Here is a 72,089-nt window from a genome sequence, read left to right as displayed (position 1 = left end):
TCAATATAAAATATTTATAAGATATGCAATAATTAAAAATGAAATACTTACGGTCGATTATCAATATACACTATTCGAATGAGTCTTCTTATGCCAGACTCAGAAGACCCTGCTTCCTGTGTTGGCTCATGACTTGTGTGATCAACTGGTGTACGTGGGTCGTGTACAGGCGAAACATCATCTGTAAAAAAATACGTTAGACTTTCTCAGAATACACATTTGAACTAATCGAGCATCCAATTAGTTAAATGATATACCTATCACAGGAGCTCGTGAAGATGAAGGCTGAGCCTGGCTACTACTGGATGAGTGACCATTGTAACCTCCATGAACCATATTCTAACAAATAACATATGTCATACAATACATTCAAATAATTTACATCAAGTATTACAATACATTCAAATAATTTACATCAAGTATTACAATACATTCAAGTCATTCGCATCAAGTATTACAATAATTCAAATCATTCGTATCAAGTATTGCAATGCATTCAAATGATTCGCAACAAGTATTACAATACATTCAAATCATTCATATCAGGTACTGCAATGCATTCAAGTCATTCACATCAAGCATTGCAATGCATTCAAATCATTCGCATCAAGTATTACAATGCATTCAAATAATTCAAATCATTTATATCAAGTATTGCAATAATTCAAATCATTCGTTGCATAAATTACAATACATTCAAATAATTCAAATCATTCACATCAAGTATTGCAATGCATTTGAATAATTCGTATCAAGTATTACAATACATTCAAATAATTCAAATCTTTCACATCAAGTATTATAATGCATTCAAATAATTCATATCAAGTATTACAATACATTCAAATAAAATTTTTAATCATTCACATCAAGTATTGCAATACAACTCATTCATTCGCATCAAGTATTACAATAAATTCAAATAACGCAAATCATTCACATCAAGTATTACAATGCATTTAAATAGAGGTTTGTATTACAAGATTTTGCTCACTAGCTTGAGAATTCTTCCTCGTCACTTGTTTGACTTTCTTCTTCTTCTTCATTGTTTACCCATCCAATAAATTAAATAACAAGAATTTTGATATCATACAATAACAAGAATTTTGATGCATGCATTGATAACTTAATATTTTCATGTGCAAACTATTAATGACTCGATACAATCATTTGAAACATGCATTCATTATATAATTTTAAATGGAAGTCATAATCAAATTGAAAGTAACTACATGCAAGCATGAATACAATTACATCAAACATTGCAATACATTGTAATTATTCATATCAAATAAATGGCAAACATGTACCTGCAGCAAACACACTTCAATATCTCACTAACTGCTACCATGCCTAGCATGGACTCCGTACTCAAAAAATAAGAACACTTCAATATTCATACATTAAAATTATGCTCAACATGATCTCTGAACTCCAACAAAGTAACCCTAAATATCAACAACTAAGTGAGTGTGTGAACAATAAAGTGTTACATCTAATAAATTAAATAACATGTGATATGCTTGCATCACTTACTTACCACGGGTATTTACCCGATTTGCATTGTTTTTGTCACTTACTTACCATAGGTGGTTGAGCACGAGTTGGTTTCGTTGAAAAATCTGCAAAAAAAAAACACTGTTTTAAAATGAAGTCACAAAAAAAAAACAGGTTGTTCCGGCAAGGGTTCGACTACCCTGCTGTTCCGGCAGGGGGTCGACCCCCTTACGAAACATAGAGGGTTAACCCCCTTACAGAACATAGAGGGTTAACTGACCCCCCGTTCGGGCAGGGGGTCGACCCCCAGCCTTTCTGCCAGTGAGTCAACCCCCCTGCCGAAACATGAGGGGGTTTAACCCCCTGCATTTTCCGACAGGGGGTTAACCCCCTGCCGAAACGGCAGCGAGTTAAACCCCTTGCCGAAACAGCAGGGGGTTAACCCCCCGCATTTTCCGGCAAGGGGTTAAACTCCCTGTCGGAAAATGGGGGGGGGGGGGGGGGGGCGTCCTTTACCTGTCTCCGGGTGATGGGACCGGCGGACGGCGGGAGCAACGAAAAAAGAAAAGGAAAAGTTGTCTGGGATTAGGGTTAATTCGAAAATTAGTGACAAATTAATTCCGTCGCTAAGCCAACATAAATCAAATTTACGGAACGTGTGACAGACTATATTCCGTCGCCATGTCTGTCGCTAATTAGCGACGTACTAGATTCGGTCGCAAACTGCGTCGACAAATGGTGTGGTCGTAACGACAAAACAGTATGTCACAAAATCCGTCGCTAAGTAGCGACAGACTATTTTCCGTCGCTATTTTCGTAAGCTTCATTAATTATAGCGACATATGTTCGTCGCTTGTTAATTCGTCGCTAACTAGCGACGGATTAATTTTGTCGCTAAAGTCTGTCGCTAACAACGTATTTTCTTGCAGTGACGAGGCCGGCGACACCCACACTCTCTGTTTTGTTTTTTCTTTCTTTGTTTTCGGTGCCACCCCACTCCCCCTCTTTCAATTTGTTCACAGGACAACCCATCCGACCACCGCCCGTCACCACCACCATTCTGATGACCTCCTCAACCGATGCATCTCTCTCTGCAAAACCCTAGTAGCAGTCACGCCTATTTCACCCTCTGAAATCGAGCACCTCACAACCTCCACCACGTTGTCCTTCGCCAGGAGAGCGTACCACCTCGACCGCACCCCCAACCCCACCAGCTTGTCGCTGAGATCCAAGGTAACCCAAAGAGCCCTGGTGAATTCTCTGTTCCCGTCCGAGAGGAACAGTATCTCGTCTCCCGCCTTCAGATCAGCCTTCCATGCCTTTATCACTAAGGCATCATTGACGGAGACACATGTGATGGTGTCAACCCCTTTCACCTTTAGCTCCCCCGATTTTTGGACCTTGATGACTTACCTTCATTCCCTAGCAGGTTAACTCTCTCTCTCTCTCTCTCTCTCTCTCTCTCTCTCGATGATGATGATGATGATGATGATGATGAGAGGCAAGCCGCGGGGGTCTGATCGATTTTGGAGCCTCTCGTGTGGTCGGTCAGTTTCTCACAACAAAGAGGCTCTTCTGGAGTTGGCGGAGGGGATTAATGCTTGGGTCTTCACGATGTCACTCTGGAAGTGGGGGGCTCTGATTAGGGTACCCTTCAGGTTGTCTGAGGGATTCTTCGCATCCTTATCTGGGTTCCTGGTCTGCAACTTGCGTCAACGAGTGCTTGATTTAGGGGACGTCCGGTGGTTTGTCAAGTCTCTTTGCACGGAAGCTCTGGAAGACAACGAGATTCAAGGGTCACTCAGTGCTCCTTTTTTCGGTCGTGCTCTAACAAGGATGTATTAGAGGGGTGGAATCTGGTTAGGCTGGCGTGACAACCTTCTTTGTGCAACCTTAGGCGACGGGCGAAGCCAGGGGACTGGTGGTGTACTGTCTGTTTCAATCGCAACTTTTGATCAAGAGTTTTCTGTCACAGGTGTGGCTCAGATCGTTTGAGAATTCAGCATATTGTTTGCCTCTCTGACGAGTCTCGTATGCCGAAACCTTCACCATAGGCTAGGCACCGGGTCTCTGCTCCTTGTCGACCTGTTGTATCTTTCTGTGATGTGGCGCAAGTGTGTACCTTAGAGGCAGGTACCTCTTCATTTTCAACGGTAAAGATAGGATCGCTCTGGGTACCGTTGAAGATATTCAGTACCGTCTGTTTGTCTCATGAGGCCGACCATTCATTGGAGTTCTATCGCTCGTATCCTGGAGTGGCCATCGGGAAGCATCCTTCTAAGCCAGCAAGTTGTCACATTCGCTCTGACGAGTTAATGAGTACAACTGTTCTCGAGATGGAGTGTGGGTCCACTTGCGTTGAGAATTCTTCGGGCTCTATACGTTCATCCAGTTTGCCTCTTCAACTATTGGGCCGCCAGCACGATCTTGCTTTCGGGAGTTGTGTTGCATTTATCGCCTATGATGGATCCTGGTCCCGTTCATTTTTTTATGATCGTGAGATCTTTTGTTCTGCCAATTCTACACTTCGTATTCTGATGATATTTCTATCGTGTGAAGGCGTCCTGGTGTGCATGAGGTCTCTCCCGACGTGTTTTTTGGGTTTTACCTACATGGTCTCGTTTTCACCTTGCATGCCACAACAAACCCACTTTCTGTGTTTGGCAGACTGCCTACCCGATCAAGATGAGGGATGTCCCGTGGAGGTTCTCGGAGCATCTGTTCAGGGGGCCTCGGGGGTCTCCTGCTTGCAACCCATGCATCCACAACCTTGCCCAGATTCGTTAGGTTCGTGGGGTGGGTTGCAAGGGGTCGATGACATGTTCGACATATGGAGTATGTCCTTCGTCGAGGTTGTGCGGGTACTAGGAGTGCAGATTTCACTCGGGCAACTTTCTTCGATCTAGCAACAGATTGTTCTTCGGGTATGATCGGCGGTCAGGGTCGCAAATAGTCTTCGTAGAGCTAAATCATTGACACATTCACAAGCCCAGCTTCAAGAAGATGGCTCCAGCTTAGTTTGACGCTCAGCCAGGTAAAGGCGTACTACGGTGCTGCCTGATTATTTATCATGGATATGTGTATTTGAAATATTAGGGGCATAAATTGCCCCCATAAGCGCTTGTTTTTAGCTAATTGGATTAGGTATGAAGGTCCGGACGTCGTTGCAATTTGTGAAACAAAAATGGAGGATATTCCGTTATCAGTGATATCTTACTTATGAAGAGGTGTAGCGTATGCTTTTAAACCGGCCGTTGGGTTTGCTGGGGGCATCTTGGTTCTTTGAAAAGCTTCTCTTAAGGTGGCAATAGTGGATATTGGTTATTATTTCATCTTCTTTTCTGCAAACTTGTTGTCGTCGATACAACATGTCGTCTTCACTTTTGTGTATGACTCTATTGTATCTGCCTCGCGACTAACGTTCTGAGCTGATTTGGACTGAGTTTTGGTTATATTTGGAGTTCTTCAGTGTTTAGGAAGAGATTTCAATTGCCTGTTGTCCACGCAGAATCCTAGTCTAATAGTTCTTCTCAGCCTCTCCATTAGGGGGTTTCAGAAGTTTGTTCGGTGGAACCAGCTTTACTCGGTACCTCATATGGGGGTGCAATTCTCGTGGTCAAATATGAGGTCTCGCCCTTGCTTGTGGATACTTGATCATTTTTTTCTCTCCCCAAAACTATTTCACGCGGTCCCGGATGTCACTACATGTCTGCTGCCACGGACCTTGTCTGATCATGAACAACTGATTGTTTCTTGAGGCACAGGCTTCAAAGCGTATTGTAGGTTCTTCTTTGAGAAGTGGTGGCTTCGTGTGCCAGACTTTCAGCAGCTAGTCGAACAATCGTGCGCTCAACCTGATATGGGATCTTGGGCGGTCATTTGCATCCATGCAAAGCTTATTCGTCATCGGCAACGTATCAAGGAATGTCTTAGCTTTAATAACCTGAACAAGTTTAGGTCCATTGACCAGTGGGAAGATGAGCTCTTCTATCTGACCCAACGTCTGGTTGATCTTGTTGGTGTGCCGGAGGGTCAAGTGCTTCAGTTGTAGGAGCGTATCGTCGTTCTCTCTGCCCTTATTGCAGAACAAAGAGCACAAGATGAGATTAGATGGAAGTTGAGGGCAACAGTTACATGGTTGGCTAATGGCGATGATAATACACAAATTTTTCACATGAACGCATCAAATAAATACAGTAAAAATCAGTTACTCTTGGTCGAGATCGATGGATGTCAGTTGGGTCAGCAAAATTGTCTGCCAGCTATTACTTCTTATTTCTCCAAGCTGTATTCAGCCGACTTAGGCGTCAGAGGGGGGGGGGGGGGGGGGGCATCAGTGATATGGGCTATAAGCGGTTGGCGACCAACTAATATATTTCTTTACAGGCTCGATTCACCTAAGTTGAGATTTCTAATGTTATTAGAGGACTCTCAAGATGGAAGGCCCCAGGCCTTGACGGTTTCCACATCGACTTCTTCAAAGCTTTTTGGACAATTGTTAAAACTGACCTGCTCCACTTGTTCGATGAATTCTATCGTAATGCAAGGCTGCCTAAACCATATCATGTGAAAGTCATCTCTTTGATTTCTAAGAGGCAAGGGGCGTCAAACATATCCAACTTCAGGCCGATTTTGGTGATGGGTGCTCTGTATCACATTATATCTAAGGTGTTGGCTAATCGGTTGTGCGCTGTCATTAATCAACTTGTCTCTCCGAACCAGGGGGCTTTTATTTCAAGTTGAAGTTTGCAAGGGTCTTTTATTTGTGCAACTGAGCTTCTTCACTCTTTACAGTCGACTGGAGCACTGTACTTCTTGCTAAAATTAGATTTTCACAAGGCTTATGATAGTTTGGCATGAAATTTTCTTATTGAATCTCTAACAAACATAGGGTTTGACAGCCAGTTTATAGCATGGGTTAAGGAGTTGGTCACGAAATCTATATCGTCAGTTTGCATCAACGGACTGAGAGGGGAAGAATTGAAGTTAGCTAGAGGTGTGCAACAGGGTTGTCCCCTAGTCCCTATCCTTTTTAATATCGCGACAGATGGTTTACCTATTTTCATGAAAAGTGCAGAACAAACAGGCCTCTTGGATTCCTTGGGCATTCCTGGTTTTGTTGGTCACCCAATTCAATATGCAGACAATACTATAATATTTGGTCATGCGAATGTTAATCAAAAGTCTAGGTTGTGCTTCATTATTAAAGTCTTCGCTGCAATTTCAGGTCTTCGCCTGAACGAGAGTAAGTGCACTCTGGTCTTACTCAATGCTGACCCTCTTCTCCAATCGACTATTGCAAGGATCTTCAACTGCCCAATTTCTGACATTCCTGTCAATTTCTTGGGTCTATCATTGCACTCACTGCAGCCGACAAGAACGTCATCTTTGATGTCTACTATAGAGCGGGTGCAAGGGAGATTGCAGTCTTGGAAGGCCCGATATTTATCTTTTGCGGGACGATTGAGGTTAATTCGTCATGTTTTGGCCCGATTATCAGAGTTTCGTATGTGCATGTTCATTATATCAACGACAGTAAAACGAACGATTAACCGTTTGCTTTTGCACTTCCTTTGGTCTGGGAATGTGTCTCACAAAAAGTACCCGCTTGTTTCTTGACAACAGATCATTCTTCCGAGGCAGCGAGGCGGCTTGGAGATTCCAGCTCTGAAAAAGAGGAGCATCGTTTTAGTCTTGAAGTGGGTCTGGGTAGCTTCCATATCTCAATCTCTTTGGGCTACGTTTGTTAGGCAAAAATATGATAGTCTACCTGACTCCCTTCTTTCGACGTCCAGTTCAGTGTCATTCGTCCTTATGGCTGGAGTGGCTGAAGACACTTCAGTCCTTCAGTGGCAGGGATATTAGGCTTGTCCATGGTTGCTCGTGGCTTCACTGGGACATGGCGAGCAGAGATAGCTTCTTCATTAAGCAAGTTTACCATTCTTTGTTGCCATCTGGGATGGACTGATTTCCCACTGATTGTATGTAGGGTAAGGGTCCCGCTCCAAGGGCAAAAGCTTTGGTGTGGCTAGTGGCTCTGGATCGTGTTCAAACCCAGATTAATGTCAGGAAACGGGGGATTCAATTTCTTAGCATGTGTGTTCTTTGCGAGAAGGCAGTAGAGGACATGACTCACCTATTTTGGTTCTGCCCGGTTGTTCTAGACTTATTTTTTCAAACTTGGGGTGCACCATCTGTTCAAACTCGTCTGAGTTCCATTATTCGAGACATTTTACTTGGTCTCATGATTTTATGGCACATAAAAATGAAGATTATTGTGGCGGGTATGGTTGTTTTCAGCATGGTGGGTGATCTGGACTGAAAGAAATGATTTTTTCTTCAGGGGCATCAAATTCGATTTCGGAAGGCTTCGCCAACAGGTCATGTCTGATGTGTATCTGACTCTTCAATTACATAGAAGAGACAGGGGTTTGATCTGCTTATACTCTGAATTGTGCACAGTCACCATCTAGATTGTGGTTGTCTTACTCCTTTGTTTCAGTCTCATCCAATATTTCTGTTGGATGTATTTTGGTAATGTTGAATGTTTTCTCTTTCTCTCTCTCTTTATATATATATATATATATATGTGTGTGTGTGTGTGTGTGTGTGTGTGTGTGTGTTTTATTTTTTTGTTTGTTGGTCGGTTGGCTTGTTTAACTATTTTTCTTGCCCTGCAACATCAATTGGTTATTGTGTCTGATTGGGATAGTTTATAGAAGAAAAACCCAACCCATCTTGCAAGGAAGAGAGAAAAGAAAGCAAAAAAAAAACATGCTTTTGAAATAATTTATTAAAATATGGAGGATATGACACTGGGGATTAAAAAATTAATGAGCATAATTAGGAGAAGATATAAAAAATCAATTTCTTGGATGGACAAATCTGTACTCGGAGGGTAACGGTAGGTCAGAACAAGCAATTTGCAAGTGAATGCGGATTTGAACCATGATCTCCTCTTGTTTTTTATTCATTGGCAGTTTTGTCCCTCTTGTACTTCCCTTTTGGAAATGACCAAAATGTCAGTAGATACGAGGGTATTGTTGTCACTTTAAAAGATGGAGTTGGGTTCAGCCATGTTTTTGTCCTTTCACAATTTTGACTACTACACTCGATCTTCTCATTGCAGTTTCACAAAACGAGCCATGGTCCATAAACTAGTCCACTTGGGTCATGTCTCATTTCGGTTATGTTTGGGATAAAGTTCGTGAACTAGTGAGGTTGGACAAGATGGCTTGATGTAGGCCTGGAAAATGTGGTGAGCTGGTGGTGGTTTTGCTCATGCTCGGCTCGTGAAACGCTCGTTCGAACTCATAAAAATAGTCTCGACAAGGCGAACAAGAACAATAGGTATTCACCAACAGGGGCCTGCGAAGTGCTCGTCACCTTGTATTGGGACGTTGCAAGTTCAAAACCCAATGGTATGAATTGTATAAGGATGTGCGTGAAGAAGCTCAAGATTAAGGATGCTAGACCGAACCCCACTGCTTATAAGTTTGTAACCCGTCACTTTCTCTAATTAGTCTTCATAATTTACTTCTTAGGAAGGTGAGCTCATCAAGTGAGGTGCATCTTTATGAAGGTTTCTCTCGGCCGGCTGAATCCTTTGCAAACGACTTTAATACAGGATGGGGTATTGTAAGTGGCAGAGTGACCTTGCTGCCACGATCTATTGAGATTCAGCCTCTTGTCGTATCGATTTGTAATGCGAAAAAAAGTTATCGGATAATATGGTCAGGCCTACTTGGTGTTAGCCATAACACTTGGTATTTCTGCATACCAGTAGGACATCCAGTGTTACAAGTTGCTTTGTGAAGAAAAAAGGTTGATATAAATAACGTTTAACCATTAAACATTTTTGTGTTGAAGTTATGTCTTTTAAGTTTGTGAATATATAAATGATTTTCTAGAAAAAAAAACTTTGCAATCGTATAATTATGGTGTCATTATGTTAAAAGTCTGAAAAAAAACTTTGCAATCGTATAATTATGGTGTCATTATGTCATTAGGTTGAATAAACGAGCCAAGGTTTTGGACTAACTCCTGAGAATTTGACACACTTGTTCTGGTCAGCAAGGTCTAAGCCAACCATGAAGCTCGTGTCAAAGGGTATTGTAGACATTTGTGCTTAGTCAAAAAGGATATGGAAGGAATGAGGTGCTTCCTCCATCAGGGGCTTCCGCTTATCTGGCAGGAGCAGTTAGTGCAAATTACTGTGTATTGGGAGGTTGCAAGTTCGAACCCCAAATGGTATGGTTGTATAACTAGTGAGGGACTGCCCAGCCCCAGATTTCTCCGTGGGAAAAAAGTAATGAGGTGCTTCCTTGTCCTTGACAAGGGATTCGTGTACATTTTGGTAATTTGATCGGATTGCGATGGCTGGAAACTTGGGGCAGTTGGAAATCCCGGAGCCAAAGGCATGGAGAAATGCCTGTACGGTGGGGCCCACCTTTGGAAGATTTTGAACCGTCGATCTACACCCGACGAGGGCTGTTCGGCCGTCCGATGGTTGTCCATGTAAACCCCCTCACGAGGTGGGCCTCGCCTCCTTAACGCCTTGGCCTTTTCAATGGCGGAGGGAGACCGGCTTCTGAGTGACACGTGTTCTTTTAGAATTCGTCAGCGTCGCGTCATGTCCATGTCATATCATTAGCGTGAGTCACAGATGGAGGAATTATGGAATTACCAAAATCACCTCATTTTAGTACTTAATGACAAAGTGGGTTCATTAAAAAAAACCCGGGTCGTAGATTTGGAGACTCGGGTACAGGACCCGGATTGACGTCTATGACTTCTGCGGGTAGATTGGGCTCCATTTCAACTAAGGATGTCAATGGATTGGATTTTATCTGATGTGCAGATGAATTCGTCGGATTTGGTAAGACGTACTGAATCTCGTCAATAATTGGATTTACATCTGGTTTTGAGTCTTGCTATCAAACATGATGGGTTTCCAGATGTGATGGATATCCCAATTCAATTAGATGAAAAAAAATGAATTCAGTATGACCTCTTCTTCATCTAAATCTGAATCCAAATTTGGAATCTGTTTAGCCAATATCTGATTATTTGGATCTAACATTGGTGATATCTGACCCGAATTGAAACCATTTACATCCTTGCTGCGATGATGCCACACGTGCCAGTGCAGAGCACACCCTCTAAAGGAGTGCAAGTGGGTCAAAACTGCAACCTTGGTCCAATCCATTTCTTTTTTTATTTTGGGTAGTATGTAATTGGAAAAGGTCAAACCCAAAAAGGGTTATGGTGGTTTACTTTAAGAGTATGTCTGATAATTGAACAATAAGATATAAGCCTCTCTCTCTCTCTCTCTCTCTCTCTCTCTCTCTATATATATATATATATATATATATATATATATATATATATATATATATAAAGGTTTATTATGTTAAGAACCCATTCATACATGGTGAGCACTCTACACATACTTACATGACAATTAATTCCTATATTGTTGTAAGACTTATAAAGAATGTTTTTAACTATATTTATATGTTTGAAAAATTGGTTGTAGGGTTATCACGTAATATGATAGGTGTTGCTTGACATGCATATGATTATGTTAGAAATCTAGATTTTAAATGCATGAATATATGTTAATTTTCATGCTTATGCATATGTTCAAATCTAGATTTTAAATGCACAACCACATGTTAATTCCTATGCTTATGCATATGTTTAAATATATAATCAAAATATATGATTACATGTTAATTCACATTATTATAAACATGTTAAAATCTAGGTTCTAAATGCATGAGTAGATTTTTAATACATGAGTAAGTGTTAATTCACATGTTTATACACATGATAAAATTTGGATTCTAAATGCATGAATATGTGTTGATTCACATGTACATGATTATGTAAAAACCTAGATTCTAACTATATGAGTGAATGTGATTCATATGCTTATGACTATGTAGAATGTAGATTCTAAATGCATGGATATTCACATACAAAGAGATTGAATTGTATAACTCTATATGCATGAATTTTATGCTTGGTAGGTGCAAATGCACTATGACAAGTGATGTGATGCCCATAGTAAATGCAATGACATTGCAAAGAATGTCAAAACCATGATTGGCATGCAATGGTAAGTGTGCATGATTAAATAGGTATGCAGATATATAAAAGAAGTTGAAGGTCATGCATAGGATGACGTAGCGTAGTGAATATTTAAAATGTATTTTCTTGTTGAAGGTGGGGTCATGCAGAGTACGACATAGATTAGTGAAAATATGAAATATATTTTCTTGTTGTAGTACGGAGGTCATGCTAGACATGACTTTAGTGTAGTAGAGATAAAGAGTATTTTGTTGCAGGTACACTCAATGCAATGGACCATGCATATGCATAGGGATGGCAGTGGACCGGGGCGGAGGTGGGAGACAATTAGGTCTTCACCCCCGCCCCATTTCAAAATTCGAACTTCCATCCCCGCACGGGGATGGATTTTAACCTCCACCCCACCTCCATCCTCGTTTCATGTCCTCCATACCCGATTCAAACGGGGGCGAGGCGGGGCCCCATTTTCCCTTAGTCTATAGTCATTCCTTGAAGGATTGGGGACGAGATGGGATGGGGCGGGGCAAGGCGGGGATTGGGACGGGGATGGGGCGGGGTGGGGGGAAGCGTAAGTCCATCCCTGCCTCCATCCCCTCACGGGGATTCATTCTGCTTCCATCCCCGTTTCATGCCCTTCATCCCCGGTCCAAACGGGGCGAGGCAGGGCGAAGCCCATTGTCCCCTGGTCCACTGCCATCCCTATGTATGCATGGGTTTGTTTGATGTTTTGTATGACATATTTTGTGAGAATTTATGTGGGTTTGTATGATTGAATTATGCCGCATATGTAATTGTGAAATGTTCAAAGCATGTTATATGCTATGTATGAAATTGTGAAATGTTCGAAACATGTTATGTAAGAATGTGTGGAACATGTCATATAGAAAATTGTAATATGTTTGATGCATGTTATGTTTAAAATCATGATGTGCATGAATAATCAAAGCATGATATGAATGTATGTGTGACTCATGAATTTTTTTTTATGACAATGCATGCTATTAATGCTATGTTTGTGAACATGGTATATGCTCAGTTAGAAGTATGATTGCAGGAGATGCATTACATATACATGCTAATTTTGATATGAGTATTATGTTGAATGATTCATAACATGCTTAGAATCATGAGTGATATAGTGCATCTCTAGGATTAAGGCGTTGATACTCAATGTATGTTGTTATCTATGCATGAATGAATGGCATAAGGTTTTTGACATAGTTTGGTCTCTTGGACACGATCATGAAAATTGGGGCCTTTGTAAAAATCATAAATAGTGACCTATGACCTTAATAATAAAGATAGCATAATTTATATGGTGGTACTTCCCAAAAAGTGAGAGTGGTACCTGAAAGCCACTAAGGTTCGACCGGTATCCCTACGGCCATGTCATCAGGTGTTCCTGTGGTGTCAACCCTTGCTAGAGGATATCATATATAATTTCTGAATATCAAGATGTAAAAATAAGCTACCTCTATACACATGGTAATGTAGACGAATGCCTTCACAAAGTGTTGAGGTTGCTTTCATGTGAAGAACTGAGAATAACAATGAGAAGAGCTGCTAGGGAAGAGATGAAGAAGTATGACTAGAGAGCAATAACATAAAAGATATGTGAATGAACAATACAATACTGTCATTTGGTTTTGAAAGAAAAAATGAGCTCAATTATTGAGGCTTGTGCACTGATATTCAGGGTAATAGAGGCTAGAGAATGCAATATCGAGTTCTATGGTGAACCATAGTGGATTACCTATAGAACCAGCATGAGAGTTGTCCTAAATGTTTGTAATTGACATTCCTCGTACCTAAGAGTTTAAAAAAATATATGATTTTTTTGAAAACCAAGATTTATTTTGGGGATTTACCAAAAAAATGGTTTTAGAAAATTGTGTAGTCTCGTAGATTAGATAAAAATCGCTTGCAAATATGTATGTTTACCGATCTATATAGATGTTTAAATGAATGAATGATGTTGAAAATGATGCAAATGAGGGTTTAATAAATCTAGAAATTTGGTTTTATTAAATCCTATGTTTGTGAATGAAAAACGTGCTTTTCTAAAGATATAGTTTGAGATCTTGGCAAAAATATGTATTGAATTGTAATTTAATATATGTATTGATTTTTTTTCATGTTACAACATCATGCTTGCTTGATTATGTGTGTACCATGCTTAGAAACCCATGATAAATGTATTTGTATATGTGTTTTCAAGTAGAGAATGAAATCTAAAAATTGGCTACATGGTGTTTGTATTTTCTTAACTGAATAATGTCGGTATAAAAATCATATTGCTCAAACAATTTGGTTTCTGATGAAACCATTTTAGGTGGATCGTGTAGACATGTACACGATGTCCCAGTAAATAGGGCTTGGTTAGAAAGTCCTTTTTTTGAGGGTTGTAGCTTTTACAACATGAGCCAAGAAATCTGGCCTGTGTGCAAAATTAAATTTGGTAGTTGTTGCCGCAAAAAAATTAGTAAATCAATTTTATAGATTTTCAACTGATTTTTGGATATGTGTTGGTAAACAACTTGTAGAATATGTGAAAAATAATGAAAAAATCAGAACTCCTACTTGTAAGTACCAAAACTTTGTCCAATTCGATAAACTTCTGGTTTCTGCAGAAAAATGGAACCTGTGCAGTCCCTGATAGGGGTATGTTTCAGAAAATGTTAAAAATTTGGTTGGAAAAATAGTTTTTTGTAAAAGCTAATATGTATGGTTATTCTCCACCTATGTTGATTGATAGAAAAACCAGTTTCGGTCTGAAAATTACTATGGTAAAAATATGATAGGTTTTTCAAATCTGTCACTTAGAGATGTTAATTAGGGGACACATGTAGCTGTCACCTGAAAATTTTGAAACTCTTAGGGATCTTTGTGTGCAGTATGGAAGAGCCTAGGATAGCAAGGTAAAATCTGTTATATACTGTTTTTATGCATATTGTAAATTTAAGCTATGTGATACATGTCATGCATGAAAGATATGAATGTGAAAATTCATGTACAACATGAAAAGTATGTGCAATTGTTGTATGCTAGCATGATGAATGTCATGTTTACTTGACGTGATGTATCATATGTGATGACAAATTTGCATGATATGGTCTATGCTATGGGCATTGGCATCATGAATTTAGGCATGTGTGAGTAGCATGTTAGATGTGTTGTAAGTCATATGAGGTCCTTCAAGCACATAGCTCGGGAGTGAGTTTGGGTTCTATAGAACCATTGTGGTGTTGGTATGCACCATATGGATGAACTAAGGTAGAACATGATTATACACACTTGAGCCTCAAGGGAGGCATGACTCAAGGGTACTGCCGAGGGAAGTATGTTACCGCGAGTCTGGGCATGAGGGTATCCCAGAGCAAGGATATGTTATCGAGAGCTTGGTTTGAATGATTTTATATCAATTTTGTGTAGCATCTTGAGGGAAGCTTGGGCAAGGGTGCCCTAGTGCAAAGGCACTTGAGTTGTCTAGTAAAACTAGTTAATCAACACTAAGTAAACCATTCAAACCATAGTCTACCTTAGAAAAAGTAGGAGGTACACACGACCGAGAAAAGTGCTGCATATTTTGGAGAGCGAGGCATGTTTTTGGTTTTTCATCCTCGATGTAGAGAACTTGGACTACCAAATGAGGCCTAAGTAGGCAGTTCCACAACTCTGCAAAGTAAAAATTGATTCCCTGAAACATTGGTGTGTCTCTCTGTTATAGATCGATCTAGTGAATGTTTACAAATTTTTTAAATTCCTTGGGGATAATAAAATATATGGCATAATGAATATCTCACTGGATTGGTTGAATAAAAGTTGAAGTCATTGCGAGTGTACCCCTTTATGGTGAGAAAAGAAAAAGAATGCATTAGAAATGAGATTCACATGTTTTATATTGAAGTGCATGAAATAAATGAACACAATGGTGCATGATTTTCGTTACTTACGAGTTTGATTCCAGGTACAATGTTAGAGAGTATGTTAATGTTGTGTACTTACTTGTGCGCTCATTAATTTGTGTTTGAATGTAATCAAAATATGTGATATGCTTATATAATGTACCAATTGCATGTTTTATGTTCTTGAAATTTCTTTCAATGTTTATATGGTAGAGTGTTACCTAATGGGGCACAGTTTGACCCCCTACTTTTATCATTGTTTTTCAGACAATGAGTAAGCTAGTGATGTGGTTTACTCCGAATGGTGCCAAGACGGTCGTCATAGCTCTAGTCATGAATCTATGGCACTTGGTTTTTTGCTCTTGGGCAATCTAGATATTTTAAATGTTAATATTTTATTAACTCTCATTTAATTAACTATTAAATATTTTAAATTTAATAAATACTTTTGATTAAACCTCTAATTCAATCACGTATGTGTGTTGTAGTTTGATTATAACTCGCTCAAGTTTAATTAGGTTTGCATATGGCTTATATAGTACTTTCGTTGGTTTAAAAAAAAAATTGATTTTTTTTTATATAAATTTAAGATGTTACAACTTTGGTATAAAAGCCAAGTGAGCCTAAAGAAAGAGTATGACGATTCTGGCACACCCAACAGTCCGACATCATAGTAAGTATGTTTCAGCTTAGTTAGGCTAGTGTAATGTGCATTGTTTGAACTGTTATTTGATAAACATTGTATATAATCTAGAACTTAGTCATATGTTAGGGGCATTACACGACGGGTTGGTATGGGAGAACTTAAAACATTTCTAGAACTCACTTTGATTAGTATTTTTAAATAGATGACATAATAGAACAAGTACAATCACAACATGGACACACTACGATTATTAGACAGCAGGCGGCCATGATGCAGATCGTGGGAGAGAATTTACAGCAAGACGTCGAGGATAGGCATAACACAGGGGGTGATATGTCCTATAAAAAGTTCATGGAGATGGTACCATCGGTCTTCGTAGAGAAGGCAGATCTTGAGGTTACAGAAAATTGAGTTCAAAAAATTGAACACATCTTTCGTGTTTTGGAGGTTTTCGAGGATCAACAGGTTGATTACGAGACGTACAGACTAATGAATCGAGCGAAGAATTGGTGGGAGACCACTTATACTGTGAGGTTTCAGGACAGGACAGTGACTTAGGCCCAGTTTCTGAAAGTGTTTAACACAATGTACTTTCCGAAGCACGCCCGTAATAAGAAGATGCACAAATTTTTGGACCTGCAATAGAGGGTGACCTTGGCAGAGTACATTATCCGCTATCACAACTTGGGGCGATATTTCCCCAACCTTTATACGACAAACTTGGAACAACCTTTATACGATGGACTAGGTTGAAGTCAGCTCTGCGCATGAAGGTTTACATGCATACACCAAGGATCTTGGATGATGCCATCGAGGGGGCTACCCTGTTGAGGATGACTAGATTGAGAGTCAAATGACTCCGTGGAAGAAGTCGGAACATCAACAGTCTAGCAGCCAGAAGAACGATGACAAGAAAAGATCCGGCATGAAGAAATTCATACCACCAGCCAAGAGGCACCAACAGCAGAAGGACACTCGATGGCCCAAGTGTCATCGGGCCCATGAAGAAAAACTGTGTCTGCGAGACACGGGAGTTTGCTTGTAGTGCAGCGAGATGGGTCACCTCATTAGGGAGTACCCTCAGATAAAGAAAAATAGAGAAATGCGTACAACTGGGGGATAACTTCAACAACAAAAACGGCAACCTCAAGGACAAAGAACGACTACGAGTCGTATCTATGCCACTACTGCGACCGAGTTTGAGCAAGATGTGAATGTGATTGAAGATACTATCCCTATCTCAGACTAGAATGCTAGAGTATTGTTTGATATTGTAGCAACCCATTCTTTTATTGCTACACATTTTGCTAATATATTAGACTTGTCTTCTCTCACTTTGGGTTTTTTATTAGAAATTGTTAGACCCTCGAAAGATAAGATGATCACTCGAAGTTATTTATCGGTAGGTGATACTTCGAGAAAAGAAGATGTGACCCCCACACACCACAGGCTACTGCAACTCCACAACCATCTACGACAGTCTCATGTAATTATTAATACAATATTTCTTTTGAGTTCTAAACTCTTTTCTACAATTGCTACAATTAAATTTTGATTTATATGAATATTAGGAGTGTACATGTTTGTTGCATGCTTGGAGAGGATGTATAAAATATAAGAGGTTTGTATTTGAAGTATGTTTGTTGCAGGATTGAAGAAGATGTAGTGGATTTGTATTTGAAGTGTGTTTGTTGCAGGCTTGGAGAGGATATAGGGGAAGGGCTTGTATTTTTGAAGTGTATGTTTGTTTTTCAATTTAAAGTGTACTTTTGAGGATGTATGTTTCAAGTTGAATGTTTGAATTATATACTTTAAGTGTATTTAAATTTTTTGTTGTATGTGTATTTGAATGTAAAAAAAATAAAAACTAATTTTTAATTTTCAATTTACAGCGACGAGCGTAATATTTAGCTTTTAATGTGTTTTTGAATGTTATAACTTATTGGTTGCCTATATTGGCAAGCCAGAAATCTTACCGTTAAAACAACCTTGCCGTTATAAGCTACCTTACCGCTATTAGTGTTTTCGATTTCGATGGCCTATCTCGCTAGTGTTGGGTCACCTTTTAAAGGTGACCTATAATTATCATTGTTATTGATCTACAAAAGTCATTTCTTAACGATGCCTTATCAGCGCTATTATAGGCCAATAACAACGAGAAATCACTACAAGAAAATCGTGGATTAGCGATGTACTATATCCATCTCTTATCCGTCGCTAAACTGTTTAGCGATGGATAAAGGCCATCACGATTTTTTGCTCGCTAATTAGCGAAAAAAACTTATTTGTCGTTAATTCAGTCGCTAATTTGCGACAGCTTAGCGACAGACATTATCCGTCGCTAATCTGTCGCTGAATTTAAAAAAAATAAAAAAAAAATTGATCCCTGTCGGGCGGTATTCCGACAGCAATAAGCCGGGCTTATACCGCGCCCGACAGGCATTGCATAGAACGATCGCTCTGCCTCATCGTCGGACTTGTATCATCCTCCGTGAACTGGTGCTCTCCGGCATCGCCGTCCTCCGTGAACCGGCGTCGTCATCCTCCTTGAATCGGCGTCGCCGTCCTCCGTAAACTGTCCTCCGTGAACCGGTGCTCTCCGGCGTCACCGTCCTCCGTGAACCGGCGTCGTCATCCTCCGTGAACTGGCATCCCCGTCCTCCGTGAACCGACGTCGTCGTTCTCCGTGATCCAGCGTCGCCATCCTTCGTGAACCGGTGTTGTCATCCTCCGTGAACCGGCGTCGTCGTCCTCCGTGAACCGGCGTCGCCGTCCTCCGTGAACCGGCATGCTCTCCGGCGTCGCCGTCCTCCGTGAACCAGCATGCTCTCCGACGTCGCCGTCCTTCGTGAACCAACGTGTTCTCCGGCGTCACCGTCCTCTAGCGATCACTCTGCATCATCGTCGTCCACCATGAACTGACTTGCACAGTGATCACTCTGCATTATCGAAGTCGGTTTAAATCGAGTGCGGTCGATTTAAATTTTGAACGGGGAGGGAGGGAAAATTTTGCGCTCGGTTTAAATCGAAAATTAGCGAGGGATTTAGCGACGGTCCCTCGCTAAAATGTTTTCTTGTATTGAGAATCATCGACGAAAAAATTGTTGTCGTTAATCCATCGCTAATTAGCGACATATTAGTGATTAAACAACTTTCATCGCTAATCTGTCATTATTTAGCGACGGATTCGGGAAGAAAGTTTTCTCTAGCTAATCTGTCGTAAATTTGCGACGAAAATAATCCATCGCAAATTTTCATCGCTAATTAACATTTTTTTTGTAGTGAATAAAGCAATAGCGTCGAGAAAATTTATCATTGTTACCCTCATCTTTGTAGTATATATATATAAGGAAAGAGAACCATCCAACCAAAAAAAGGTTCAAAATCTATAATCAATGATAATCGTACGACTTCACTTCTCGAATGTTTGAGTGTTTCATCGATCAAACATTATATATTTATTTTTTATAATCTATTTAGTAAGAAATATGATTTTTGCAAAAGCTTTTACTACATTTAAACACGGTTTTTGAAACATGAAAAATCAATGGCTCACCACACATTTAATACTTGATAATATAAAGTATTGTGGGTCATTATGCAAAGTCGGATTGATGAAAAACTCAATCATTAGAGAAGGAATACCGTAGACCATTAATCAATTGTACATTTTGGACCTATCTCTATCTATCTCTCTCTCTCTCTCTCTATATATATATATATATATATTTATATATGAGGTAAATATTTGATACCAGTGAAGGCGTGTACAACTATTCTATTGAGTAAAACTACCCTTCTTCCATCTTTTTAAAACATTTTTTTTAGGATTTGACAGTATGGATGTGAACTACGATGTCTTGTCTGTCTAGTAAGATATCGATTGCAAAGGCGTAGCTAGGGGGGGCACGACTGGGCTGTAGCCCAGTCCTGCCTCCCGAAACAGTTACCCTGATTCCATATGAAATAGATTTTTATCCATTTTTGTAGCCCAGCCCAACCCTGACTGCAGCAAATAGTTTGATTCGTCCATATGAAATAGATTTTTATTAATAATTATAGACATTTTTTATTTTATCTCAAAAAAAACAACCCGACTATCACACAAATTTTTTTTTTTTGCTACACCCCTGTTTGATGAATCCTTGTAAACAGATTTTTCAAAGGCTTGAATATGCAACAAACTACGTTGTAGCAAAGTTTCATGTCAAATGACCCAAAAACTACCGGTGGGCAATGGGCCTGCCCGGCCAGATAATGGACCGGGCCAAAAGCCCGGTTCTGGCCAGGTTGTTGGGGAAACCCCGGCTCATGGTCGGCCCGTGAGCCTAAGGGTCAGGGCTATTATATTATATATAAAATATATATTCTATGATGTATATATGACCGCGGGCCCAAAAAAGTATGCATATCCAGATTGAGTTAATAACACACCATTATCAAGGGTGTCAAAGTTGGGTTTGACCAGATGCAACCTGTACCAAAACCTATTGGGGCAGAGTTTGGTGATAAAAAAGAGATTCAATTAGAAACCAGGTCAGATCCAAAGAAATCTAATTAGTATATGGAGTCACTATGGTTTGTGAAATTTCGTACCAAACTTAGGTTTGACCCGAGTCGATTAAGACTCATAATTCTTCAATGTAAAAAAAAGATAAAAAAAAAAATTATTGGGTACGGATCAGATCTGATTCATGTAATCCTTATGAGACCCAGATATGGTTTTCTTATAACAGACCCAGTAGGACTCAGTTTTGAACACGTAGCAGCACCTCAAAGACAGATTCGGGTTCAAACTCACTTGAGACCGAATCTTGTGACCCCTCACTATTATGGTTTCCAAAATATATCCGTACCCTCGTTAGCACGAAATATAAACCCAGAGAGAGAGAGAGAGAGAGAGAGAGAGAAGGGTAAACCGAGTCTACCCTTGACTTGAGTATAATGACTTGTCGTGATGCTTGAATCGGGTGAGGGCAAAATAGTCTTTAACAGCATGCACGCCGGATAAGAGGAGGGTTTCCTATGGCCATAATGGTCAACGGTTAAAAAGGAGAACATCCGAGAGAGAGAGAGAGCGGTTTCCCAGGCATAAGAATTCTCAAGGGTGGAATTGTTCGGGGTTGGAAAGGTTACCCTTAAATTTACACTACCGGCTCCACAGAGGTAGAGAGAGAGAGAGAGAGAGTATAGTTGGCGAGCGAAGCTGTCAGGTTTTCGCTTTGTCGTTTGTTATAAAGCATTGAATTTCCCTTTCATCTTTTCCTTCTTAGCCACACAAAACTTTCAAAAGACAGCAAAAAGAGAGAGAGAGAGAGGGACGATCAAAACCGCCTCTTGATTACATAGAGCATCAACCACCTTCATTTTATCGATCCATGGAGTGAAGAAGAGGTTGTCAATTATATGGAGTTTGGAGGATGATGTAGACCAACAGTTGAGATTGAGAGAGTTGGGTTCTTTTCTTCTTCTTCTTCTTCTTCTCTTTATGGTGAGGTGTTTTGATGGCTAATAAAGGGAACCAACTACAGCTACAACAAGAAGGGATGGTCCAGGCTTCAACGGCGATCCCTTCAAATTTCATGTAAGAAATAAGAAAAAAAAAACCTTCTTCCTTTCCTCCTCTTTCTATCTTGGTTGTCTGTTGATGGCTTCGTTTCCAAACTTTAGCCTTTAAGAAAAGTAAAAGAGAACAATGTAAAACCATGTAGTTCTTTGTTGACATTTCATGATTTTTCTGTTTTTCCTTTTCCTCTTATTTTGAGGTAAAAGAAAGGAGAGCAATACCAATAGTGGGGCATATGACCTTGGGGAGTTAGACCAGGCGCTCTTCCTGTATCTAGAAGGACATGGAAATCAACCAGTTGGTGAACAAAGGCGTAAGTTTATTTTTATATCTGATACCAGTATGCCTTTAACTGTATTGTTGCACCATAAATGATATCCCAAAATGGCTGATAAAAATTCCAATTGTTATTGTATCTTAAACAGACCTCTAAAACTTGACAGGAGACATAAAACTGATGCGTAGGTTCAAAATTATATCTTTTTTGTAAGCCTACTTCCTTCTTTGTACATAACAATTCACCAATTTCAATCTGATCATGCAGTTTTTTTTCATTTAATAATTTTTGTGGGTGAGTACAGTCTGAAAGGAAATGAGAGAAAAAGGAAAAAGGAAACGTGAGTTTGCTTCTTTGAAACAAAAAAAAGGAAAATTAGGTGGGAAAATGCAAGTTGTGTGTGGAGAATTGAGGTAGTTGGTGATGGTACTTGTTTGACCGAGCTATTGGGGTACGAAAAAGTGTGGTAACTGCCAAGAGAAGGCCTTGGAATTTGGGGGTTTCAGAGAGGGCTCTAGGGTGTGGCCATTAGTTGGAACATATTATTGAATGAATATTCTTTTTGATTATCAGAATAGAGTACAGATTTTGCAGTTATTATTTTTTGGTTTCTGGCAGAGCTTCACAAATGCATGAATGAAAGAGGCAATAGTTCTCAATAGTTCTCTTGCTGCTTTGTCTTTCTGTCTCTCTTTCTACAAATTTTTTCCTTCTTTTTCTTTATTTTATTTGTTTGGTTTTTTTCATTATTGTTTTGGGGGTTTGTGTGATGATGTGTTGTGAACAATGGTTGATTGGGATATGGATGCAGAGGGTCCTGGGATTAGACCACCAACGTTGAATATTTTTCCTTCTCAGCCTATGCACGCAGATTCCCCTCAAAAGGTGGAGAACCGTACTCTTGTTTTGAGTTTATCTTTTTTTAAATTTTTGACGAGAGCAGGAGTTATGGGCTTCTGTTTTGTTGGTGATGTGTGTAAAGAATGATGGGGTTCCTGTTTTTTCTGTCACAGGGAGTAGGACTAGTTTCAGCTAACAGCAAGGTAGAATCATCAGAAGTCTTGTCTTCCCAATACAGAAACTTGCCTTCAAGGGGAACCATCCAATTAGGGTTTGATTCTTCTACAGGCAGCGTTACCAAGAGATCCTCAGAGCACGCCATGGAGTTGGCGAATCCAAGAACTGACCTGACAAGTGGGCGCGAGCCTGAGAAAGATGTCAAGGTATGGGGAAAGAAAAAAGGGAATAAAATAATAAAATACCCAAACCAAAACAAAATAAGGTTTCGGTTCTCTCTAAAGATGGTTTTGGTCTCTCTCTCTCTCTCTCATATAGAGTTGTTGTGTACATCTTACCAGAAGGAAGGAAACCGGAAAGGTCCAACATCAAGTTCAGAGCAAGAGGGACCTAAAACACCAGATGCCAAGGTAATTTACTTTCAATTTTTCTATCTACTCAACCAAAACCAAATGAACTAACCTACTTTGATATGCCTCTAAGCAAGCTTGGTTTATTTCCATTTTCAATAATAGACATTAAGAAGGCTAGCTCAGAATAGGGAAGCAGCAAGGAAAAGCAGGCTTAGAAAAAAGGTTACCAACTAACTCTCTCTTCTACAACAAAACGAAGTTTTGGGCTTTAGGTTTCACTTCATATGAGTTTCTTTATAGGCTTCATATTTTTTTTTCTTTGCCTATAAACAGGCCTATGTTCAGCAGCTAGAGTCAAGCAGGGTAAGGCTAAGTCAGCTAGAGCAGGAGTTACAAAGAGCAAGGGCTCAGGTGAGCAAAACCCCAAGAAATAGTTTCTCACAAACAAAGAGAAAAAAAGTAAAAAAAAAAAGAATTCATTTCAATGATCTTTTTAATACTTTTCTGTCTGCTGCATCAACTAGGGAGTATTCTTTGGAGGTGCTCTACTTGGTGACCAAAGCATACCTAATGGCAACACCAATTTGAGTACAGGCAAGCCTCCTCTCCCAACCACTCAACTCAAAAACTCCCCTATTCTTGCAAACAAACCAACTATTTATTTATTTATTGTCCCACAATCAAAACCAATGATTATTCCCTTACAAATATGCCTTACCTAATGTATTTATCCTTAAAATGCTAACATCACTTAAATAGTTCTTTCCCTTTTTCTTGGTGCTACATTATAATGAAAGCTCTACCATATATATTCTCCTCCCTTGTTATTCTTATTATTGTTTTTGTCGGTTGATTGATTGGTTTGGTTGGTGGTGGTGTTGATATGATTAGATGCTGCGCTATTTGATATGGAGTACGCGAGGTGGCTGGAGGATCACCACCGGCTGATGTGCGACCTCCGGGCGGCGGTGCAGGAGCACCTGCCGGAGAACGAGCTGAGGCTGTACGTGGACAACTGTTTGGCTCATTACGACGAGGTGATGAACCTCAAGGCCATGATCGTCAAGTCCGACGTCTTCCACGTCCTTTCCGGCATGTGGCAGACGCCGGCCGAGCGCTGCTTCATGTGGCTGGGTGGATTCCGGCCGTCGGAACTTCTCAAGGTTAGTGCACCGCCATCGTTTTGTATATAAGAGCTGTTGGTGCATGGCATGTGAGGAATGATCGAAGGTGGCCGGAATTTTTTTTTTGATGTTCGTTTTTCCGGCAGCGGGAAAACTAGAATTGGGTGTGAATTTTCTAGCTGCTGAGAATTGGCGGTGCAGTTCCCCATGCATGGTCGTTGATGTGTCGAATATTGACCGGGAAACTGCTTTACCGGCAACTCACCTCTGTTAAAACAATAGAGAGGTATGAGTGGTCAGTGCAATTGGGCACCTTGTCATGGAATTTGATAATATGCACCATTCTTCATATCATATCTATTTTTTATTCGAGATTTTCAAAAGCCATATAATCCCAAAAATATGTAATAATTTCAAAATATTACCTATTTTGAAAACATGTGCTTTTATTGCGGTATTATGAAGAGACTAAGAAAAATGCGGTATTATCATGTTTATAATAAGAGATTTATATCTTTCATATTTGTGAATTTTAATGTTCTTTCCTATATTATTATGTTTAAATATACTAAAGGTTTTTCGAGAAAAACCTTTTAATTTATCGTCAGAGTTTCCTTTGTGGAGAAAATCTGCATATCGTGATTCATGAATACGGTATTTTTTTATTATTCCTGCAATGCGCTCTTAATATGTGAAAGCCTATGTCACCTGGGTCAATTCCAAAAAATATGGGTACAGGGACACGGCTATATATATTAAATATTACATAAATATAAAATAAATTCAAAATAAACTGAATATAATCTACATATCTATGTTATATTTAAAATATATATTATATATTGAAAATATAAAGTTATAAACTGAAAATATAATTATAAATTATAAATTAAATTCAAACTTGTATGTACCAAAGGTTGAGAAATTCCCTTTAAGGCACCTGAAAATTTGAGAGACTGCTTATATATACTACACTCCCTAACCCTAATGTTGTTTCCATTTGATCATAATGTCCATTTTCGAAGTGTCAGTATTACTGTGCTATCTTGCTAGCACGGGGTGATATTGTCTTTTAATCATGCCGAACATTTTGAAAAAAAAACTTTGGAGGAAAAAGAGAAGATGGCCCTTCCAGCTGTTCTAGCTTCCAACCGTTCATAGAAAAATTATTTCTTTTTTTGGATTTATAACCCGAAGAAACCTCACCTGAGACGAACACCCGGCAGCATAAAACTTCAAATACACATTAGTTTGCGCAAAAAAATGACACTCATGAGAATCGAACCTTGACTTCCCCTCTTGCAGCCAAGTCTCCCCCACCCCACTACGCGAACCCCTTCGAGCATGGAAAATTAATTTACTTAAAAATGGTTTCCATAAGAAATATTTTCATACCATTTTTTCCATGCGAGGGCTACGTGCCATCATCCCTGGGGCTTCTTTTTCTGACATTGGTGCTGCATATTTTCATCCACCTAATTTTTCTTTTCTTCATTTTTCTTTTGTTTGGTTGGAATCGTTTGATAGTGACGAGCGGTCTTTTCCGTATTTTGATTTCTGACCTGTTGCCATCAGATATGTCAGATGGTGCTGATCCTATCCAAAATTACCAAAAACCTCCATAAAACATGGTATAGTTTTTAGAGAGCTTCAAGGTCATTTTGGTTATCATGAAAGTTGAAATTTTGTGGGCTCTTTAGTCCTTGTCCCAAGAGTACATTTTCTGAATTTCAACTGTACTAAAGGGGGCCTTGCCGTTTGCATGAAAGAGCACTTGTTTTAGCTTATTGATTTTAAAAAACATTAAAAAAAAAGATATTTTTCAGTTATTCTGTATATAGAATTTCTTTTATTAGCATTTAGCAAAACAGCAAGTGTGTCTTCCATTTTCCTTTTGTTTGGCAAAGACTAATTTTGCAACAAGATGTCAAAACCCAATTACCATTTTCTCTGGATTTTTTTTATGTTAATGGTCATTCTATCAAATCGAACAAATGACATACTGTTCTCTTGAAGAGCACATTTAAATTTTAAAACAAACAAAATATATAATTTGAAAGACTTTCGCAATAATATAAAAAACAGACTTAGGCTATCTGCCAAAGAAAAGAAGAATGATCTCCTTTCTGAAAATGCCATTCTCATTTTCCTGCCATGTGGTTTAGGTCCTTAATGTTATTCACAAAACAAATGGATGGTGTCCCATTGAATCAACTTTCAATTCCACCAACCAAACAAGCCATAGAAAAACATGCTATAATATAAAAAATCAAACTTAGGCTATCTGACAAAGAAAACAAGAATGAGCTCCTTTTTTTAAAATGCCATTCTCATTTTCCTGCAATGTGGTTTAGGTGTTTAATGTTATTCACAAAAAAAAAAAATAGATGGTGTCCCATTGAATCAACTTTCAATTCCACCAACCAAACAAGCTATAGAAAAACATGCTATTGCAGAATACAGCTAGATTAGTAAAAGTTTGCTTGTCATACTAGTTCTTAGCTTTCAACCTCCACAAACATCATGCACGAACTGATTAAGTTAGCTTCCAGTATCCTAAGTTAATATGCCTAACAACTTTTCTTTTCCTTTTGATTCATCATTTGCCTTGGGGAGTGCAGATATTGGTTGCTCACATAGAACCATTGACAGAGCAGCAATTTTTGGGCATGTGTAGTCTTCAACAGTCATCTCAACAGGCAGAAGAGGCACTCAGCCAAGGCATGGAAGCACTTTATAGGTCTCTGTCTGAAAACATTGTCTCTGGTTCCTTGAGTTGTCCCTCTAACATGGCCAACTACATGGGCCAAATGGCTATTGCCATGAACAAGCTCTCCAATGTTGAAGATTTCCTCATACAGGTATGATCACTAAATACCACTATTACTACCATTGTTATTATTTTTGCATATATATATATATATATATATATATATATATATATATATATATATATATATATATATATATATATATATATATATATATATATATATATATATATATATATATATATATATACCAAGGATTTGCTATCAATTCTACTAAGGTCTATGTTGTGGAGCAAAATCCATCAAAAGGCTTTGCATGCCAAGTAGGTGGCATTTTAACATGAAGATGAGCATATGTCTAGAAAAGAAACGGATATTGTTGTATAACATGTTCCTTCAAGTGTTTTAAAAGAAAACTGATAGATTAGGTCACGTTTTTGGTGATTAATTGGGCCCTGTTTGTCGATGATGCAAGTTCATTTGGAATCATGGTTGGTAAACCGTCTCTTAATTAAAATGATAGTGATAATGATGACGAGGATGGCGATGTTGGTTATGAGATGGATGATGTCTCTGAAAATGAAAAGTTTATAATAACAAAAAGAACTCATTAAAATGATTGGAATAGTCTTCTGGTTTCTTATGTTATGGTCTATAATATTACACCACAAGTGCGACTCACACGTGTTTGCATGCACATGCACACACACATAGGGATGACACTGGACGGGGGCGGAGGTGGGGGACAAGGTCTCAACCCCCATCCCGTCTCAAAATTCTGCCCTCTATCCCCGCCTTCATTCCCGCACGGGTTTTGATTTTAACCTCCTTCACCGCCTCCATCCCTGTTTCATGTCCTCCATCCCCGATTCAAACGAGACAAGCGGGACAGGGTCTCCTGCCATCCATAAAGGTGGTGCTTTAGTTATTTTATTAATGGGGATCGGGGACGGGCGGGGTAGGGGAAAGGGTAAGTTCATTCCTGCCTCCATCCTCACATGGGTTTTGATTTTAACCTTCATCCCTACCTTCATCCCAGGTGAGGCGGGGTGGGCTTATTTTTTTCCGATCCACTGCCATCCCTACCCACATTGTGTCGAGACACCCTTTGTCTTAAATTCTTAATTAGCACCATCAAAGTTTTTTTTTTTATCGCCATCAAAGTTATTTTGATAAAATTTACTGTAACGTGAAACAAAAGATATTTTGGCACAAGCCTGGTGTGTTTTCCTAGATATTGTAAAAACCTTTTTTTGTTAATTTCTAATTGATAGTGGGGCTGCACTATGCTGAAATGTACCCTAACATTTCAAAAATACCCTTCAATTTTGTAAAACTGGCACCTTAGAATAATGGAGACTTGATGTTCAGATTATTCTAAAAGGGAGAGGCATAATCAGTTAGTTGGGGCTATTTATGCCAATTTAAATGTTGGAATAGTCAATGCTCTGACAGGTTTCAGACTAGGACCCTAGGTTGTTGAAACATAGCCCGTTTAATTATGGGTATGGGTTTGTGTATTGTTCACTCAAGGGGGTTGAGACTTGATATCACAAGAAATGGACCATTGACAAAAATAGTCATTAGTATTCTTGAAATGCCTTTTCAGAAAGATTATTTTTAAAATATTAGGTAGAAAGTGGGACTGTAGATGAAAATTTTCCCAATTAAAAAAAATCATTTTTATGTGGAAATTAGTCCCTCCACTTGTAAAATAGATAAATGCTGCCACCTTAGGAGGCTCAGACTTTTTGTGCCTCGTGCAAACTAGAGAGACACATTGTGGTGATAGAACCAATCTAAGATGTCAAATATATATATATATAATCACTAGAAAATATGAGAAATGAAACATGAGAACTAAAAATATGGGCATTTCCAATACTTTTTTTGCAATTCCATCCATGTGAATATGTTTTGCATGGTGAATGTGCTAAGAATCAATCATTGGATCATGTATTTTTTATGCAAAATGTGATTTTTGAATGCTTGAATATTTATGAAGATTATGAACCATTGATTTTAAAACCTTAAAAAAATCACGTTTATGCATCAAAATTGGATGATTCAAGAGTGGGTTCTTATAAATCCAAGCTTGTAGATCACATCTGTACCATTAGATTCAGGAGAAAAGAATAAAAAATTCATGAAAATCATGGTTCACAATTAGTTCTCATATTTCCAGTTCTCATATTCTCTCTTTATATATATATATATATATATATATATATATATATGTGTGTGTGTGTGTGTGTGTGTGATTTTTTATTGTGATATTGTACCACTATAACTTATGGTGATACTTAGATTTACATAGATATAGCTTCAAAAGCAAAAGCTGACCTTTAGATCATGTTTAACATGTTCTATTTACTATATATTTTGTGTTAAACTTGACTCAAATATCATGTTTTATAGTATTTGTACCACCTTTATTTTCATGAATTGGGGTTAATAGTTGCTACAATCGTGCATGTGCAAACGACATAGCCACTTTCATTGTTTTTTAAATTTTTTGGTACAAGTGATCCCATGGATGTGATGATCAATTCTTTTTATCGGCTTTTGAATCGTCTTAATCAGACAAGTTTTTAGGTTTTTTCTCCAGTGATGCAAAAAACAATGGTTGTAAGTGCATCATTTTTTTTACAAAAAACAATGTTTTTTCATCGAAAAAACATGATCCAAAGGGTCATTTTCCACTAATTAGAGCATGTTGAATACGTGTTAGATTGAGTCAAAACAACTTGCATCACGAGATTTCAATTAGATGAACTGTATTAAATATAAATCTCATGAATTGTGGCCATTGATTTTTTTGCCTTCTAGAAAATGGAATCTTGTGGCCCGCACTAAACACAATAAAACCTTTTAAACGTAGTCAATAAATCACACACACACATATATATATATATATATATATATATATATATATATATATATATATATATATATATATATATATATATATAGAATAATGGGTATGTGCTAAGTCAATTTGGTGCTAAATGGGTTTTTCGGGTTTATTTTATTTTATTTTTAAATTCTGACCATAGATGTGATCTATGTACTTGATTTTAGAGCGATCAGCTCTTGAAGCATTTGATTCCAACACATTAGTGGGTTTTTATAAAGTTCGAAAAATCAACAGTCCAAAATCTTTGAGGCTCCAAACATCATGTTTTTCATAGAAAACACATAGTCCATGTGTGGATTCTTAGTAAATCGATCATGCCCAACACATTTATGGGTTCGGGACTACATAAAAAGCACCCGAGAAGCCTGAAAAACCTATTTAACATGCAGTTTAGCACTGACCGATTTTCATATATATATATATATATATATATATATATATATATAAAAAGCATTAGTCCCATTAGATTCATTGGACATATATGCCTACTTTGGGACTGTCATGTCGGCTCTGCAATATTTGACGCTATGATATGTTGCAATTTCTTTTCTTTTTGAGAATCTATAAATAGGTTACATCCATGTACAGAATCATTGTAGCATCACTTCTCAGGCAGGGCCGGAAATAAGTAACGCAGAATTTTTCTCCCTATTTTTATTTTCTTTGACAAATGTCAGATCAATCATTCTAATCTGTGAGAAGCAACGAGATATATCTTGTGATATGCGTCTATCTCTTAGCCATGGCATTCTATACATATCTATTCTTTTGAAGGAATTGAAAAGAATTTATCAGCCATGGACATGATAAAGTCTAGCTACTTGCTGTGGGGCTAACTTAAAAGAGTGTTTAACAATGTTTTGGAGCAGGCAGATAACCTGAGGCACCAGTCCCTTCAACATCTTCACAGGCTCCTCACAGTGCGCCAGGCAGCAAGGTGCTTCCTTGCCATTGGTGAGTACTCTCAAAGGCTTCGCGCTCTCAGTTCCTTATGGCTCGCTCGACCTAAACAAGAGTGAAACATCAATGGAGAAGAAAAGGGACCAAAGCGGAAGATAAAATCAGAGAAAGAAGATGGGAACAAGAAAAATAAAACCATGATAAATATATGTCTGCATCTCACCATTTTCATCATCCTCTCTTTCTCTCTCTACATTGTGTGCATGCATATTCATATGCATGCACATCTCTCTCTCTCTCTCTCTACACACGGATGTGTACAGACAGACGTATGTCATGGTTCTAACATGCCAATTTTTAATACAATCCACTTACCACATTCTCTCTCTCTCTCTTTCTAACTACTTGTAGATTGCTATATGAGTTTGTTTTCTTTTGGAGGGAAAAGTATGTTTTTTTTTTTATAAAAAAATATGGTTTAATTGTTAGTGAAAAAGGAATAATGATGAGATTTTTCTTTTGCTGTTAATAATGTGGACGGGAAGAAGTTGACGAGTGTGAGATTTTGGACTTACATGTGTTTTCTAAAAAAGATGAAAATGGAGGGGTTAGTTGTTGGTCTCAATTGGGTTTTGAAAGTTTCTCAGTTTTTTCCTTTCTTGAAAAATCTGTAATGAATTGTTTGGCAAGGGTCTAAGAAAATTAGTTTTTCCATATATTATTGGCACATTGGCAGGAAATGTTGGTGCTGTGAAGGAATAAAGTCCTTGAGCCAAAAGACAGCATCTAGTTCGGTTGGATTTTATTCCCCACTTGAGAACAAAGTCCAACTGTAATCGGAACACGTTTGAGATACTTCTATTCTTGGTCAAAATCATAAAATATATATCTCATTCTCAGGAAAATATCGGTGAGGGAAAATCTCGTGATATTTTGAAAATTTTTCTTCTAGAAAATCTCGGAAAATATAAAATATAAAATTTATATTAGAATATGCACAAAAACATGGATAATATATGAGACTTAACAAGTTAAAATTCAATAATGTCCAGGCGACATTTCGCAAGCATCGAGCTTTTGGGTGCAGTATGGATTTTTGAAAATATCGTATTAAGATCATGATGTTTTCAAAATGTCGGAGATATCTGTTACTATGTTGAAAATCAGACCCCAGATCTGAGCCAGGTTCCATGTCTCTATCTAGCAAATTCAGGAATATTTAAAAAAAAAATTACAATTTTATCCTGATATTTTCAAAAGCCAATTTTTATTCTGGAAAAAATTGCCACACTTTTAAAGTGTTTATTTTTCAAAATCATGAATTTATTGTGATATTAACAAAACAAAATAGCTTGTCTAATTTTTTTTATATATTTTCATAATTTTCCCTTTGGTTATATATCTCAATTTTTATATTTTATTTAGCTGGTCATTTTCCAAGTATTTACAGGAAAACAGTTTTCTCAAATTATCGCAGATTTTCTTTCAATACAAAAAACTTTGAGGCTGGAGAATCTTAATTGACAAAAGTCATATACGTTGGGCATCGCTACAATGATCCAGATTTTCAGTTTTGGGTTGCGCCATAAAAGATCGTTTTCGTGCAGGAGTTTCTGCGTCAGTGTAAATCTTTTCTTTGTCTCAACCTATTTTTGCGCCAGTAAAAGCTGATTTACAATGGCGCTACTTTCAGAGTGCGCCAGTATAAAACAGATTTTTTATAGTGTCACTCAACATTGTTGGACCTTCCTCTCAAAAAAAAGGTGGACCTAGTACCCATCATCTGGATCCGACCCGTTTTTGACCCGAGCAGTCAATATCCGTTAATTAATGACGCTTTAAGTTATTTCATATGTTAATCTTCAAAGTTTCATTACTATCTCCTTACCCGGTCTCTCTCGTGTGGGCTCGCACCCTGCTGCGCCAGTAGGTATACTGTCATTGCTCTTGCTTTGATATCGCCATTGTGCAAATTTTAGTAATTTATCTTAGGCAGTTATTGTTACAATAACAATTCTCGAGTATTTTATTGTTGATATATAGACAAGTTTGAGCGATAATCCCCTGGGAATCGAACCCGAAACCCGTTGATTATGATAGCATGACGTAACCATCCAACCATCTTTTTCAATCCTTAACAGCTCTTGAGCTTCCTTGGGGGTCTGGACAAAGAAGCTATTAGGGATTTTGATTTATTTTTTATTTTTTATTTTTTATTTGCAATGAAATACTTTCGTGGTTAGGTAGGTATGGCCGTGGCATTGTTTTCATTATCGTTGACCACACTGTCATTATACAACAGTTTCGTGCTTACCTACTCACCCTTTGCACCATATGGTCCAAGGTTCTTAATTAATCCAAGTTGGCTTTCGTCCACATGAAACCTTCTCTTCACATTTTTTTTTCATGTTTCCATCAACATTTTATGTTAAATTTCTAATTAATCAATAAAATTTTCTACTCTCTCTCTCTCTCTCTCTCTCTCTAAAAAAAAGCATTTTATATATGTCAAGTTGGATATGGAATGCATGTATGGTCTCCATCTTCTTCGTGTTCAAGCTATAGCTCCGACTAGTGTGGTACATATTCGGATATTTTGGAAATATTGCAACAAGAAAAAGGATAATTATAGTTATCCTTTAAACTGCAAAAACATTGTGATGTTTTTGCAAAATATGGCAACATTATAATTAGACAAAAAATTGGCAAATGTATTGCAATATTTACATTTATATCAACATAATATCATTAACATATCACCTATGTTATTTTTTCACATTATTTAATGTTTTCGTCTTCTTCTTATATTTTATTTATTTTATGTTTTTTTTTGTCAAAATTCTGCTGTTAAATATGGTTGTGTATGTCCTGATCTCGAACTGAGCCTAAGATTTTCGAGATCGGCTCATTAAAGAAAAATTTAAGCATGGTTCATCTCGGCTTTGACAGTTTTTTTTTTACGACGACCCTCGCCGAAACGAGAAAACAGTGGTTGAGGCTCCACGACCATCCTGCCCTATGTCGCCTACGTCTGAAAGCTTCCTGACACACCCGTGCACCAGTGGGATTTGATCTGATGCCTTCATCTGAGCACCCCCACAACCACCCCACTGGCCATGCGGTGGTCATTTTAAAGTCAATAGTGTGGGATTTGAACCTGCCACCCCCGTACAAGAACCCAATACCCTATCTGATAGGGTTGGGCTTCTTTCTTGGCTCATTGTGTAACACGAGTTATATATAAACATATCAAGCTTAATTGAGCTTGATGGGTGTTGATCTAGCTTGGCTCAGTTGTACAAATGACCTGAGCCTCTGCTTGAGCTCGGTTTATTCATCCAAATGCACAAGTTCGAGCTGAGCTTAAACAAGCTTGAACTAAAACAGGCTGAGCTCAATATCATTGTTCACCCCTAGTGATAAAAAAAAGGTGAGACAAAAAAAAAACTCACTATATTTTCGCAGGCAATAAGTTGTTTTGTTCACTAGGGGCACGACAACTCAATTTTGAAACCTTACTCTGATACCAAATGATGAAATTAACCTACGCGTTATTAGGCCTAGTGTTTGTCCTTGTAGTTAATAACTCATTTGAAATGAAAGGTTCAACATGACCTAAACTCCACATAATATTGGACCAACATTATGTTTCAACCATAGGATCATTACCAAATTAAAGGAAATGGTTTAATATTACATTAATGTTGTCTATGTGATTACAAGCTTGAGGGAGCTGGGTTCATGGGTGTGGGCATAATATTACATTAATGTTATCCCTACTTGGGTCCAAACCGGTTGAATTTTCCATGGATCAGAAATTGTGTCTTATTGCACAAGACCGATCGAGATGCTCTTTAAGAGTCCGGCAGATATCAGTGTTTGGTAGGGCGTCTTATATACTTGATGGTCACACGACCAGATATTGTGCATCCAATCCACATTTCGATCCAATTCATGCAAGAGCCATAGATCCTACATTATGAAGTTGCCCTACGTGCACTAAGATATTTAAAGATCTCCCCTGGGATGGGATTCTTCTGCAAACTAATACTAACCTAAAGTTAAAGGCATGTTGTGATTTGGATTGAGCAAGTTGTCCCATGACTTCGATGATTGATAACTAGATATTTTACCTTATTGAGTCACGACCCACTGTCATGGAAAAGCAAGAAACATACTACCACATGTGAACTCATTTGGTTAAAAACTCTCTTGACAGATCTTCAGTACAGTCATAAAGGTCCAATGAAATTGTTTTGTGATAATCAAGTAACGATTCACATTGCATCTAATCAGGTGTTTCATGAACGAACAAAGTACATTAAATTAGACTGCCATCATGTTTAAAAAAATGTTCAAGCATAAATAATGTTTACTGAACATGTATCCACCCACTTGCAACTAGCAGATGTATTCACAAAAGCTTTAGAAATAAATCAATTTCATTCCATCGCATCCAAGTTGGCATACGAACCTTCTTGCTCCAAAACTTGAGAGGGAGTATTGCAAGTTTATCAAAGATCCATGAATATCGCATTGTATCTAGGTTAGTAATGTTAATTCTCCTCATTTAGTCATGATAAACCTCTTGTACAGGTTGTAGATTTATTCTCTTTGTATACCTTATTTTTTGTACCTAATCCCACAGATGGACATGTTACATGTGGGCCTCTATATAAGAGGCCCACAAGCCCCTCACTCCCTCTGGTTATCTGTGTGAAAGAGAGAGGTAGATAAAGAGAAATAGAGGGTGTTAGGGAGAAGGAGAGAGGAAAATCAGGCGTTATTCGGCCTAGGGCGTGTCGCCATGCATGTCGCCAAGAGGTAAGCCTCCCTCCTCTTATATTTGTTTTCTTTTTTTTTATTTTTTTTATAAGAAGACGGTAACGGCAACCGTGGTGGTTGCTGGCGTCGGACGTTATGAAGATAAGGTCGACAATCATAATGGGTTGCTGATACCATTGGATTAAGAAAGGACCAACTCAGTCTGGGACCGCCCAGACCGAGTTCGGTCATGTGGAAGACAGGACAACTGTCATGGCTTAAATCGAGTCCAACTCAGTCTGGGTATGCCCAAACTGAGCCAGGTCAAAAAAAAAAGTGGAGACAAGGAGCCCCTGACAAGTCTGGTCGTTGTCAGGCGAAGCAAAGATCTCGATCTCTTTGTCTCAGTTCGATGAGTAGACCAACTCGGTCTAGCAGGTCATCTATGCAAGATGAGGCAGAGAGTCGAGCTCTCTGTCTTGGTCTGATGCACCAACTGCCTCGGTCCGGATCTTTCCAGACTGAGTCGGATCGATTAGTGACCAAACAGTGCTTGCTCTCTGTCTTAGCATTATTCTCAGACTTGCTCGGTCTAGGCTTTTGCAAAGACCGAGTCAGGTCTGAGGGAAATGAGACAAGAAAATGGGATCAACTTGGTCCGGGATCACCAAACCGAGTTAGGCCAAGAGTGAGGCGGGATAGTGAGCTTTGGGTTCACTGTCTTAGGTCTGCTAAGCTAACCAACTCGGTTTAGTCGCAAAAGAGATGGGACAGAGAACTAAGCGCTCCGTTTGTCTCAGTTTTTGGGCCTTAGGACCAACTCAATTTGGGTTTGACCAGACTGAGTCATAAGGGATCCCGGCTTGACCCAGGTGAGTTCAAACCCACACCAACTTAGTCTGGGTGAGTTTTGGACCATTCACAAGTTTAAATATATATACATATATATATATATATATATATATGTGTGTGTGTGTGTGTGTGTGTGTGTGTGTGTGTGTGTTATAAAGGAAACTGAGATAGTGATTGTCTTGATTTCCTACCATAAGTGAGATCCAGTAGGACCAAGTCAAACCTGATTGGGTTTGGATCCTATTAGACTAAATCAAGGTCATAGCATATTTGAATCCAGTTATCAGATTTGGATCCAGTAGGACCAAACAAGAATGGGGCAGGTTTGGATCCTGCTCAGACACAAACCCAAACTGAATCGGTCTGGTTTCATTTTATGCCAAACCCAGAGTGAATCAGGTTCGGATCAGTCATATCGAATCTAGATCCAATATATGAAACATAGACTAAATCAGTTTGTAATCCATAGTGGAATAGATTTGGATCCAAGTTGAGGAATCCAAAATTAAATTTGGAAGGTTTGGTTTGAATTTAACCTAGACCATACTAGTTATGGGTTAAGTTCAGTGAGAAGTTTAGGTTTGAGAGATCGAGACCCGTTTGAGAAGTGAAATGACCATTTTGCTCTTGTTCTACGTATTCGATAATTTGGGCATAACTCTTCACTTCAAATTCAAAACCAGATGAAGTTTGGTGTATTGGATTCAGAGCTCAAAGATGAATTTGAGTGTCCTGCTTTTATGGTCAAACACGACCTAGAAAAAATGAGTATTGGTAGACCATTCTTGGGATGGGTAGTTTGATAATTTTATCAAATATGAGAAATGTCTTTATAACAATTAAGTGAATCTTTATGTATTGAATAGATTTTAATACCGTAACCGGTGACTCATTAGCAAGTTAGAAGTTTAGTACTTGCAATTGAGGTAAGAGATATTATAAGCATGTTTAGTTAATACTACACAGATTGTTTGTTACTTATATGAGTTAGTTTAAATGAAATCAAGTAAGTTTGAAAACATAGTTATATCTTATATTTGATATAGTTGTATTCTAGAAGTGTGTTTTATGCTACATAAGAGATAAAATAAATGCATATAAGTTTGTTGTAATGCCAAGAATAATTTCATGTATCTATTAGTTCTCATTATAATTTGCATGTTAAAGAGATGTATATTTTATACAAAAATACATTACAAAGAATATTGAACTTCATGTATGAAAACATAATTGAGTATTTAAGTAAAGTTCTTTGAGTTCCTTCTTTCACTTAGGTTACTGAAAGTTTAAGTCAACTTAGCATGCTAGTTAAGGGCTACCTGATGGCCGTTAGAGTGAGAACCGCCATAAGCATGGGTTGTCGGTAATTTATTAATGTAGTGATACTACATTTTTTTGCATGCTTAGATCTTTTGGTAAATATCAAAAACCTATGAAGATCTCGAGAAACTTAGTTAAGTTACAAAGAAAACAATTAACTTGAGAAAGTAATGAATTGCTTAATGCATCTTAAGGATTATGTTTCACGCAACAATTGAGACTCTAGGCAGACCAAGATATAGTGTAAACTATGAACTTTTGAGAGCATGTATAGCTCTCTAGTCTAACTATTTAGCTAGCTACCGACAAGTCTTCTTTCACTGCGATGCCTCGTGACTCGTGGAATCACAAAAAGTGGTTCATAGTTTGGCTAACATTGTAGAATTGTGATATTTTACACAGTTTACTATGCTCATAGTAAGATATTACTAGTATATCCAATTCAGTATAATAGTTAGCATAGACTGAGTTCTAGCTTATGAGTTTTGAGAAGATTAATGGAGGAATTTAAAAGAAACAAACATGTGTGCCATGTGTTGTAAAAAGTTAACTAAGATTAGGGGCTTAGAGCCCAGTACAATTGTAAGTCAAAGTCTTCAGTTGCTCATAAATATTTTTCATTGAGTTGTAGACTCACTTTCTTTTTTTATAATTATAATTGTAGGTTCTAGGTGATCGATCAAGGTTGATCGAAGTAATCGTTGTTTCAGCAAGTGTCTATAGGCGGCTAATTGGAGATGAAATTTTCTTTTATGTTTTTATTTTATTGAACTCATTATATATATGAATGATGTAGCCTGAGTAGGTTTATGATTATGAAACTATGATGCTATTTTAAGAAAAAAAAATTATGCCATGATTTTACTGTGATCACTTTGAATTCTTTCTTCTAAAAAGTAATACCTACGACAGAGAGATCATAGGTCAAGGTGTTACACAACATTAATGAAATTCCAGGTCTATTAGTGGTACATCAGACCAAGTGTGCTTTATTGATTGATATACAGAATTTGAAACTGAGAAGATGAGATATGACGAAGAGGTACGTGTGTAACAAAGTGATGCCCTGCACAGCAAAGGATCAGTTGCAAGATGATGCTCATTTCACAGCCAACACTACTTAAGTCTCAAGTTGAGGAAAAGCCTGTGGAAATGCCGCAAGATCAGATGGATCAAGAGGAAACTTTTCCAAAAGATGATCAGCAAGAAATGCTTAACAAAGCAGGTGAAACGGCCCATAGAACCCACTGCAGTCCTACAACATGGAAGAACAACTGCTGCTAGACGTCGCTAGTTTTGCCTATGCTTTTGAAGGCTTGAATGAAATTGCTGAAAAAACTGTTGAACTGCAACACGACCAACATACGAAAGAAGATTCTTTGAAAATTACAGAATTTCACTGTGTCTATTGTCAATATGCAAAGCAGAGAATCAAGCTATGTTTGATGCACGACAGACCATTTTCTCCACTCAACTGAGTGCAGAACTGGATCAGACCACAACCGACTTGAAACGGGTTGAATTAACTGCAAATTTAGTTAAGGTAGATGAAGGAATTGATGCATGAACAATGTTATCATTATCTATCCTCCATATCGGCCTGTATCGACCGATACCCATCGTATCCGCAGAAATTCGATATACCGTAAGCCTAAATCAGCTATTTTTAATAAATAAAAAATACCAAAAATTAATTTTTAAATATTATTTTATTGGTTTTAGCACGTGTCACGTTATGATTGACATGTAATAGTTTTTTATTATTTTTGGGCCGATGCAGAACGATTCAGTTGAGTATCGGTATCGGCCGATGCAACTGAATGGGTGGCCCAACGATTCAGGGCCGATACTGATACTGACACCATTGTGCAAGGTGACTCTTGAACGTGAATGATTTCACTTGGGCTCTCTAAGGGAATTACGGCTAGAGATTGTATCTCTAGATCTCTCTCATCCCCTTCATTCTTCTCCTTCTTCCTCACTGTCACCTTCTCCCTCCCACCATCTCCATTATACCTGGTGGCTGAGCATCTTTGTTCAGCACCTGCTGTGACCAGCTTGGGGCCGGTGTCTCAAGCTCAACCACACCAGCTTCTCTTACAATAAACATTTAGGCAAGATTCAAATTAGAACCAGCCGATTTAGGTTTGAATCTACTCGGGCTGAATCGGTGGATTTATTTTTTTAATAAAAAATCAGAAAAATAAAAAAAAGGGTCGAGGCCTTTCAACTCCGATTCAGCCAAATCATGGTTGAACTGGCCAATTTTTTGAGTAGGGCCCCTTTTAACCCTGAATCAAATTAATCTGGGGCCTATTTTAAATTGTTGGATTCAGGCCGATTCGACTTGGTTATGATAATATTACTACTGATAGGTTTGAGGTGAAGAGAGCACCTAACTCTTTTGTAGTTATGTAGTTGTCTTGGTGGTTTGATGTGAAACATTATTACAGTTGAACTAAAAGATGTTGGCAAGTGATTTTTTACATTTCTATATATCTAGAGAGTATGGGCAACCAGGAATAACTTCCTATGATGATGAAATTTGGTTCATAGCTAGACTGAAAAAAAAGAAGACAGCTTCAGAAATAATTTCTTTATGATGCACCAAGCAGAAATTAAAATCTAAGAATGCATCTAAATATTAATTTGGTTTTTCTATATATTCCTGTATATTCAAATTCATCTTGTTTCATGGGAGTTGGAGGTTGGTGCGTGGACACAAATATTGGCTACTTTTGGAAAATCTCATGATTTTATCGTGAGATTTAAGAAAAACAATATAATTAAAAAAAAAAACAAGATATCTTCAAAATATGAATGTTTATTTTTTAAAATATAATGTTCTATCGTGTTATTAACTCTAATATTTTTCTTATATTCTTACATATTTTCTTTTATATTTAAATATTTTAAATCTACTGATTTTATTTTTGAGGAAAACAAATTCTTTTCCTATCTCATCCCTATCTTCATACCTCTCCTTGAGATTTTCATTGATGCAAGTTGTTTTGATCAAATCAGACACCACAAATTTGATCTACATCATTCATTTAGTGAAGATCAACATTTAAATCACTGAAATCCGATTTGTGTGAAGGATTTTTTGGTTATTCAAAAATCAATGGTTGACAAAATACAAAATTTTGTGACTTAAAATATCATATTTTTTATTGAAAAAAAACATGAACTAAGGATTGTTTCTTATCAAATCGATCATGTTGAATCTTTATAAGGTCAGATTAGATCAAAACGACTTGAATCATAAGATTTTAAGAGGGAGGGGTGTCAAGATGGGGAATGACACAAGGGATGAGTGGGACCGAACTGTAGGTAAACAACTTAGAACAGGACCCGGCCTTCCACACCCTCACGAGACGCCTTTAATTCACATTCCCAACAGTACATCTCATTTCCAGTTTTAATGTTAGCTATTTCTTGAAGCACCTGAACCATACAAAGCTACTCTTGTATTATAAGAAAATCTTGATGCAGATACCTACTGCTCAATAATAAGAACTTCCCCCTTGACTTATGAATTGCAAAGGCAACCTTGACTTGAACCCATAGTCACAAATTGGCATCTAACATTTGTATATCAGGTAGGGCCTCTTTTTATTTTTTTATTTTTTACTCGGAGAAACCGCCCCGAAGAGACCTAGTGGTGCTGGCTCACCCTGCCATGCTAGCGATCTCTGTCCATATCGATGTAAAGCTCCGAGGGCTTACCCCTCAACCCCAGGGAGTCGTCAAGCTTCGGCTTGTGCAGGGAGGTGATGCTCATGAAATTTGAACATAGACTGCCCGTCAAACGGTCTAGGCCCCACCCGACTACGCCAAACCCCTTGGGTCTATCTCAAGTAAGGCCTCTTAGGGTGAGGGAGAATCAAGTTCAAAAGCCTTAGAAAACCGTCCAAGGCTCCTTGCATGCAATGCATCATGAAAATAAATGACCCTAGAAAAATTTGTGATGCCATTCATTTTTGTAGATGGAACTACATGATGACACAAGCATTGCCGGCTGAAAATCTTTCAATACAGGGCGTGTTTGGTATCCATCTATTTTTCATGATGAACGGCATCCAAGTGCCTTGAACAGTTTGTCATTTTCTTCTTTTGGATGTGAATCAAGTAAATTTAATGTTTGTAATGTTGGGTTTTTTTCATTTTTTTTTTTGGTATAGTTCAAGGGATTTTTTTGGGTAAGGTTGGTAAAACCCTTGAGGTCCCCTTGTCCACCGGAGAGTACACTCAGCTTCAACTTTGCGGAAAGGAATGCCACTCCTGGGTTTCAAACTTGTGACATCTCTTCAGCTTAGTGACATTCATAGGTCACCCCTACCAGATGAGTGAAACCCGTGAAACCCTTGTGGGCCCAATGCACAATCTTTATTAATGATAAATTTCAGCATCCCCTAGCTTGCTTACCCAAAAAAATGGACATTAAGTGATTGAATTTATGGACGCTACAACACGTGTGTGTACAGAAGTTTACCTAACTTAAAACTAGTTATAATAACATTATTAGTATTCAACTGATTTAGATAACTAAAATGCCGGGTATAGTTTGCAAACCCTATAGGGTCCAAGTATGGTGATAAATAAGAAGACCCGATTAAGACCCAGGTTCAGACTGAAAGGTCCAATTAATACATGGATCAGGGTATAGTTTGCCAAATTTTGTAGCAGACCCATGTCCAACTTGAGTTCCGATTAAGAACTGCAATTTTTCAATATAAAAATATTATTTTACCGGGTATGATTCGGGTCTGGTTCATGTAGTTTTTATGGGGTTCGAGTTTCTCTTATAATGAACCTGATTAGACATGAGTCCAGACCCGATACTATGCCCAAAAATTGGGTCCAAGCCTGTTACTAGCTCACAAGAAAACTCCTTTTCATACTAACAGACATCAATTGAAATAATCAGAGAGGTGGACCCAAGCTTGCCAGCAAGACACTTCAATACAAGACACCTTCTTTATTGGGGAAGGTGTAAATGAATATTTGTACGAAACGGTGTAGGGTTGGTAAAAATCTGGGGCTCACATTGTTAGCATGGATTTTTCCTGTTGGGGTTCCCTAGTTGTTTTGTCCACACTCCACACTGTCAGCGTAGACATTTTAGATGAAAAGTAGTGGTGATTTTCCCTTGCAACAAATGGGCCTTAAGGGTAGAGCAGGTCTTTTCTTACTGAAAAACAAAATGTAAAAAGAGGTAATTTGGTATTTCAAAATTACCATTGAGTTTTTGGTAATTTTAGTTAGTTGATACTCTAACATTGATAATATATAGGGTTAATATCGGCCACTAATGAAGGTACGAACTAATAAGTAAAATTCACTTTTTTCTTCAAAAATTTTCTAATTTTTTGTAGATCAAATGATATGGATGTGATATAATTGGTTTGTTTAGTAGGAAATTTGTTTTGAATCATGTGTTTATGATAAGTAATTAGGTTTTTAAAGGGGTTAAAAAATAAATGGCCCACAATGTGCCAAAATTTTATCTCAAAAGATCATAACTGTATCATTAGCAAACAAAACCGCGTTCAATACATCTATGTGATTAGATTGGGTCAATACAACTTACACCTATGATTTTTAGCTCATTAGTTTTGTACCTTCATTAGTAGGCAATATTTACCCATATATATATATATATATATATATATATATATATATATATATATATATATATATATATATATATATATTTTGATTGGTTACATAGTTTATGTGTTTTCTACTTGATCTAAGCTTGCAGACATGAAGAACGTGTCATGGCTGCATATATATATATATATATATATATATATATATATATATATATATATATATATAGAGAGAGAGAGAGAGAGAGAGAGAGAGAGAGAGATTGACAGATGGGGTTAGGTAAACCCCTACCAGTTATACAACCATATATATCAAATTGGGGTTCGCAACATCCCAACACAAGGTGATGTGCACTAACTACTCCTGCTAGACAAGCAGAAACCCCATTGGTACATGGCTGTTGCTCTAAAAGTTATAAAAACAAGACTTTTTGTGAAGTTGGTTTTGATTCAAAGTTTCTTGTTTTAATTAATAAGTGGTGATCAACGCATCTATAGGTTTGGATGAAGCAAAACTGAAACTACGATTTTGTAAAGTGGTTAGGATAGTTAGGAGGATATACTGGCTACGACCTAGCAACTCTCTCTCTCTCTCTCTCTCTCTCTCTCTCTCTCTCTATATATATATATATATATATATATATATATATATATATATATATATATATATATATATATATATATATATATGCTCATTTTCGTCAAATTCCGGTTAACATTCAAAACCTGGTGCATAAAATCTTGGTAGATGTTTATGCGATCTTGCGTATGCATCTTAGTGATCTTCCGCTCCCTCCTGCTGACGCTACCTCTCTTTTGCCGCAATCTGGGCAAGCGGCTCCGGCGTGAGCCCGTTTTATCTGTCTGATGTTCTTTTTCTCTTCTGCTTTCTTTATTTGTTTTGACTTTGCTCTTGTTCAGTTCATGGGTTCAACATTTTGTTGATCTTCATGAGTGGTAATGTTGAATAATTTCTTTCGGCTCTCTCTCATGCACACACGGCATTTCAGATTTTAACATATTTTGGTGCTGTGAAATTATCTATGCCTTTCGCTATAAAGAAACTAATGAACTCTAAAAAGTACTCCAATATCATACTTGTGTGATGTGCCTCGAGGATTTACATTGAACCCCTCGTTATTAAGGTCCACGAATTGTTAATGTTAAAAGCTACTGCAAACTTGAATAAATATTAATATTACAATTATTCTTGGACATGATATACCATTATGGTTATGCAAATTTAATGGTTTTCTCCATTAATGCACACGTATGTCCACATAAAAGTTTAAAAAGAAAAGCAAGTTCTGTCATGCCAATTTTAAATTAATACTTAACATTTTATGTCATGAAAATAAAATAAAAAACCTATGCATTTGAAGCTTATATTTTACATTAAGACATGTATATCACCAACCACTAAAATATAAAAATTTGTGGCATTTTTATTGGTAATTATGAATGAGTTAGGTACATGAAAAATTCTTAAAATTATGAAAGTTATTTTTCAGATATGAATTTATGTTATAGCTCTTGTAGAATGACTCATTACTTCCAAAAGAATAGGAAAGCGACATTACCATCATATTATCCTTGGAAACTTTTACAAAATGTATAGAAAATTTAAATGAAAAAGGATCTCAGGTACCATTCAAAAAATTGGTGCATTAAATGGTATATGAAAACTTTTGCAATCTATTGGGTTCTTTGTCTAACTGCTCATGATGAAGCACCTAAGTTTCTTTTGTTGATATTTAAATGGAGAAAACACCCCAGGATCATAGACCTAGCCATGCTGGTTCTGCCTGCTGTACTTACGGTCACTGTCCTGACGGCGAAAAACTCTGTGGGCTTACCCCTTGCCCCTAAGGAGTCGTCGCGCTTCGGCTTGCCCAAGGGGCGACAAGCAAGAAGCACCTAGGTTGTATATATGTACATATGAAGCCCAATGTCAAAAATAAAGCTGATAATGTCCTTTCTAAAGAAAGAGTTAGCTTGGTAATTTTTCTTAAACACCACAAACTAGCGTACTAATTATATACTTATTTGGTTAGTTTCAAGACTGAATATTTGTTTTGGGACTTGACCACCAAAAATGAAGTTATCATTGACTTCACTGCCTTTAATTTTGTTATATATACATTTAAAATCTCCAAATTCTATGGCCATCATGCCATTCAATGTATTGATGGAAGTCTCAAATAGCAATATAAAATTGACAATTGAGATGAACAAAAACGAAGAACCTGAAAATGAAATACTTATATTTTTACTGGACAAGATAACCTAATTCAGGCTATTCTGATCATAATGTAAAACAAATATAATATAATGGTTAGAGTAAATAGGCAACTTTGAATATGAAAGTTGATGATGCAAATGATAACTCGAGTTATGCACTGGTAACATCAATGAATGTTCCTCAACTTCCCTCAAATCTATATTTACAATTAAGTTTCAACACGCAAAGTGGTGGTTGTAAATGAACTGTGTGCGTCTCCATCAACATCAACTCCAACTATAGATGATGCTTCTAGAAGTTAGATAGGATCTTCGAATCTAATTTCAATGCAATGAATTACATGTGGAAGTCAGAAGTTGGTAAATATTTTGACATTAGAAACATTATGACAATTGCAACAACTGTTGGTGATAACTTGGAACCACAAAAATATGCAAAAGATTAATGATTAAACTAATGGGAGAAAATGAGGTTTTGGACAACTCATTCAACACCTTCCAAAAATTACCTCTTGGATAAAGCCTATTAAAACAAAAAAAAAATGAATGGTATTATGTTTGACAATCAATTGGAAGTGAATCCCCAACACAAAATCTAGAACTTATTTTAATTGAATGCGAATTGATCTACGTAGGCCTGACATGTAATTCATTTATATCCCCATTTTATATATAGTGTATCCTAACCATTGCTCATTTCAGGGTCATCGTCAAAGGACGAGTGATCTATGATATTTGGGATCACATTATTGGTAAATGTAACAGAGTATTGGAGCCCTCAGGACATAGCGAGTGCAACTGTTTTGTAATCTTGTTTTCTTCCTGGGGTTTAGCCCCCACTATTTTGAATAGAAAAAAGAAAATTAGATCGAAATATAGATTATATTGATCACACTGCCAAAGCTATCTGTTGCCCCATAAAAGCATTACATATATTCATCTATCTGCCTACCCATGAGTGTGCACCTCTGTGACAAATATCGAGAGATTTATTAAAAATCTCGTCGATATATCGCGAGAAATTGTCTGAAAGTTTAAAATGGCAATTTCTCACGAGATTTTCAAACCGCGACAAATATCATGATATTTATATTTTTAAAAGATATTTATCATGAAAACTCCTCAGATTTTTTTTTTCAAATGTGTTTTATTTATATTTTTTATAAAAATTATTTTTTATATTTTTAAATTTATTTTTTATTCCTGAGGTTTTGCTGAAAAAAATGCGAGATTTATGAAAATTTTCAAAGTCTCGGAGGTTTTTTACAGTTGAGATTTTGCCGTTTTTAACTTTTGTCACTATGGTGTGCACATGCATGTAACATAAACAAACAAACTAAAATGTTAGTTTGTGTGTGTGTGTGTGTGTGTTTTTCAAAAACATAAATACACAAACTAAAATTTTATTTGCACTTTTTCTTTCAATATAGCAAAGTTTCATTTAAGTTTTTACTAAGGATGCAAACCGGTTGAATCCGGAACAGCTAAATACATGGGGGAGCCGGATCCGAAACAGCCAAAAATTGCAAAACCTCTATCTTGAATCCAACCCAATTGCATCCCTAGTTTTTACAGAAACTCAGAATATAATATTGGCAATTAGCTTTGCAAATAATTCTAATCAAGCAATCAACATAGTTTCTAGGATTTGCTTTTTCAATTATGGTTTCTATTAGATATGAAAATTTTTAGGTACTTTGGTTTCTGGTTCATATAAGGAAACTGAAGAAGAGAAGCTCCCAATTTCAATTCAGCTTTTCCTCTCTCTCTCTCTCTCTCTCTCTCTCTCTCTCTCTCAATAACAAGGAGATACCATCATTATGCTCAGATGTCCCGTTTAGGCTGAGAGGTGTCACGTTGGCTGTCGCCTTGTTTCAGTGTCCGTGGTGTAAAATTCCATGAGTAGTTCCCCCCCCTTGCCAACCGGGGATACTTTCCCATTAGCTTCGACCTTGCAGCAAGGGATGCACACCTAGGTATCGAACTTGCAACGTCTTTTGACTTGAACACCTTGACCAGAACCAGTTAGCCAGGTGTGTGGAGCCCTTATGGGCCTGCTGCTTTAGTGTTGGATCTTAGTGTTTTGCTTGGTTCTTTCCATTTTCATTTTTGAAGAAAAAACTATATTTCACTCCTACTATGGCTGAGTTACTAAACATAGTACAACAATTGGGAGTGGCCATCTATTTCACACGTCTATCATGAAGAAGTTTGTTTAGTTGACTTAAGATTACTGACCTTCCTCTAGATTTAGCTGGGATTACTTTTGAGATGAAGGGATCATTTTATTAATCCAAGCAAAACTTTGGAATCCATACAATCTCTACAATCACAAGAATAAGAAGAAAAGGAGGTGACTTGACCAGGTCAATGGTAAAACATTGTGGGAATGATCAATTTTTAAATCATAACCAGGTGAGGTTGAACTTGTATAAGGTGCATTTTCATTAGGTTTCTGTTTGGGAACAGGTAGCTGGGAAGGGAGTTGAGGACTTGGGCCTAAATTTGGTCAAACTGCTATCTATTGGTGCTGGTTTGGGAGAATGATGCTGAGAAGTTAGTTTATAGAAATGAGACTGTCGGTGCGTTGCATTTGCACAGAAAGGTGGATTTGTAGCTCCAACTTTTCCAGATGCATAAACTCTAATCCCCAGTTTCCAAACAGAGCATCTTATCTTTAAAAGCCCATCCTCTTCCCACACACACACACACGTCAGTGATCATCCACTGGGAGTTTCTGGTTTCCTACTGAGAAAATAGCATGTCTTCTAAGACAAATATAGTGCTTGGTGTTGATCTTTTTTTTCATAAAGGGAGTACGCGTGACCGTAATTCAAGAAAGCCTCTGCACTTTCTGTTTTGTAATTATAATCCAAATAGATAATAGAGAAAGGTGCACAATCTCAATGAATTACTTCTGAATAAAAAGAAAATCCCACAACCGAGGTGGTATCCCATGTGGTAAGCGGGGTCCTGTGCCAAGCTGAAGGCCCAGGTTCGAATCCCTCAGACACATGGGACTTAAGAGATATCTGGTAGGGATCTGCCTAACCCCAGCTTGACTTTCAGAAAAAAAAAAAACAGGAAATCCCACCAAAGGGCCTCTCCGTGGTTGGTAGAAGCTGTCAGTGTAGGTCTCTACGTGGGTCGACGTTGCAGGTTCAAAACCCCAGTAATACGTTGAATAATAATTGGTGGGGGGGTCGGCCTAACCCCAGCTATATTTCAAAAAGGAAAAGGAAATCCCGAAACCTTGTGTTTTTTTTTCCTCTTGTTTCAGAGAGAGAGAAAGATGAACATGAGATATTTAAGCCAAGGGGATCTGGATTCTGTAATATTTTTTTTTAATCTGAGACTTTCCCAATGCAATCAGGCCATGTCGGATTACGTTTCAAGTAATGCCTACATCGGAACTGAATCTGAGAGGTTTCCTACAACTACATTTTTCAATAGCCAGTTGTTCTCCAGTTTCACAGGTTGAAGACAATTGCTCTCTCTCTCTCTCTCTCTCTCTCTCTCTCTCTCTCTCTCTCTCTATATATATATATATATATATATATATATATATATATATATACAAGAAATTCCAGTACATGAACAGGGACTAAAATACAAAAACTTGCATTAATCGTTATACCACAGTATAATGGGCCTCTTCATTATTAATCATCTAACCCATGCTTTATTTGTGGAAAAGGCAGCCCCAACTCTCTACATTGATCTTCATCCGGTTCCATGGATTCTGGTATAGCTCCAAATGGGCGTTGTGTTGCCTCTAAGCCAGACGCAGTGAAATGCAGAAAAGCAAATGCATCCTCCATGTGCTTCTTCATATTTCCCATACTGAAAGAGACATCAGATTAGTGCCTGAATCAGGATAAGCTGAGGCAACCATGGGTTTTCCATTTGGGGGGTTCAGTTCAGCATCACGCAGAAACAGTTCAGTGGCAGCTTCCCATGACAACTCACGCTGTTGGTCACTTGTTAGTGGTGCTGGATTGCCAGACAGGGCAGTGTGAAGCTGGTTCATGAATCCAGGCCGATCTTTATATGTTAGCCAATTGGGAAATGGCTTGAAGAACTCATTGGATGGGTGGTCTGCACAGACCACTATCATGCCCATAGCAAGTGCCTCAGCTGTTGTGGTGCAGACATCAGTTGTGGTACAAACACCTTGTACCTGAATGTAGAAAGAGAGAGAGAGAGAGGCATCTCCTGAACGTTAGTGACAGAATTTGCAGACAGTATTTAATCAAAACAACCCTTTTGTGAAAGAGAATTGATCACAAGTACTTGAACCAAATCAACTGCAAAAAGAGAAATTATGAGGCATCTCTCTCTCTCTCATCTTCTTCTTCCTTATTTTTCTGCTGCAATTGCTTTAATTTCTCCCTAGTTGTGTAATTGTTGTAATTGCTTTGTCCCTATTTATTTTTTGCTGTTGCTGATTTTGTGACTGTGTTGATTGAACTTATTAACTTATTACTTATTACTAGTAATTTAGTATCCATGTAATATGTATATGTTTTTTTATTTTTTCTTCTAAATTATGTATTTTATTAAACTTTTTATCTGGGTGAATGAGTTTAATATTACTCATATATATTAGTTATGTGTGTATATGTAAATTATGTAATCATGTACTTGTTTGATTCATTTATTGTATATGTATGTATAATAGTTAATTGTATATCATATATAAATGCAATATATATATATATGATTATGTGGTTGTAATATATTTTTGGTTCATTTTAATTTTGATTTTTTTGTGTGATAAAATAACCAATGGAGGGGCTGTCATCAGCTACGGCAAGTGCTTCTACTTCATTTGTTCACAATCAAACATTGGAGAAATTTAAGAGGAAGTCAAAGGACCCAACATGGAAGGGGGCATTTTGTAAATACAAGAACAATCTAATTATGTAACATGTGATCTTTGTGGAATATACATAATTAAGCAACATTTACTTGTGTAAAACCCACATGAGTAGTGGGAGTCTCTCTCTCTTCCCCCACGTATGTAGGAAGTGGGAGAGTGGAGAGGCTCCACATTTAAGGAGAAGATTAATGGGGAGTCACTCCCTCTCCCCCCTGTAGGGAGAGTGGAGAGAGTTCATGGGTCCTATTTAAACCCATGAACTCTCTCTCATTTCCTCCATTTCGTAAAGAGAGAAGGAGAAGTGAGAGAAAGGGAAAAAGAGAGCTTGAGGGAGATCGGAGGGCAGTGCAACTAAGGGAGAGCAACCGGCAGGTAGGCTGTTCTTTTTTTTTCCTGGTTTATGTTACGTGAGAGAGAGAGAGAGAGACGACACCAGTAAACCGGAAGGGGTTGCCGGCATCATCGTCATCGCTGTGAGAGAGAGAGAGAGAGTAGGAGTGACGGGAGACATCGCTCGATAGTGGCCAAGAGACCAGCAGGACAGAGGGAGACGCCGTCTGTCTCGGCCGCATTTTTTTTTGAGCCGGACCCAGCTAGGTTTGGGTTCGAAACCAGACCGAGACGGTCCGAGCCCCGTAAAGACAGGCGAGACAGAGCCCTCTCTGTCTCGACTTGTCATGAATCGTAATCAGACCGAGTCTAATCCGATGCGTGTGATCTTTGGTGGACAGACCGACTCGGTCTGGATTCGAACCCAGATTGAGTCGGGTGGTGAAAGCGAGACAAAGAGCGGGCACTCTCTGTCTCAGCCGATCGGTGCAGATCAAACTTCTAACCCAAACCAAGTCTAGTCATATGAGACGAGACAAAGAGAGTGGAAACTTTCTTTCTTGGTTTCAAGTTGTGAATCAAACCCAAACCAAACCAGGTCTGGGTCCAGTTTGGGAAAATTGTGAGTGAGAGAGATAGAACTAGGTTTTGTCCATGTTCGATTCAGACTAAACATAGACCCAGTTAGGTCTGAGTTAGATTTAGTGGAACCAGAAAGAAAAGCAAAAGAGAGTGACAGAAGAAAAAAATGGAGTTGGTTTTAAACCAAATCCACTTGGTTCGGGCTGAACCCAAACCAAGTCAATTTGGTCAAGAATGCGAGTTATATTGGGTTGGTTCAAACCCAACACACATGGTCTCGGTGTGAGCCCAGACCTAGTTGGATGAACCGTATATGATGCATACATATATGTGTGTATAGACGTATATATATGTAGATAAGATGTGTGAGCCCTTGGGTCAACCAAATCTGGTCTCAGTCAGTCAAATCTGGACTGAACTCAGACCTAGCCCAGTTCTGATCTGGACTTAGTCAGGTCAGACCCATATCACAGTAAAAAGTCCAAATTACCCTTGTAGCATGTAGTCCAACATGTGGTCATAACTTCTCACCTCGAACTCGGAATCCAGTGAGGTTTAGTTCGTGAGAATTAGGACACAGAAGAATCTGTCCGTCATGTTTTCATGACTGAACATGCAGCACAGAAAATGATGTCCGCCAGACCACCTTCAAGAGGGGTAGTTTGATAATTTCATAAAATATAGAGAATGTCAGTTTGATAATTAAGTGGGTCTTTGTGTAATGAACATATCTGACTACTACTATAAGGGGCTCGACTGCAGGGTGAGAGTTTAGTTCTTACATTTGAGGTAAGGGATATTATGAGTATGTCTAGTTAATAATAAACAATTTGCCTATTTACTTATATGAAATAGCTTGCACGAAACTATGTATGTTTGAAATCATAGTCGTACCTCACATATGATGTAGTTGTATTCTAGAAATTTATTTTTGTGCATTCATAAAATATAGAATGGGTGCATATGAGTTAGTTACAAACTACAATCCAGAGAATCATTTCATGTATCCTTGAGTTTTAACTTTAATATGCATGTTAGAAAATTATTAGATTTTAGACAATAATCCATATTTTATGCTTCTTGAGAATATAAAACTACATGCATGAGAACATATTTGAGTAATTAAGTAATTCCTTGAGTCCCTTTTTCAGTGCAATTTGAGTTATCTTAGCATGCTAGACTTAACCCCATAAATTTTGAAAGAGAAGACAAGTGGAAAGAGTTACCTTACGACCATCAGAGCGAGAGCCGCCATAAGCATGATTTAACGTAGAGACACTACATCGATGGAGAGATATTACATCTTATGCATGTTTAGATTTTTGCAAATATCGGAACCCTAGGAAGACTTTGAGAAACTTATTTGAAATACAGAGAAAATGAATTTAAAGTAGTTCACGTGAGAAAGCAAGAGTGACATAAAGTATCCTAGAGGTAATATTTCACACAATGTTTGGGACTCTAGGCAGATCAGTTATATGTAGTATGAACCACAAAGCTCCCCGGACTAGCTCCCCGGCTAGCTATTGGTGGGTCTTTTTTCACAACAGTGCCTAGCGATTCACAATATGGGATCGCTTAGAGTGGTTCATTGTCTGGCCAATACCGTAGAATTGGGGTATTCTACATGAGTTGCTATGCCCTAGGCTATGACTGGTATAGTCAATCTAGTGTAGTAGTTACCATTGAGTAAGTGCTAGCTTATGAGTTTTGAAAAGGTTAATGGGAGATTTAAAATAAACAAACTTTTGTATTTTGTGATGAAAAATTAAACTCAGATTAGAGGCTTAAATTCCACTACAATTGTAAGTCAGAGTTTTTAAATTGCTTATAATTGTTCCTTAATGAGTAGTAGACTCACTCCCTTAATAATTACAACTATGAGTTCTACTCAAAACAGAATTTGAAGATTTGACGTAGCCGCTTCTTTAGCAAGTGTTCATCGACAGTCGTAAGGTGGAGCAAGAACTTTTATTGTGATGAGTTTGTACTCTTTATATTATGAATGATGTAGCCGATAAGTCTTTTGTTATGAGATTATCATGTTTTGTTGAAGAAAAAAATTTATGTCAAGATTCTTCTGTGTAGCAAAATCACACCAGAGATCAAGAAAAACGTTTTACACTACATGAATGCTTCTAAGAGGAAGAAGGATGAAAAAAATGAAAGAATCATGGTACATGAGGGAAGATTAGTTCATATGCTTAGAAGTGGAGGATCAAAAATAGAAGTAGAGGTATCTAGTACAAGAGATTTTGACTTGAGACCTCCACAGCCTAAAGGACCACTAGATGGATATTTTTTAACTGATCTAGAGAAGAAAAAACAATCAACAAGGATTACAGGGACAAACCAAACAACAACAATAACTACGCCTTCATCCCAAAACAATTGGGGTCAGCGATATGAACCAAAAAAGAAAATCATTCTGGGTCTTCCACATGAATCCTTCTCCTCCAATCATTTCTATCCAATGCCATATCATCGGTGAGGTTCAAAGCATTCATATCCTTTCCTATCACCTCCATCCATGTCTTCCTAGGCTTACCCCGACCTCTTTTAACTAATATATTTTCCCATTTTTCCATCCTTCTAACTGAAGCATCATTAGGCCTTCGCCGAATATGTCCAAACCACCGTAAATGATTCTCTCTCATCTTATTTTCAATGGGTGCAACGCCTACCTTCTTACGTATCTCCTCGTTCCGAATCTTATCTTTTATTGTATTTCCACACATCCATCTCAGCATACGCATCTCAGCTACACTCATTTTTTTGAATATGATGTCTCTTGGCAGCCCAACATTCCGTACCATATAGTAAAGCGGGCCTAATAGTCGTCCTATAAAACTTTTCCTTCAACCGCAATGGCATTCTACGATCGCACAACACTCCAGTTGTACTTTTCCATTTCATCCACTCAACCTTTATCCTATAATTTACATCTCCATCAATTTCTCCATACTTTTGAATGATAGATCCCAAATATTTGAAACAATCATCCACCGGTATTTCTTGCTCACCAAGCTTCACTACACTCCCATCACTACTTCGTTGCTTACTAAACCGACATTCCATGTATTCTGTCTTACTCTTACTCAACTTAAAACATGTTGCTTCCAATGTCTGTCTCCATAATTCTAACTTAGCATTAACCTCAGCTTTAGACTCATCAATCAAAACAATATCATCAGCAAACAACATACACCACGGCACATTTTCTTGAATTGATCTCGTAAGCTCATCCATCACTATAGCAAATAGGAAAGGGATTAAAGCAGATCCTTGATGTAACTCAACCGTTATAGGAAAAACCAAACGATGATAAAAAATCGGTATAAGAGAGAATAAAGGGAACGTGTATGTAAGTACATCAATAGGTGGTTTAATCAAGCTGAGATTGCATTCAATGCTCCAAGATTACCAAGTTTATAGACAATGGTTGAGGCAACAAGGCAGTTTAGCCCTGAAATGAAGGCACCATCATATCATAAGCAACGAAAGCCATTATTGGGGAAGGAAGCAATGATAACAAATGAATTTTTAACATCATACAAGCAATATTGGGCTAAATATGGGTGTTCCATAATGTCAGATGGGTAGACCGACACAAAGGAAAGGACACTCATCAATTTTCTTGTTTATTGTCCTTTAGGGATGATGTTTTTGAGGTCTTTATCATAGCAAGGTACGTCTCCGGATCGATTTCTAGCTAGTGGATGCATCTAAACATGTAAAAGATGCAAACTTAATATACAAGTTATTGTATGATGTAGTTAAGAAGGTGGGCCCAAAAAACGTAGTTCCAATGATCATAGATAATGCCTCGAATCATGTCAAGGCAGGTAAGATGATGTAGTTATGAGAGTTGAAGAAGAAGAAAAAGCTAGTTTTGATTCTTCTAAAGAAACTAAAGAAGGGCAATATGTTGAAGACCAAGATTATTCTGATGATGATGGACTTGCATCTTCGTCTCATTCTCATTAATAGCTTTATTTTTTTCCTTATCATCATTTAGGATATGTATTGACTATATATATTAAAGTCTTTGACTCCTTAAACTTGTATTGTCTATTTTTATGGACTTGACTATTTTGTTCTTATTATTTGGGCTGATTTTGTAATATAACAGGCTTACTATGCTTGATGATAGCGATATCTTATAGTTAAGCATTTGTTGATTAACATTATTTTAAGAATTCAGATTGTGTTTAAATTGCATTGCTTTTGTTGATATTGGCAATTGTTTGCTTGTTTATTCAATTCTTCTTAATTTTATGGCAGGTTTTGTAATATAACAGGTTTACTATGTAGCTATGCCTCATGATAGAGGTATTTAGTACTTTTTGCATTTGTTGATTAATTTTATATTTGATACATTTTTGTTGTTGGTCTTAATAATATTTGGGCAGGTTTTGTGACATAACATGTTTACTATACTTGACGATAGCAATATCTTATGCTTCGTGAATTTGTTGATTAATTTTATTTTTGATACATGTTCGTTGTCAGTTTTAGCACTTTATTTTAAATTATTTGGTATTTGTTGATAGTTATTTGTTGTGCTTATTCAATTGTTTTTAATATTTTGGCAGGTTTGTAATGTTCGACATGTTTTTTTATCTTTTACTTATTAGTGATTGATTTTATGTTGCATATATGTTTGTTACTAATTTTAGCAGTTCATTTGTATAATTTTTATATTTTTAATTAAGGTACCAACTAGTCCGCCTAGTCTCTGACTAGTCTTTTTAGGAGTCCATCGCCTAGGGCTTTTAACTATGTAGCTTGTATGATATAAGTTGCCTCATTTCATTCTTCTCCTTTCTTAACATTTTTTAAATTTCTCTATTATGAAAAAGTAACCAAAAATCCCAACTTATCTTCCATTTTCAATATAGATTGTAAACATAAAAAAACTAGTAGCAAAATAGGCAGCCCTTTGTATCTCTTTATCATTTGTATAATTTTTCATAAGCAAAAATGATTGTGATTTGTATATGAAATTTGTAATCTTTTTTTCATCCAATAATATACAAGAGAAATTAGGCAATCTATCACAATCTTCAAGCATTAAAAATCAATACAATGTGCAACACAAGATATAAAAATAAGAGGGTATCTTACGTCAATTATAGCCCTTTTTCATATAATTTGACCCATTATCCGTTACAAACTGAACCACTTTATCTTATCCAATTTCTTAAACAATAGTGATATATACTCAATATATTTAGTAGTTTTTTGCCCTTTAGCACATTTAGATTTCCAAAAGATTGTGCATTTAGGGCATGAGACTAAAATATTTATGTGTGGGCGATTTTTCTTGTCAATCTATATATCAGATATTAAAGTGCATCCTAATATAAACCAAGACTTTTTCACCTCATTAACAAATTACAACGTGCCCTTTTAGGTTTTGAAGTTATTTTGTTCTAATTATTTCACTACTATGAGAGGTATAACTAAGTCCATAATTTGCAAAGACATTAACCATCTCCTTAAATGATCATCTCTAGTTAACCTAAAAGGCAAATTGTTCATAATAATATATTTTGCAATACACATATCTGCATGTTCTTTCTCCTTTTTCTTTATCAAAACATTTATGGTATGTTGTCGATCTAATTAACTGAAACTTGGCATTTGTATCATACCTTTGGTTAGAGATGTAAAAGAAGTACCCATATAAGTAGAATCCGAGTCGCTTCCAGTAGAAGACAAATAACTTGTGAGCTTTGATTTCTTCCCTAATGACTTGGTCTCCAATTCGTGAATTACAGCTAATGCTAGATGTTTGACATCTGACTTTACGTGCTCATATGCAACAACATCTCTATTTGGTATGCCAGCAAGATGATTCTTAAATCATGTTATTCCACCATAAAATTATGTATTATAATAGTGGCAACGTAATTGACCATCCAATAGTAGTGTAGCATAGCTCCATAATGCATCTTTACGTCTCCCCATCTTTTTTCCTACATAGAATGGTAGATGTAAAATAGATGGTATGAATAAATATAAAAAAAGAAATAGAGAAAATTGTCAATACTAATAAATCATAGACAAAAACCATAATAATAAAACATTTGCACACAATAGCACATAGACAAAACAAGTAAGAAGAAAGAATTCAAATATATATATAGAGAGAGAGAGAGAAAGAGGGAGGAATTCAAATATTCATCGCTCATATTAAGGAAGAATATCAAAAAAAAAATTAAAACATCTATCATAGGTATCATAAGAAAAACTAATTCAAAGGAAAAATAAAACTAATTACTAAATCCATAACTAAAGCATGTTCCATTGACTACAAGATTATAGAAATGCCAAGTTTAGAAACCACAATCAACTATTAATGTTTCATTAAGAAAGAAAACCCAATTTCGGTCCTTTCCCGAAAGGTTGTACGTATCGTATCGTAACAAGTATCGGTCGGGCCCAAAATAAGATACGTATAGTATCATATCATAAAAATCATAAATTTTAAAAAATATATAAATTCTAAAAAAATCAGAAAAAAAATTAGGAAAAATTCTAAAAAATTATAACACACAAAATAATGATGAAATGCACAAAATGTAATCATAAGATCACATGTGAAGCATTTATGGCTCTATGAGCTACATAACACATCATCAATCATCAAATCTCACAAGAACAATGCAAAATAGTAATAACTCAATTCTTTGGGTGAAAAAGGATTTTTTTACCTTAACCCACTTCTTTGGGTGAAAAACGGTGGAAATGCACTTACTTGATGAAATCACGAAAGTCCTCTTCCCAGCACAAAGATCGGTCTGCAAAACGGTTTCAGGGCTCCTAAGGTGAGTGAGAAGCTCTCTAGTATGTTCTATACAAATGAGGGTTTCGGCCTTCAAAAGCCCTTTAAAACCCAAAAACTTAAAACCCTAGTTTTTCCCTTTTTAAAGTTCATCGGTACCATATTGAACGATACGGTAGAATACGGCCTCCTATTGTATGATACATATGATACACATTTGATACACACTCGTAATTGTACATTACCCTTGCATCAATAAGATGTGTATCATACGATAAGATATGATACAGACAACATTGCTTTCCCCGCCAAACCAAATGGATTGGTCCGTGTTCATTAGGGGTCACACTTAGATTAGTCGTGGCTTATACGACAGGTACAAAATAAACATAGTAGGCATTGGTTTTCCATGGGCGCTTGTGCCTAAGCCCATACTAAAAGCCTCATGAACAACACCAATTAGTTAGATTTTCTCATAAGAATACCAGGTGAAAGAGAAATTGAATCAGAAAAGTACCCAACAACCACTATGGTCTAAGTCTAGAGACATTTGTTGGTTTCACCCAATCAAAATGATTAGCTTTCAGCTCCATCTCAACAAGGTGAGTGTATTCCTAAATTCCATCAAGCTAAAATCAAATGTATTTTGCTTATAACTTAAAAAAGTACTATCTGCTCAAAAGTAGCAACAATACTAGCAATCATTTTATAAATGTGAATGGATAGTTGGATACATTTAGAACAAATCTAAATTTACTATTCTGAAAAAGTAGATATTTATCATATAAAAGAGTTTCCCAAAACATAACAATGAGAATGCAAAAAAATAAGTCACTAGAGAATAAAAATAAAAAACCTGCAAGTATTAAAGAAGATTAAACGCAGAACCAGCAGATGAAAAATTGTAAACACAAAATGTTGATATCACGTCAACATGAAGTATGAAAATGAAAAAAATATAAAATCATGTACTCTGTAGATGCCTACTCGCCAGAAAATTTTACATGTACAAAGTTTCCAGCAGTAGTAGAATACATTTCTTCAATTTATATTTACGAAAAGATATAAACCAAGAGCAGCAATGGAGTCATTTTGACAGAACCGTTAACAGGAAATAGAACTACAGCTACATGTGGTCATGAGTCAGAGAGTGCAAATCACCATGTGCTCAAAGACCCACAACCTTAGGGATCAAATAAGATGGATGGATGGCAAGATCGCATTATCATAACCCATGTGGGCTATCCCAGATTTTTTTTAAAGGGGGAGAAAACAAGCGACAACTATGACCATGCTACCATGAAATCTTTCTTTTCTCACGCAAAAAAGGGCCATAAAACAAGACGGCGCCTAAAAATGGCTCATCCTGAGGCCCTTTTACTGCTGATATACAAAACAGGACAGAGAAGTCTGGTCCTTTCCCGACCGTAGAAGAAGATGATGATGATGATGATGATGATGATGAGAAGGGAAGGAAGAATAAGAGGAGAACGATGAAGAAGACGAGAGAGAGAGAGAGAGAGAGAGAGAGAAACTCACCGTTACCACGCCGGCACACCTTGGTTCCCCAAGTTGGGTGGTGGAGGGTGGCAACACAAACCCTAACCCTCCCCACCACTTTTCCTCCTCCTATCGTGGGTGGGATGAATGGGGAACTAACCGACCCAACCTAATAATCCACCTCCTAGCTCCCATTTTTTATAATGTAAACTGACACAAAAACCGGTTTCACTTCTCAAAACTTCCAATAACTTCCTAACTCTTATACCCCCATTTTGGATCAATTTTCATCTCAAAACCCTATAAACTGTATCCACATTAACCCAAACACCTATGCAAACTATCGAGATCAATTTCAATACCTCATTCCTTTAATCCTTATATGGACCCTTATCCACTCTAGAACTCACTAGAGCCGACCCAATATAACTCAATTTTTCACTCAAACCAATTTGATCAAAACCCAACCCAAAACTTTAGCCTTAATTCATCATACCCTACCCAAACTGGATTTTATTGGACCTAAATGGAGCCACAGACTGGGTCAAGACCATAACTAAGAAGGTGACTGAACAAATTGCAACCTTTTGCATATGTATTGCTTTGTTACATACAGTCAATACATACTATCACGCACCATCAGGTTATGCGTGATTACAGGATCTAGATAATATATAAAATTGTCACAAGCATAACGTGATTTCAGGATCTGGATTGCAACATAAATCAGAATATTGCCTCATATATCTTGCCAAAAATATCGCATAGCATAACGTCTCATTTGATACTCCCCCTCAAGTTGGCGTGTGAAGATCCGTAACACCCAATTTGCAAATAAAATTTTGAAATGCAACTTTACCTAAAGGCTTGGTAAAGTCGTCAGCTATTTGAAGATGTGAAGATACATATTCTGACGGCTCAATGTGTTTAGTTCTCTCATGAAACACGGGATTTGTTGCTATGTGTAATGCGGCCTGATTATCACAGTATAATGGAATTGATTCATGTCTAACAAGACCATGATCAGCAAATAATGCCTTTAACCAAACAATCTCATATGCAATAGTAGCCATTGCTCGATATTCAGCTTCAGCTGCCGAATGTGAAACAGTACTTTGTTTCTTTGATCTCCACGATATAGGGCGATCACTAAGAGATATGAAGTATCCTGTCACAGATCTGCGACTAGTGGGACAACTTGCCCCATCCGAGTTGCAATATGCCTTGATAGATAACTCAGTTGTTGAAGATAAAAAAATCCCTTTTACAGGTGATGATTTCAAATATCAAATTACTCTCAATGTCGCTTCATAATGTGGTTTCCTTGGATTCTGCATGTACTGAGACAAAATATGGACTGCAAACACAATATCCGGATGTGTTACTGTGAGATAGATAAGTCATTCGACTAGGCATCGATATTGTGTTGGATCTTTCAATAATGGACCATCATCCATGGTGAGCTTTAATTTCTGATCCATGGGGAAATCGACAGGCTTGGTTCCACTTAAACATGCATCCTTTAATATATCAAGTGTATATTTCTTTTGGCTGAGAAATATACCAGATTCTGATCTAGTCACTTCAATTCCCAAAAAATATTTCAAGCGACCTAGATACGTGATATGGAACCGAGAATGTAGAAATTGTTTAAAAATATGTATTCCTACCTCATCATTTCCTACAATGATAAGATTGTCAACATATACAAGTACAACAATAAAATGTTCTCCCTGTTGACGTGTAAGTAATGTGTAATCTGCATTGGATTGAGAAAACAAAGCATCTTTCAAGGCTATAGCGAGCTTATTGAACCAATTTCTTGAAGATTGTTTAAGCCCATATAAGGACTTGTGAAGTTGATAGACCTGATACTCCCCCTTAGTATAAAGACCCGGTGGTAATTCCATATATATTTCTTCATCAAGATCTCTATGAATGAATGCATTGTTGACATCTATTTGATATAAACTCCACTTTTTAATTGTTGCCAGTGCTAAAAGAGACTGCATGGTAGTTAGTTTTGCAAATGGAGCAAATGTCTCATGAAAGTCAAGGCCTTCTATTTGTGTATATCCTTTTGCAACAAGACGAGTTTTATATTGTTCAATGTTACCATCAAATCGCCTCTTGATTTTATAAACCCATTGACAACCGATAGGCTTCTTTTCAGGTGAAAGTGGAGTGATGGTCCACGTATTATTTTTCTCAAGAGCTTCAATTTCTTCAGTCATAGCATCTTGCCAATGCTTATGCTTAACAGCCTCACAATATGTGCACGATTCAACATCAAGGAGAACATGAGAAAGAAAGGCAATGTGTTGAGGTGAGAATTTCGATAAAGGTAGAAAGTTGGAAATGTGATAGTGATTACCTTTGCCTGAGGAGATCTGATTAAGAATGTTGAGATTACCGCATGACGAATTCTTGGCCAAGGCCACAAAACAAACATAGTCTTAAAGGTACGATGGTGCAACATGAGAACGGTTGGACCAATACAACATGATCTTTAATACTTTGTGGGAGAACTAGAGAGGAATTATTGTGGGATGTGTATCCTTTATAAGGAAATATATGTTCATAGAAGGTAACATCACGGCTTGTAAAAATAGTTTTTTTTTGAAGGTCGAAGACTCGATATCCTTTTTTATTAAAAGGATACCCAACAAATGCACATTGTTTTGCTCGAGGAGCAAATTTGTCCTTCGAAGAGGGAATGGTCTTAACATAACACGAACATCCGAATGTATGAAGATGTTTATAGTTGATGGTTTTTCCAAATAAAAGTTCCAAAGGAGTTTTATTTTGTAAAATAGTTGATTGGGTATGATTTATTAAATATGCAGTTGTTAAGATGCATTCACCCCAAAAATCGATAGGTAAAGAAGCTTGAAACCGAAGAGCTCTAGCTACTTCTAAAAGATGTTTATGTTTTTGTTCAACTCTACCATTTTGTTGAGGTGTTCCAACACAAGAATTTTGATGATCAATGCCTTGTTGATGAAAAAAATCTTGAGTGATGGTGGCAGTAAATTTGGATCCATTGTCACCACGAATGCTTTTGATTCTAGTTTTGAATTGATTTTCAACCATGGAATGAAAATATTTTAAACAAGAAAGAGTCTCTGATTTGTAGCGCATAAGAAAAAACCATGTTGAATGCAAATAATCATCAACTACAGTAAGAAAATAACGTGCATTAGTGTGTGAAGGTATAGCATAACTTCCGCATATATCAATATGAATCAAATCAAAAGGCGCCAAAGCGCGACTATCACTAGAGGGAAATGGCAATCGGTTCATTTTTGCCTTATGACAAGCATCAAAAGGAAAATAAAAAATGGAATGAGGCAAAGACAATTCATTCTTCAAAACAAGTAATCTAGAATTAGAAAGGTGACCGAGATGATTATGCCACAATTGAGTTGATTTATCTTGAGACACTGCAAAAGCTTTATGAATAGTGGTGGTTATGAAATGATAGAGTCTGCCATGCAGTTTACTCGCTCCAATCACCCTCCTCAAGGTAAGGTCCTGAAAAATACAGAAATCAAGAAAGAAAACAGCAATATTATGAGATGATTTAGTGAATTTAAAAATGGTTAGAAGGTTGTATTTGAACTCAGGAACATAAAGAACGTCAAGAAGAATTAAGTCCAGATGAAGCTGGACTTTGCCTACTTGATGAACATACAGACTATGGTCATTTGGAAGGTTGATCGGTCTTGGATTAGAAATCGATTGTACGTCAAACATAATGTCTAGATAAGGTGTCATATGTTCGGATGCACCTGTATCTATGATCCATGAAGAATCACAAGAATGGGAAATAGAAAAGTGTTTACTCGCGAGATTGGCATTGGTTGGTTTAGCATCTACATTGAGCCAAGATGCTAGCTGATTTAATTGATCCTCTGATAGTTGCAAGAGAATAGGATGCGTAGAGGTTGTGGTTGCACTCCCACTTGAGTTTGCAGCATATGCTTCAGTCGCTCCATTGGGTTCTGGTTTGTTAACTTCTGCATGGTTGGCTGGCTGGATATCCATGCAATGCATAACAACGAGCTTTAACATGACCCTTTCTACCACAATGATCACACTTCAGACGTTGACGATTCTTGAAGGAAGAACGTTGATTCGGGTGAAAGCTCTTGATGGCGAGAGCAATATTTTCTCAACCATGGGAATTGGGCATCAATAATCGTTGAGTTTCTTCTTGAAAAACCTTGGAGTACACCTTACTTATATTGGGAAGAGGCTCAATGGTTAATATTTGGCTCTGAATATTGGCAAAAGTATCATTGAGCCCCATTAAAAATTGGTATACTTAATTTCTCTCATTCAAGGCAAATGCTAAATTTCTTGAAGGCTCCGCAAGAACAATCGGGAGTGGAGTTCAATGACCCGAGCTCATCCCAAAGAGTTTTAAGATTAGTAAAATAAGTTGCCAAAGATGATTGTTCTTGTCGTAAATCAGATATGTGTTTCTTAAGTTGATAAATTCGGGCAGCATTACCTTGAGAGAATCTATCTTCTAAATCCACCCATACATCTCGAGCTTCATTGGCATAGATAACACTATGTGCAATGCCTTTGGATAATGTGTTCAGCAGCCATGAAAGGACCATATCATTAGTGCGGCTTCACGCTTGAAACTCTGCAGCTGTAGCCGCCAGCCTTGAGAATGATCCATCAACAAATACGAAATTGTTTTTAGCGCTAAGAGCCATCTTTATCGCCTTTTTCCATGTTGAGTAATTATCACTAGTGAGAGGTGTAGAGACCAAAACAACACCTGGATTATCCGAATGGTTTAGAAAGTACAGTGATGAGATCTCCTCTTATCAATCATTTTATGTTGGAAAAGATGGAGTCGAACCAGAAGTTTCAGAGGAAGCAGCCATAAAAAAAACGACAGAGAATATGTTGGGTCCAACCCTATCCCTCATTAATGATGTGGAGGAAGTGGAATAGCTACCCACTACTTCTCATTAATGCGGAGAAAGTTGAAGGGCCAAAATCCCTTCGGTTTCTGGAATCAGTCTATAAGGCTCTATGTCATCTATAAATAGGAGTGCAGAAGCTATGTGCTAGAGGAAGAAGAGCAGAGTGGTTGTATGCAGCGTGCAGAGAGTGAAGAAGTAAGAGAGAGAGAGAGAAGAGAAGAAGAGGAAGGAAGAAGGTTCATCACCACGCATTGATCCTTAGAGAGAGGTGTTAGTTGTGGTGTGGGTTTTAACTCGGGTTGTGCACTCGAGAGGTAATCTTGTATCCCTCTCTTCCTGTGATTCCTTTGTTGTTATTCTCTTTAGCTTTGGGCAAGTTATTGGACATTCTACTCTCTACATTGTACTCTCTACTCTTATTATAGTGGATTATTCTCTCTGTGCCCCGTGGATGTAGGTTGTGTTGACTGACCATGTAAACTCTTGTGTTGTGATTTGATTGTGCCTTTGTTAGATCCTATATTGCTTTCGCACAAATTTTTTGTTACCCTCATTTCTCTACAAGTGGTATCAGAGCTAGTTCATGAAAAGTCATATCTTCTAAGTCAGTTAGCTCCAAGTTTGAGGTGGAGAGGTTTGATGGCAAAAAAAACTTCTTCTTATAGCAAAGAAGGGTGAATGCTCTACTTGCATAACAAGGGTTGCATAAGGCCCTTGTTAAGAAGGCAAATAAGCCAGAGACCATGACTGATGATGAATGTGATGATCTTGACTTGAGGGCCGTTGGTGTAATTGAGTTGTGTCTATTAGATGAAGTCATGTGTAACGTGATGGAAGAGAGGACAACTGTAGGATTGTGGTTGCAACTAAAGAGCCTCTATATGACCAAGAACTTGTCCAACAAGTTACACCTCAAGAAATAACTTTATAGTCTTCGTATGAAGAAAGGTACTCTCATTCTTAACCATCTCAGTGTGTTTAATAAAATTATTGTTGGTCTGTTTAGTTTGGATGTTAAACTTGAAGATGAAGATAAAGCTTTGTTGTTACTAACCTCATTGTCCCCATCCTATGAGCATCTTGTGATAACCATAATTTATGGAAAAAAGCATTGGATATGGAAGAGGTCTCAAGTACGCTCATTTCAAATGAAATTAGGAGAAGACCATCACCAAATGAGGATTCTGGTGAAGGATTGATAGTGAGTTCATCTAAAGGCAGGGGTCGGTCAAAGAACATGAAAAATGACCGCAGATATAGGAGCAAGTCCAAATCAAGGAAGAACATCACTTGCTACAATTGTGGAAAGAAATGACACTTCCAAAATCAGTGCAAAGCGCAAAAAAAAATCAGAAAAAAGGGAAATAGACAGAATCGTCATAAACCAAAGAAGATACCACAACCATAGTTGAAGGTAAACTTGTGATTTTGTCTACTATTAATGATCCACGTATCTGTGTGTACCAATATACAGATTGGGTCATAAACACAAGAGCCTCGTACCATGCCACATCACGGAGAGAGTATTTCAGTACATACAGGACCGGTAAATTTGTTGTCTAAATGAGAAACACATGAATATCAAAAATTGTAGGGATTGGAGATATTCATCTCCAGACCAGTCTTGGGTACATGTTGGTGCTCAAGGATGTCAGACATGTTTCAGACTTAAGGTTGAATTTGCTTTCAGTAGGAAAGCTTAATGAAGAGGGCAAAAACAGTGTTTTCAGTCAAGGACAGTGGAAACTCAGTAGCGGGTCATTGGTTCAGGCCAGAGAAAAAAGAGATTATACTTTTTATAAGATGCAAAACAAGGTATGCAAGAGATAGTTAAATACAGCTGATGACTTTTCTATTGATTTGTGGCACAATCGATTAGGCCACATGAGTGAGAAGGGCTTGCGGATTCTTGCTAAGGAGGAGCAACTTCTAGAGTTAAAAGGTACACATCTAAACCCGTGTGTTTATTGCTTAGCTGGTAAACAACATAGAGTATCTTTTGTTAGAAATGCTTTTCATAAAAAATCTCACATTCTGGAGCGAGTTTATACTGATGTTTGTGGTCCTCTAAGAACAAAAACTGTTAATAGTTTTACTGATGTGAAAACTTTCAGTGGTGCACTTTATTTTGTTACTTTTATAGATGACTTCTCCCGAAAAGTTTGGGCATACCCTCTGAAAACCAAGGATCATGTTCTTGATATATTCAAGCAATTACATGCTATGATTGAGAGAAAAACAACTGAAATGCATCAGGTCAGATAATGGTGGCGAGTACACAGGTCCATTCCATGAATATTGTAAAATTCATGGAATTCACCATGAGTTGACAATTTCAGGTACCCCTTGGCACAATGCAGTTGTAGAAAGAATGAACCGTACAATTGCAGAAAGAATCAAGTGTATGTTTGTGCAGTCCAAGCTACCAAGAAATTCTGGAGCGAGGCTTTAAGGACAATAGTTGATGTGATCAACTTGTCTCATGCTTATGCCCTAGCAAATGATGTTGCAGATAGGGTGTGGTAAGGAAAGAATGTGTCCTACAAGTACCTGAAGGCATTTGGATGCAGGGCAATTTGCACATATCCTCAAGGAGGAGAGGTTCAAGCTTGATAATAAGATGAGGCAATGTATTTTTTTGGGATATGGTGATGTTGAATTCGGCTACAGACTATGAGATCCAGAGAAGCAGAAGGTATTCAGATCCAAAGTTGTGGTATTCTTTGAAGACCAAACACTTGAAGATATCAAGAAAGAGGTTTCAATTCAGACTTCTGCGGGTGGATCTATTCGCTTAGATCCAGTTACTTCTCTAGTGACACAAGTTGAAGGAAGAGCAGTGCAGGAAGATGATGCAGAGGTTGATGTTGATTTACCTGCAGACCATGTTTAGCAAAAAGAAGTTGGAGAATAACCTCCTCTAGAACCTCAGCTGAGAAGATCTTTCAGAGAGTCATAACCTTCCAGAATGTATTATTCATATGAGTATGTGATGCTTACTAATGCAAGTGAACTAAAGAGTTACCAGAAAGCACATGAGTATGAGCAGAAAGAGCAGTGGCTAATAGTTATGAATGATAAGATGGATGCATTGCAGAAGAACCACACTTATGACTTGGTGAAACTACCAGAAGGCAGAAAGGCCTTGCAGAACAAGTGGGTTTTCAGGTTGAAGACTCATGAACAATGTTCTCAACCAAAGTACAAAGTAAGATCGGTTGTGAAAGGCTTTGGTCAAAAGCAAGGTATTGACTTTGAAAAGATTTTCTCTTCTATTATTAAAATATCTTTTATTCGTGTTACTCTAGGTATTGATGCTAGTCTGAACTTGGAGATTGAGCAGCTAGATGTGAAGACTACTTTCGTCCATGGTGATTTGGAGGAGGAGATATATATGGAGCAACTAGAAGGCTTTAAAGTCAAAGGTAAAGAAAATCTTGTCTGCTGGTTGAAAAAAGCTTGTATGGGCTGAAGCAAGCTCCAAGACAGTGGTACAATAAATTTGATTCATTTATGGCTGAAAATGAATACAAAAGATCGATTTCAGATCATTATGTCTACATAAAATGGTTCGGTGAGAATTTTGTTATTCTCTTGTTATATGTTGATGATATGCTTATCCTTGGAAAAGATATGTCTATAATTGACAGGCTCAAGAAGGAACTGAGTAAGATCTTTGCAATGAAGGACATAGGGCTAGCAAAAAAAATATTGGGTATGCAGATCTCTCGTGATAGAAAAACCAAGAAGATATGGTCATCATAGAAGAAGTACATCGAGAAGGTGTTGGACAGATTCAGTATGAACAATGCAAAGCTAGTTGGTTCTCCTTTTGCAGGTCACTTTAAGTTGAATTCAGAGCAGAGTCCATCAAGTGATAAGGAGAAGGAGAAAATGAAGAAAGTTCCTTATGCTTCAGCAGTCGGAAGTTTGATGTACGCAATGGTATGTGTGAGACCAGATATCACATATATAGTAGGTGTTGCTAGCAGATTTCTTGCAAATCTAGAAAAAAAGCATTGAGCAACAGTAAAGTGGATCTTTAGATATCTCAGAGGGAGCTCCAAAGTTTGTTTAAGCTTTGAGGGTGGACCACCTGTCTTGACAGGTTACACAGATGCAAATATGGCTGGAGATATTGATACAAGGAAGTCCACATCAAGTTTTGCTAGCAGATTTCTTGAAAAAACAGAAAAAAAGCATTGGGCAACAATAAAGTGAATCTTTAGATATCTCAGAGGGAGCTCCAAAGTTTGTTTAAGCTTTGGGGGTGGATCACCTGTCATGACAGGTTACACAGATGCAGATATGGCTAGAAATATTGATACAAGGAAGTCTACATCAGGTTTTGTACTCACTTTTGCAGGGGGAGCTGTGTCATGGCAGTTAAAATTGCAAAGGTGTATTGCTTTGTCTACTACTGAGGTAGAGTACATTGCTTTTACAGAAGCTTGCAAAGAGATGCTATGGATGAAAAGATTCTTGAAGGAGTTGGGTTTAAAGCAAGACAAGTATTTGGTGTACTGCGACAGTCAGAGTGACATTCATCTCGCCAAGAATACGAGTTTTCACTGAAAGTCAAAGCATATTGATATCAGGTACCATTGGATCTGAGATGTATTTGAGAAAATTTTACTTCATCTTGCAAAGATCTTCACAAATGATAATGATGCAGATATGCTGACAAAGGCCTTATCGATGGAGAAACAAAATACACGTCGGCAGCTGGCCGGCATGGACTCTAGTTGATTAGTTGAATTGAAATATCTCCTTGGGCTGAAAGGGGAGATTGTTAGGTTCAGCCCTATCCCTCATTAATGATGTGGGGAAGTGAAATAGCCACCCACTACTTTCCATTAATGCAGAGGAAGTTGAAGGGACAAAACCCCTTTTGTTTCTAGAATGAGTCTAGAAGGCTCTATGCCATCTATAAATAGGGGTGCAAAGGCTGTGTGCTGGAGGAAAAAGAGCAGAGTAGCTGTGTGCAGAGAGAGAAGAAGTAATAGAGAGAGAGTGGAGTGAAGAAGAGGAAGGAAGAAGATTTGTCACCACACATTGATCCTTAAAGAGAGGTGTTGGTTGTGGTGTGGGTTTTAACTCGGGTTGTGCACTCGAGAGATAATCTTGTATCACTCACTTCCTGTGAGTCCTTTGTTGTTATTCTCTTTAGCTTTGGGCAAACTATTGGATGATATACTCTCTACATTGTACTCTCTACTCTTATTATAGTAGATTATTCTGTCCATGCCTCGTGGATGTAGGTTGTGTTGATCGAACCACGTAAACCCTTGTGTTGTGATTTGATTGTACCTTTATTAGATCCTATATTGCTTCCACGCGAATTTTTTGTTACCCTCATTTCTTTACAGAATACGTAGGTTGCTATCCTTGCTCTGATACCATAAGAAGGTGACTGAACAAATTACAACCTTTTGTATATGTATTGCTTTGTTACATATAGTCAATATATAATATCACGCACCATCAGGTTATGCGTGATTACAGGATCTAGATAATATATAAAATTGTTACAAGCATAACATGATTTCAGGATCTGGATTGCAGTTGTTGGACTGTTACAAAAAATCAGAATATTGCCTCATATATCTTGCCAAAAATATCGCATAGCATAACGTCTGATCTGATAATAACCAACTTGATTATGGATTTGAATTGGGGTTAGACTAAACACATTATTCTCAAACCCCGATCTGAAACTAGTCTCAATCAAATTTGGGTCCAACAACTTGTTATTGTCTAGATCTAGTCATGATCCAATTAGATCTTACACATTCTCAATCACCACCATATACAACTCAATTGAATCCTACCTATACTCATCCACTTGATTACCCAGTCCAAATGAACCCTACCCAAACCCATCATCCTATCAATCCAAGTCAAAACCTCACCAAGATCCATAAATGACCCAAACTCATTCTCATGACCAAAATAACCCACGAGTCCATGATCCAATCTCACATCCTTAAAGCAAGTTATTAAATATGTATTGAATACTGAAGAAAAGTTTAGATAAGAAGAAAAGAGATCCCTACATATCCTTAAAACCACCTATACCCAAGTAGAAAAAACTCATGTGAAGCCCAGTTTCAAGGAGCCTACCTTAAAACCTCTCCCAGCGCTCATCTCAAGCCCTATATCCAATTAAAGCAGATTTGGATTCAAAATCATGTGATCAGCCCAAATCGATTTTGTTTAATCTTCTTAAACCCATCTTGGACCCTCATCCTCATATCTGAAAACTCTATCATGAATCTAGACCTAAGTCCATTTGATCCAGTCCAAAAAAAAATCATCCCATGCATTACCTCCTATTTAGATTTAAACTTCACCAGTACCTACCTCACTTGCACCAAACTTGTCCTGGAGCACATCATCAACATTTTTAATATTGGATCAAACTAAAACTAGATCTATTTGATCCAGATAAGCACACAAATGCATCTAATGAATGGATGATTTGGGAAGAACATTCAAGGTTTCTAAATAACTCCGCCTGTGTATAACTGTTTAGTTATACACTATCGGTCCCAAGCCCGAATAAAGGAGGAGGGTTGCGGTAGGCCAGTGACAGCCAACATAAAAAACTTAGTCATACCCTATGAATATGAACCAATATAAGAATTTCGTTGGGGCGTTCCCTATTGAGCGACACATTGTACTCTATAGGCCTGGAGGCAGTGATAAATAGGCAAGGGTTGCTAGGTCGTCGCTCGGAAGCGCCGCGTCACACCGACGCCCGGGTGTGGTGTCAAAAAGGCAAGGGTTCCCTCACTTTGTTGGATGGGTGGGGGTAAAGAAGTTAGTTCAAGACCATAAAATTAGGTTAGCCACTTGGAACATAGGGTCTTTAACTGGTAAGTTGGTAGAGTTAGTAGATGTTATGTGTAGGAGAAAGATTGATATTTTATGTCTACAAGAGACCAAATGGGTAGGTGAGAAAGCAAAAGTGATAGAACCTTGGGGATATAAGATTTGGTATACAGGAATAAATAGGAATAGGAATGAAGTAGGGATTGTTATGAGTCGTGAGTTTATAGATAATGTAGTTGAGGTCCGTAGGAAGGGTGATAGGATTTTACTTATTAAATTAGTATTAGGTACGGATATTATTAATATTATTAGTGTTTATGCACCTCAAGTAGGTTTAGATGATTCCATTAAGCGTCAATTTTGGG

General features: G+C 37.6%; 1 protein-coding gene across 2 annotated transcripts; it reads left to right on the top strand.

The window, feature by feature from the left end:
- The first annotated feature begins 21,428 nt into the window (after window positions 1-21,428).
- LOC149830365 (bZIP transcription factor TGA10-like) lies at window positions 21,429-31,444 on the top strand. Of its 2 annotated transcripts, XM_090016473.1 has the most exons (12): window positions 21,429-21,594; window positions 21,675-21,727; window positions 21,916-22,022; window positions 22,798-22,871; window positions 23,000-23,209; window positions 23,345-23,413; window positions 23,519-23,578; window positions 23,690-23,767; window positions 23,881-23,950; window positions 24,248-24,519; window positions 27,102-27,341; window positions 31,038-31,444. In XM_090016473.1, exons 2-12 carry the CDS (start codon window positions 21,690-21,692, stop codon window positions 31,185-31,187), a joined length of 1,368 nt encoding a protein of 455 aa, XP_089872599.1. In that variant the 5' UTR covers window positions 21,429-21,594; window positions 21,675-21,689; the 3' UTR covers window positions 31,188-31,444. The 2 variants fall into 2 exon arrangements, with proteins under 2 accessions (XP_089872599.1, XP_089872598.1); XM_090016472.1 differs by having other exon boundaries at window positions 21,429-21,727.
- The last annotated feature ends 40,645 nt before the right edge of the window (window positions 31,445-72,089 follow it).

This window comes from Nuphar pumila, chromosome 8, assembly GCF_984573655.1.
Source record: "Nuphar pumila chromosome 8, dmNupPumi1.hap1.1, whole genome shotgun sequence".
Lineage (NCBI taxonomy): Eukaryota > Viridiplantae > Streptophyta > Magnoliopsida > Nymphaeales > Nymphaeaceae > Nuphar > Nuphar pumila.
Note: the sequence above shows the minus strand (reverse complement) of the source record. Positions and strands in the feature narration are given on the sequence as shown.

Coding starts and splice junctions, on each gene's coding strand:
- LOC149830365 (XM_090016472.1), top strand. CDS start 21,648: ATGGCTAATAAAGGGAACCAACTACAGCTACAACAAGAAGGGATGGTC. Junction 23,414..23,518: donor CTAAAACACCAGATGCCAAG/GTAATTTACTTT, acceptor TTTCAATAATAG/ACATTAAGAAGGCTAGCTCA. Junction 23,951..24,247: donor CAACACCAATTTGAGTACAG/GCAAGCCTCCTC, acceptor TGATATGATTAG/ATGCTGCGCTATTTGATATG.